The sequence below is a fragment of the Oncorhynchus keta genome, chromosome 23 (genome assembly GCF_023373465.1).
Source record: "Oncorhynchus keta strain PuntledgeMale-10-30-2019 chromosome 23, Oket_V2, whole genome shotgun sequence".
Lineage (NCBI taxonomy): Eukaryota > Metazoa > Chordata > Actinopteri > Salmoniformes > Salmonidae > Oncorhynchus > Oncorhynchus keta.
This window is the reverse complement of record NC_068443.1, coordinates 23,301,651-23,373,739: the sequence shown is the minus strand read 5'-3', so window position 1 is coordinate 23,373,739 and position 72,089 is coordinate 23,301,651. Positions and strand designations below refer to the sequence as shown.

General features: G+C 41.8%; 2 protein-coding genes across 7 annotated transcripts; both read right to left on the bottom strand.

The window, feature by feature from the left end:
• Window positions 1–2,491: 2,491 nt before the first annotated feature.
• LOC118402017 (BTB/POZ domain-containing protein KCTD1) lies at window positions 2,492–15,495 on the bottom strand. 5 transcript variants are annotated; one of them, XM_035799811.2, is made up of 7 exons: window positions 15,100–15,493; window positions 14,844–14,919; window positions 14,053–14,202; window positions 9,120–9,298; window positions 7,835–7,979; window positions 6,951–7,256; window positions 2,492–3,944 (listed from the first exon to the last, which is right to left on the bottom strand). In XM_035799811.2, the coding sequence occupies exons 3-7, from the start codon at window positions 14,080–14,082 to the stop codon at window positions 3,780–3,782; spliced, it is 825 nt and encodes a 274-aa protein (XP_035655704.1). In that variant the 5' UTR covers window positions 14,083–14,202; window positions 14,844–14,919; window positions 15,100–15,493; the 3' UTR covers window positions 2,492–3,779. The 5 variants fall into 5 exon arrangements, with proteins under 5 accessions (XP_035655704.1, XP_035655707.1, XP_035655705.1 ...); XM_035799814.2 differs by lacking the exon at window positions 14,053–14,202 and having other exon boundaries at window positions 15,100–15,495; XM_035799812.2 differs by lacking the exons at window positions 14,844–14,919; window positions 15,100–15,493 and adding an exon at window positions 14,352–14,789.
• Window positions 15,496–27,462: 11,967 nt separating this feature from the next.
• On the bottom strand, window positions 27,463–57,106 carry LOC118402016 (aquaporin-4-like). 2 transcript variants are annotated; one of them, XM_035799806.2, is made up of 6 exons: window positions 56,654–57,106; window positions 55,296–55,713; window positions 54,750–54,911; window positions 54,048–54,128; window positions 50,820–51,077; window positions 27,463–28,268 (listed from the first exon to the last, which is right to left on the bottom strand). In XM_035799806.2, exons 1-6 carry the CDS (start codon window positions 56,740–56,742, stop codon window positions 28,149–28,151), a joined length of 1,128 nt encoding a protein of 375 aa, XP_035655699.1. In that variant the 5' UTR covers window positions 56,743–57,106; the 3' UTR covers window positions 27,463–28,148. The 2 variants fall into 2 exon arrangements, with proteins under 2 accessions (XP_035655699.1, XP_035655700.1); XM_035799807.1 differs by lacking the exon at window positions 56,654–57,106 and adding an exon at window positions 56,506–56,631.
• Between the last annotated feature and the right edge of the window lie 14,983 nt (window positions 57,107–72,089).

Here is a 72,089-nt window from a genome sequence, read left to right as displayed (position 1 = left end):
AAAATAACCTCTCGCTCCATGTCAACAAAATGAAGGAGCTGATCATGGACAACAGGAGACAGCAGAGAGAGTGTGCCCCCATCCACATCGACGTGGTCGCAGTAGAGAGGGTCAAAAGCTTCAAGTTCCTCGGCATGCACATCACTGAGGACCGAAAATGGTCCCTCCACACAGACACCGTGGTGAAGAAGGCACAACAGTGGAGGTTAAAGACATTCAGCTTGGCCCATAAGACCCTCACAAACTTCTACAGATGCACCATTGAGAGCATTCTGTCTGTCTGTATCGTCGCCTGGTATGGCAACTGTACCACCCGCAACAGCAGGGCTCTCCAGAGGGTGGTGCGGTCAGCCGAATGCATCACCCGGGGCACACTGCCTGCCCTACATGAAATCTACAGCACCGGGTATCACAGGAAGGCCAAGAAGATCATCAAGTACCTCAGCCACCTGAGTCAGGCCAGTTCAACCCGCTACCATCTAGCAGGTGGAGACTGTACAGGTGGGATAGAGCGTCTGAAAAACAGCTTCTATTTAAATTTTTCAAAATATTCTACATGTAAAATTGGTGCGCACACAGTGTGCAAATTACATTCAGAGGTGGCAAATGTTATTGGTGTCTGAGTCCTTAGAGACTGCTGCCTTATGTTTCGTACATAGTCATTGAACACTGGTCACTTTAATAATGGTTCCATAATGAATTATTTATGTTGTTAGAAACAGATAAGATTAGCACTCCTGCAACATTATTTTGTTGAAATTTTTTTTGATCTGAGAAATTAATCTGATTACTCACTTTATATGTCTATGCTGTATTCTTAACATATCTCATCCTATATAACTACTGCTGTACATACATTTTCCTGCTTAAATATTGTCCATACTGTCTATACACACCACGTATTTATATTCCGGACTCTGACATTTCTTCATTTCTTGGGGGTGGGGAATTATTAATGTTAGTACTGTACTGTTAGATGCTTACTGCTCTGCTGGAGCTAGACACGAACATTTTGTGGCACCTGCTTTAACATCTGCTAATCTGTGTATGCAACGAATAAACTTTCAATTGATTTGAAAGCATTGGAGAATGGAGGTGAAATTTACCCGATACCTACTAACATTCTCATAACCACTCACTTAAATGAAAGGTTCACTCATTTTGAATGTTATATTGTTTTTGTGCATCTGCGTGATGTTCTATCGATTCCCCGGATCATTTCATGTTTCACTTGTATCTGAGTTATTGGCGTTCAAGCAGGCAGCGATCCGTCCGGAATGACGTGGCAGCGTGATAAAGTCGCCTTCACTACACTGGAAGTTAATAGGAATACGACTTTTAGATCGCGAAAACGTCTAACATACATGTCAGATTTAAATACTGGCCGATGTCATAACTCGGCAGGATGTTCTCTCAAATGAGCCATTGATTATATTTTTGCAATGTTCCTTCCTCGAGAAATGTATAATTTAACGGAGGGTCTTGCACATTTTCCACCTCTTTAGTCCAGGGTGCATTGCATGGCGTCGTTGCCAGAGATATTATAGAAAGGATATAGGAATCCAATGAATGAAGGGACTTAAAAACGCACCACCCAGCAGACTGTCAACCAATCGTGTTCACGTGGTCATGCCGCGTCACGCGGTTGCTAAACTTATCGTCACGCAATCCCTTCTCTAAATAGGTGTATGTCGAGAAAAGTGCCTATTTTAATCGAAAGTATACAACGTCACGATTTTAAACCTATACAATATTACGATTCTAATGCTATACAATATTACAGATAGCAAGTTAATCTCACATGTCGGAAAATATTTGTGATGTTGAACTTCTTATTGACGAAATGTGTGCTCATTTTGGGTATTTTAGCTGGCGCCAATAGACTCCCGTTAACTCCTGGAAGGAGAGCCCTCCTTGTCCTAGAATCGTCCAGAATGCACCATTGACGTAGCATGGGCAGCGTTTCCCCATCTCCTCAAAAGTATATCTGCCATTGCAAATGTCAGACTCCAGTCTGTTAATCACGTCGATCTGCAGGTTGAACATGGTGAGATTGTAGACACATAAATTGATAGTTTGTTTAAGCAATTTTACAGTTAACTAGCTACTTTACATGCTGATATGGTCTTTGGTATTGTGTTAAGCTACCTCGCTTGCCAGCCTTTAGAGCCCATTGACAGAGCATTGCATTGTGGGTTATTTAGTTGACTTGAGCTGCAACAGAATTCTAAAATTATTTTCCATGTAGCTACCAACCTTAAAACACAAATTAAACACGTTAAGAAAAAAAATGTTCTCAGTGTTATTAAACACTATAAAGGGATATCCTTTAAGGTTGTGTGAAATTGATGAAATGCAAAGGAACAATCGATTTTTGTGGGCCTGCTTGTGTTGAACATACAAGAACCAACACCTGTTCCATGATATCATATACAATGATAAACACTCTACTCTCTGTTAGCACCATAACACACAATGGATCAGCCACCAGTACAACTTCAGTTGAAGATTTATTTCACATTTTAGTACTACATTCCTCTTTACTCAAATCTAGGGAGCGTAGGTAGATCACGTTAGAAATAGTTAATGATAATCAAACTTCACATCATCAATGTCCTAAGAATAAATCTTAGATTTGGGTCTTCTACTATTAGCCTGATCTGTTCAGTCATTTATGAGGCAACATTATGCCGGTTAAAAAGGTGTCCATTTCAATGTATAAAAACAAAACATACAATGGCAAATATCATTTACAGTAGGTCACTCAATAGGAACTTGAGGCTCCTCTGAATTAGTCACCTCTGTTCTCTAGGTTTTAGTACCCAAAATAGAGGCAATGCAGGGACATTTATAATAATTTACTTAATTTTCATTTAGTGAGTATAGAATGGTCTATGACATAAAATATTGATAATACTAATGTGAACTATATTTCATATTATAAAATCCAGTAAGGTAACTTTGATTAAAGTAAAAACACTTCATTTGTATTATTACGATACTTAACATCCTGTGTGAATAAGAGTGTGGATAATGTTTCATTCAGTTCTGTTAAAAATAATGGTGTTTATGCTAACCAAGATCTTCTCACAACACCATGATGTATAGCACTGTTTGTCTGCCGCTAGCAACACAGTGAACGTTCTTATAGTATGGGAGAACAATTCGACTTGGTAAATATGCCAATGGGTAAATAAAAACTGCAAATCACTAGTGAATGGCCGTGCACTACATGTGCAATCAAACCATTTACACGTATGGTCTTAATCATGGAAATCATATCTAACCTAATGTAGGTTCAAAGTTTTAAAACAAACTTTATTTGGGGACCCTGGGAAAGTGTTAATCCTTTTTTATATATTTTGATGGGGGCGGGGCATGAACAATCACAAATATCCTTGAGATATCAACTTATCAAAATGTTCTGTATCTTCTTATGGCAAAAAAAAAAAAAAAAAAAATCCTGTCACACCTTGGTCACTCTTTCGCTGTGGTTCTTCTCAAGTAAAAAAAAAAGTTTAATGACAAACAAAACAATAAAGCGGCATTCACGTGCTAGTCGGAGCTAGGAAACTCATGCATTTCCGACATGCAAAGTGGTTGTAATTATACACGTGCCACGTTAAACCAGTTAGCAAGTAGTACATTTCAGAGTTTCCTAGTACAAATTAGCACATGAGCGCAGCATTATACCCAGAATCCACAGAGCTCTGCTGCGTCCCGTCTAGTGCTTGGCTGCCACCGGAAAAAAAGTCTAGCGCCCCAGGTGTCTGGGAGGTCTAGTCCAGCTGCTCCTGTTTTATACGGTTTGAGTTAGGCCCTCCTCGCTGGCCTGCCCTCCTCAGTTCCCTCCTCAGGACGTACTCGCTGAACTGGGATGAGTCCACGCCTCCACCGCAGGATCCGGCGATCTCAAAGCCACGCTGCTGCAGACGCTCCAAGACCTGGTGGACACAAGGAGAGAAGGGGTGTTGAGGTAACATGATAGCTAACATGGTTTAGACACAGAGAAACATTTAGCTGTCCTGAAGATAAATGAGAAACAAGTGTTTTCCCGTCACACAGAGAACCAATGCTCTGAATATCATGTTAGAGCAGGTAGTATTAAGTAGTTATAAAACAACCTCATTGACAACATGTGCCCAAGTCACAAGAGAAAGGGAGTGGCATTAGAGATGGTAGAACCGAGAGGAACAGATAATATAGAAATATAAATGACAAGATAAATTATGGGATATACATTACCATTCAAAAGTTTGGGGTCACTTAGAAATGTCCTTGTTTTTGAAAGGAAAGCACGTTTTGGGGGTCCATTAAAATAACATCAAATTGATAGAAATACAGTGGAGACATTTAATGTTGTAAATGACTATTGTAGCTGGACACAGCAGATTTTAATGGAATATCTAAACTCAGCAAAAAAAATAAAACGCCCCTTTTTCAGAACCCTGTCTGTCTTTAAAAGATAATTTGTAAAAATCCAAATACCTTCACAGATCTTCATTGTAAAGTGTTAAAACACTATTTCCCATGCGTGTTCAATAAAGCATAAACAATTAATGAACATGCATCTGTGGAACAGTCGTTAAGACACTTAGACGGTAGGCAATTTAGGTCACAGTTATGAAAACTTAGAACACTGAAGAGGCCTTTCAACTGACTCTGAAAAACACCAAAATAAAGATGCCCAGGGTCCCTGCCCATCTGTGTGAACGTGCCTGAGGCATGCTGCAAGGAGGCATGAGGACTGCAGATGTGGCCAGGGCAATAAATTGTAATGTCCGTACTGTGAGACGCCTAAGACAGCGCTACAGGGAGACAGGACGGACAGCTGATCGTCCTTGCAGTGGCAGACCATGTGTAACACCTCCACAGGATCGTTACATCCGAACATCACACTTGCGGGACAGGTACAGAATGGCAACAACAACTGCCCAACTTACACCAGGAATGCACAATCCTGCCATCAGTGCTCAGACTGTCCGCAATAGGCTGAGAGAGGCTGGACTGAGGGCTTGTAGGCCTGTTGTCAGGCAGGTCCTCACCAGTCAGACATCACCGGCAATGTTGTCACCTATGGCACAAAACTACCATCAGCTGGACCAGACAGGACTGGCAAAAAGTGCCCTTTACTGAAGAGTCATGAGAGGTGAGAGGTGATGGTCGGATTCGCGTTCATCATTGAAGGAATGAGCGTTACACCGAGGCCTGTACTCTGGAGAAGGATCGGTTTGGAGGTGGAGGGTCCATCATGTTCTGGGGTGGTGTGTCACAGCATCAGACTGCCTGCAATGACGACAAGCTCAATCTCAACGCTATGTGTTACAGGGAAGACATCCTCCTCCCTCATGTGGCACCCTTCCTGCAGGCTCATCCTGACATGACCCTCCAGCATGACAATGCCACCAGCCATACTGCTCGTTCTGTGCGCAATTTCCTGCAAGACAGGAATGTCAGTGTTCTGCCATGGCCAGCGAAGAGCCCGGATCTCAATCCCATTGAGCACGTCTGGGACCTGTTGAATCAGAGGGTGAGGGCTAGGCCATTCCCACAGAAATGTCCAGGAACTTGCAGGTGCCTTGGTGGAAGAGTGGGGTAACATCTCACAGCAAGAACTGGCAAATCTGGTGCAATCCATGAGGAGGAGATGCACTGCAGTACTTAATGCAGCTGGTGGCCACACCATACTGAATGTTACTTTTGATTTTGACTCCCCCTTTGTTCTGGGACACATTATTAAATTTCTGTTTGTCACATGTGGAACTTGTTCAGTTTATGTCTCAGATTTGGAATATTATGGACATACAAATATTTACATATGTTAAGTTTGCTGAAAATAAAACGCAGTTGCCAGTGAGAGGATGCTTTTTTGTTGTTGCTGAGTTTACATAGGCGTACAGAGGCTCATTATCAGCAACCATCACTCTTGTGTTCCAATGGCACGTTTTGTTAGCTTATCCAAGTTTATAATTTTAAAAAGGCTAAATGATCATTAGAAAAGCCATCTGCAATTATGTTAGCACAGCTGAAAACTGTTGTTCTGATTAAAGTAGCAGTAAAACCTGCCTTCTTTAGACTACTTGAGTATCTGGAGCATCAGCATTTGTGGGTTCGATTACAGGCTCAAAACAGCCAGAAACAAAGACCTTTCTTCTGAAACTCAGTATATTCTTCTTCTGAGAAAGGAAGGCTATTCCATGCGAGAAAGTACCAAGAAACTGAAGATCTGTGCGTCTCTGTGCATCTGCTCGTGCGCGCATGCGTAGATTTGTCCCTGATCCTGCAGGCTTGCAGACATCTACAGACGTGTCCGGAGGGCAGCAGGATCACATTCCATCAAAGAGGCCCCAGGGAGCAGTAGGGCTTTTCTTTCTCTCGGTGCCACTTGGTTCAGTGTGGGCTACTCAGCACGCCCTTCTCTCCCTCTGCCCCAGGCCAGAGCCCCGCCAGAACTACAAAGGTCCCCCCACTGCTGGCAGCCCCCCCCCACACACACACCCTGCCTCCATTAGGCCCAGATACAGCACCCACCGCCAGCGTGCTTTAATAACCAAACAGAATTATGGGCCCTGCCTCAGGACAACCTGCCAGGGAGCTGAATGGAGCTCTCTCTCCCCTCTCTCTGTCTATCCCTCTCTGTCTTGGTCCCCCTCTCCACGGCATCCACTTGAGTGGTTTGTGTATGAGAGAGAGAAAAGCTTCCTGCAATATACAGTAAGGATGAGGAAACGTTATCCTACATATTTAATGTCTCTGTGCTTTCATTTATTGATGCATCTCTGACTGAGACAATGGTTTCATCATAACTGATGAACATTTGTATCTAGCCTACTATACAACATCCATATTGGGTGAACATGGAGTCTCCTTATCAAATCAAAAGTTTATTTGTGCGCCGAATACAACAGGTAGTGGCCATGCCACGCGTGTCTGGTGTCTTCGGCCCTCACCTGGACGGAGTTGAGGTGGCAGTATCCATTGAGCGGGAAGCGGATTACATGTGTGGAGTCGTGGTTCCAGCCTGCGTTGACAGAGTTGCACATGACGTCGCCAATCTCTGGGAATACGTCCTCGATGAGGGCTTTGTCTCCGCTCAGCGTGATCCTCTCTCCCAGGTCGGGTGCCACGCGTACCACCAGGCACTCGCAAGGGCGTGACACCCGGGCCAGGTCGCGGTCCTGGCGCCATCGCTCCAGCTCGGCCAGCATGGGCTGCAGCTGGAAGTACCGGGCCTCCTCGTACAACAGGCTGTAGTCCTGCAGGGGGCAGGCAGCACAGAGGAGATGGGTCAGTGAGGATAGGACAATTCAAGCTGAGGCAAAGGATGCCATAATACAATATTGAGACTTTCAATTTGGCCTTGGTCTGAACTTGGGATAGTCTTTAGTCTTTGCTTATTTTAGCTGTCATCCTTTCCCCCTGATTGAGTCACTGTGTGGACAGTCCATCAGATAATGTGATTTGTTTTCTCTGGGGGCAAGTTTGTAATTAAGGGCTAAATGACGCAAAAAGCTAGCAAACAGAATACAAATGAGTCACAGTGAGGATGAGCGATTCTTCTGGACGCTCAGTACAGAACATTCTACTGCAAAACTAAGGTCTCTAACACCTGATGTTTTAAGATGACTTTATCTAGAAACACAGGTATGCATTTATTTGTATTTTTAAATACCTTCAGAACTTTTAACTCCACACAGTATGTAAACCGTCAGCACCAATCCTAGGGAAAACAAGTACTGAGGGTTGCCCATGACTAAGGTGTTCACTTTGTTCCCCTGAACGTTTGGGGACTAGTGATGGCTTGCTGATTGATTGCAGTGGAAGGGACACTCACTTTGAAGTCATCTGGGATGAGGAGCTTCGAGATCCTGAGGAAGTTGAGGATGTAGCGGAACATGTGTCCATCCCTGTCTATGAAGTAGTGCTGCTTCAGACTGTCCAACACTATGGGCTCTGTGCCATCGAAGAGACGTCCGATTCTAGAGGGAGAGAAAGAAAAGCCAGAGACAGTTATTTGTTTTCTGTCAATATAGCATTTGATATAGGGCCAAACAAACTATGGCTACTGTTGAGGTGAGCTATACATTTTGAATTGACAGTACACCAGGTGTGGTTTTGAGCACAGAGAAATATCACCTAATATGGCTACAGGACAGTGACTCATGTTCAGATTCTATGACTCACTGGATGTGGGTGAGCTCAGGAGTGTTTGATTTCTTTCACACCTTTGTTGAGTGATGCACACATTACTCTGCTCCATACAGAGAAAGAGAGTGGGAGAGATATAGGGAGGAGAGGGAGAAAAACAGTGAGAGTGCACACGGAAGAAACAGACAGAAAGAGAGGAAGAGGGACAGACAGAATGAGGGAAATAGAATGGGAAAAATAAATAAATATAGAAATGAAGCGGCATGGATGAGATGAGAGCTATGCTGTGGTCTGATGGAGGGGTCAGGGCCAGCTGGTAGAGAGGTGCCCGAGGCAGAATGGCGCCCTGGGGGCCTGGCCTGAGGCTGCAGTGGCCCTCCTGCCTCCAGATGGCCCCGTGCCCTTTGGCCCTTTACTGCTGCTGGGACATCTGTCAGAATAACTGAGATGCTTTTGTCTGCAGTTTGGACTTTTGAGCCCTGCAAATGTTTACTGCTCAAAATAACTCTGGGGCGGTCTTGAAAAAAAGTGGCCATTTTGTATTTGGTATTGCGTGGAAATATTATGATGATGCATAATTATCAGGGTATTGTAGAACAGCCGTAATAATCATATGAGTTTGAATGTGAAAAAGTGTAATATCAAGCGCTGTGTTCAAATCCAATCTTTCCCACCTCATTCATCCATTTGAGTGCTGAATCATTGTGATTGGGTAAACTGACTTCTGAGCTGTCAAATGATGACATTATGCAGTCAGAGAGCTAATCCAGATAAACACGGCTGACATAATGGGCTAGGCTCATCATCTCACTTTCAACCTCTGAATTATCCCAAACCCCCTCTAGAGCCACATACAAAGGTCATATATGATAACACTTGCGTTTTGTACCTATAGGTACCAAAACAAAGACATGCATTTAGTAATTTGCAATTGAGAAACTGCATTAATAGGAGTGGTCACATGTGCTTACCTGGACTCTGGGTACTTGGTTAACGTGGCCAGACTGCTGGTGTACATGTGTCCACCCACGTCAATGTGCACAGGGGCATTGGACTTGGTGAGCTGGGCAGCCGTCGGGATGCCCTGGTTACTCAAGGGGGATGCTGGTGATCTGGTGATCATGGGCCTGGACATGCTGGAACGGTTATCCTAGCACAAATGAATGATTATCAACAAATGACTATCAATATGGTGGACAGCACAGACTGAGAGGTCAAGCCATGAAAATTCTGTTTATTACATGGATGTAAATATGTATGTTCTATTGGTAAATGTGCACCAGTTAACAACATTGCAGGACTCTGGCCAGACAATACTCTCATCTTTCTGGAAAAAAAAATGTTAAATAGTTGGCTGAGGTCCAACTTTTCAGTTCTGTCAGGACTAAGAGAATAGAGGTATGAGTTACACTAGCATAGTATTTCCTGACCTTGACTTGATTGTCCCCCCCCCATATCTGTTGGGCATAATCATCTCCCCAAAGCCAAATTCATTTGGAACAGCAATTTCACACACACACTAAAAGAGCAATAGTCGGTCTAGATTTGAATAATGTAATAAGATTTAGAAGAAATGTTCCCTGCTAACCTAAAAACACAATTAGCTGGCAATATCTCTAATGGCACATAACAAATTGAGTTTCTCAACCACAAGTTCAAGACCCTCCTCTGAGCCAATAAGAAAAGAAAACAAGTCCCTCTACACAATACAAAAAACTATGTCATTGGATGGAGAAATGTAATGTTATATTTTTTTTTATTAAGTAGTAATTACACATTTTTTTTTAAATAGAAAAAAATCTGGTTTAAATGTACAATTATATTTGCTCTACTGAATCGATTTGAATCAATGTGGGAAATATATACACAAGACAATTTGGCATTGATGATATTCACATCAAATAAATATCCAACAACTTCCACTATTGGTGGGTAGGCACTAGGAAGTAGACATCAAATAAAGCACCTACAATGAAGTGCAACCATGCCACGTCGCAGGTAACTTGACCATGGTTTGCTGAAACGAATTGGACTAAATCTCCGTTAGCCTACCTGCGCTGACAAAACTGTGGCTGGTGAGGAAGACACAGAATGATCATTCTGCTTCAGTGATGCTGCAGGTAAGGGGTCGCCTCTTGAGTACATGAACGGAGCGTCCCCGCATTCCGCCGTTCGCATTGAGATTCGTTTCAGGGACGCGTGTACTACGGACTCATCCAAAGAACTGATTGGACGCGGGCGCTTTCTCGTTTTCTGATGCGTTAAATCCATGATATCCGTTGCGTCCATTATCAAACCTAGCCCACGAAAAACAGTCTTCAAGTTGGAAATGCTGTCTGTTTCCACCTACAGACTCCGGAGATGCGTTAATGGGTGTCAGCAGTACACACAAGAGCGATGCTGTGGCAGTCACTACCGCCTTTGCAATGGTGTATGGATAAGTCAAAGCCCCGGACAACATTAGCATTCTAGTGCCTCGGGGTTTCTTAAGGTTGTCGCTGTTTTAAAAGCAGGTATTGTCGCATTTACTGCATGTCTGCTAAAAGGTGTAGCATATCCTCATATATATATATATATATATATATATGACTCCAGATTCAACATTGGACCTCCCCAAAACCACGACGCATACCTGGATTTGCGCTGTCGCCTTTGCCCTTTCTATTCCTCACCCTCCATTTCCTCCAGTCATCATTTGTTCCAGCTGCCTCTCAAGCACTAACAAAGGCTGAACATTACTTTTCCATCTAACCTGAAATCAGAAACTAAACCTTCTCCAGAAGTCTGGCAACAAGTCCTTGGTGAAAATACAAAGCTCACAGTAACACTAACAGTGCAGAATATTCAGTGACTAACCAAATGTCATCAAAACACAGCAGATACCAGTTTGTTTTTGTTCAAGACAGATATATATATTTATAAATAGGCACATACACTAGCCCCCAGGGTGTTTTGGCGACCCTGGATGAACGCTTGACCTTTCCACAGACCCTTTTAGTCTGTAGCACACCATCTAAAGACCTGTTTACTCACATAGTATTCTCCTAGAACAATGGGTCATATTCAGGAGGGCTGTTAAGATTGTGGTGGAGATTAAGAGCAAATTAAAACAGTGACCCTCCCACCCATTTTACATAAACTAGCAGGATCCCAGTGTGTCACTGTTGTGGATACATTTATACTTTGTTTCACAATGGCGTGTCTGTGATGGGCTTTTCTTTAGTTTCATCTCATTAATACTTATGTGCAGGTGCCCTTCTTGCAAGTAGTCAGGTACCTACCATTCTCACACAGCCCAGAAAACAGCTACCCGTATAAAGCATTATGGTTTTGGTATATACCAGAAAAATACAGACTTCAAAGTCACTTCTAGACCTAATCCAAATGGCCAATCAGAGAGACACAGGCAATGACAATTTCACTTTCAAAAAGGAGGTATGAAACATGCCCAAAGATTAACAGATCACATGATACCTTTGAATTCACAACATCAGACCTCTTATTGTAGTGTACATAAAACAGAATCTCAAAAACCAACATCGCATGTTAGATTCATGTTGGAAGTATTGGTGTTTACTACTACACTCTCCTGGATTAGTTTCCCCAAAACATTCAGGAAATCCAATCACCTCATTTTAAATAAGTTAAAATGGAATAAATTAATTAAAAACAACCGCAACTGGCATTAAAACATCCATGTTTTTACTTCTCAGTTTTGGCAGTGTGGGTGTCACACCTAGATACCCAATTAGCAATTAAGCCTGCCTTTGAGTGCAGGCCTCCACTGTGGTGTGTGATCCTGCCCTGATTTGCATGCAGTTCATTTGTGCACGAGCTGATAAGCGCAGGCAGCCAGCCGCCATGCATAGTTTTAAAATTCAACTCCAGAATCCCTCTCGCAGAAGGCAGAGGGGCCCGCAGGGTGAACAAAGAGGAAGAAATCACACGGCCGCTCTTCAAAAGGGGGACCTGTGTAAGGCAGCCAGCAAAGTGCGTGGGATCACACTCAGAATGCAGGTAATTTGTTCCCCGACTAATTTGTGGGAGATGGTGTGTGTGGAGAAAGTAAGTCCTGTAAACCAGCTCACTGGAATTGGCTTTCCTCAAAGCCTTCTCATCATGAAAGTGGATGGAGTGGAGAATCTGCTAAGAATCATGAAAGTGTGTGTGTGTGTGTGTGTGTGTGTGTGTGTGTGTGTGTGTGTGTGTGTGTGTGTGTGTGTGAACGCGCCATGGAGCGAGGGCGATAGAAAGGGAGCATAGAACGGTGTACTTGTAGCACAACCACTTCATCCCAACTCAAATTAAAACCATGTCCTGTGGATTATTTTTCAGGTTGACTACTCCTACCTTCAAACAGTCAGAGCACCCTTCAACCCATACAGTACAAATCTAAAACTCATGTCTACCGTGGCATGGACCACCAGTAGGATTATGCATAGCTATAACCCAGAATACTGAGGTGGTAAGATCACCAGTAGAACCTGACAAGCAACACAATGCAAAGCACCACAATAACACGGATCCCATGATGGCACAATGCTATGTGTGGCCTGACACACTACACTCATTCCCTTCATCCCTTTCAGAACTGCTGCATTCAGTCTTCCCACCTGTTGCCATTTTGAATAATCTAGGCCGACCACATAGCTATGTGTATACAAAACACATGCTCTACCCTTTGTCAGTGATTCAATGTTCCCTTGCTACACAAGTTCCTACATTTATACTGCAAGAACACGCTAAACAAATTTAGAATTGCTGTCGCAAGTGACTTCCTTGTTTATCCTAGACTGGTGTTATTGTGCTGACCGCATCCACACCCCATGTTCAAACACATCTGTAGTTGGCACAATGGAGCAATGCTTTTGTTGTCGGACTGCACTCCGTTTTGGTGTTCAGATTTCAGCAAATACTTTACATGGTGTGTGTGTGGAAGAAACATTGTTAATGATGTAATAAGGCTAAATGCACAAGAAGGAATACTGTAGGATCATTCACCTCTCATCAAGTCCTAAAAATGTTAAACATGTAATAATCCAATAAGGGGTTTAGCATCAGCCCTTTAAGAAGCCCTTCATTTCCCATAGTGCAACTGTACCTTGTAATTTGGAACACTTTATGCACTTGGTGTAAATGGCGTGATTGGAAATGCCAAGTCACAGGTAGTCACTAGTCAAGTGTTTACAGGATGGCAGTTGTGTCCACTTTTTTGCCTATGGCCATTTTTTTTAATTTTTTTTTTTTAAAGATTCCATTGTACATTTGGAGCTTCTCTCCGGTGTGACAAGAAGTGGAGCACATTACTCAAGTAGTAACTGAATGGAAATGTATTTAATTTACTATAAGAGGAAAAATGCTGCTAACATGACTTATTGATATAGTTCTAATTGGGGATCCAAATCATAACCATATCTGTTTACTTCTAAATTCTGTAAATAAGTGGACACTATAAAATGCAATGTGAGACATGGTGCCCTTTTAAGCACAGATGCCAATGTTGCTCGTCATAACAGCGCCCTCCAGTGAACGCTCCTACAGCCACGCATTTTACACAAAAGTAAGGAATATGAACTGTTTCAACATCTGCGCGAGTTTTACTTTATGGCATTAAAAGGTTGAATATTATTTAGTTACGTAATCGCATGCATTGCACCAGTGTGTCTTGGTTAGAATTAGATAATTACATAGCGGGTGCCATAAAGGAGCACAAACATCGCTGTAAACTTGTAGGATAGCCGTACAAATCTGTTACCAGCAGCCTGTATAGTTGGATTTAGATTGGCAAATGGCAAGTAGAGGTTCAAAGTTGCATTAGTGTATTCATTGTGTCCATATCGTACTAGCAGGCTAATTTATTACAAAACCATGTAAAATATGAATTTGTACACTGATAATACTAACCATATATATCATGTTTTGTCTCCATAACATCACAGCTACAAAGATGCAAACATAGATCCAGACTTCCGCCCGGGAGTTTAATTATTTGCAGTGGCGCGTCTGTACCGTGGAATTCCCTGCGCACGGGTATAGGTCAGCCCCGCAAGAGATCTATATGGGAAGCAAAAGGAAAATACTGTAGCCTACATTTTGTCTTGGCTTACATAGATAGGGTTCTCGTTACAAAATGATGGTGAATACAATGAGATTATTCACAGAATCTGCATTGACGTGTGTTGAATAGGTACGTCCTGTCTTACAAAATAAGAAATCCCCTCCGGCAAAATTACTCCACAATGGCGTCTTTCATTAGCCAGATCTGGGACACTCAGGAAATGAAACTGGTTTAGGACAAACGAATATAGGAAAAGCCTGTATCGAAATGCTGAACTCGGTTCGTAATAAGAGTGTGACAAGTAGTCCGACGGGGAAAACGGAGACGATAATGTGTTTGGGGCTGAAGTAGGCGAATGCGCCAGGAGCGAATTCACACGGGCGGATAGCTACGGTGTTTGCTCAACGAAGGTCGTACAATTCGGTGAAAATACAAATAAGCATTTGAAGCCAGTCGTCGGCACTTTAACAAACATACAGTTGTTAAACACCGAACAATATCCAGGAAGTGGTTAAATATTTTTTTGTTAGAACTATGGTGCTCATCGCCTGGCACATGCGTAAAAGCGACTGCGCCTTGAATGTCCCAGTCAAACCAGCCTCGGATATATTAGCAAACCAAATAATTCTCTGCTTACCTGAAACATGGATGGGCATAAAGTATCTTTTTGAGAACCCTTTCCCTCCGATTTGGCCTGCGAGCTGCTTCCCTTCCTACACCGGTGAGAAATGCAATAGCTTGGCTAAGGTAGACAGAACAAAATACAGAGAGTACTTGCTCCAGGGCTCCGAAACCCCTCAAGGCAAAGATCAGGATACAATTAGCTCATGTCTCTACCCCAGTCTAAACCAATCTCCACAATAAAACTCCGAGCTAAAGAGCAGATCACTTACAGCACTGCGTCGGCCTTTCTGGAAATTGCATTTTATATTTCTTCATAAAATCGTATAAAGATATCTTGCTATTTTTTCGGCATACAACATCCTCGCCCATTGCCTTCCTCTCGCACAGAAAAGCAGATTTTAATCGTTATGATTAGTTTTGATGTAACATTCCCGCGGGCGATTTCTGCAAATGGATGAAGTGTTTCTTTGCCAGGGAGGAAAAGCAGCAGCAGATGATAATTATATAGATTGTTGGTTGAGTCTTTTTTTTTCTTTCTTTTTTCTTCCAAACGTGTCGTCTAAGATATGGAGCTCAAACATAAATGGACACAGCATGTGCATCACACTACTAGTTGATTACAATCAACTTTTTTAAATCGATGGATTCTAATGGAAAATCGACACTTCCTTTTATTATTATTTATTTGGCCAACCTCCCAAATGACGTAGTTATATAAATAAGCACTTGCAGCCTGCTTTGCCCCAATCAAGTATGAATCAACGCCTGGGGCTGATGCACGAGCTCATTTCAAACGTTCAACCATGCATAATTTCAGGACGATTGAGGCTCTTAAGCTTTTAGTATCAAACTGCGGGATATTGACAGCAAAGGGCATTGTAACATCTAAGGGAAGTTATTGCTTTCATTGATTTATATATATAATGCAGAACATGACATTTTACATTACCTGGATGCACAATAATTTTAATTATATCCTTTTACATGGCTTTTCCCTATAACAGAGGCACATGCCAGATATAACTTATTCATCCTACATTTTAGTATGAGAGAACTATGTTCAACAGTGAACCCCATCTACTGCATAGACATTAACACCAGTATTGACCCCCCCCCTTTACAAATAAGCACAATAATAAAATAAAAATGATTCCATCTTCTCTCTCTCGCCCCCTGCTGTTAAAAGCACTAGTTGCTCTGAATGGGGAATACAAGGATCTCACGCTTATGCAAATATATTTACCATCGTAGGTTTCAGAATAATATGCGGTTCATTTCTCCAGCAGACATTTCTAATGATGTTGATGTTCATCTGCTGTGTCTGTCCTTCTTGGACTAAGCTATTCAAAACTCTAATGAGAAGAAAGGATGAATACAGTTGTGTAGCTAGTGCTTGACACATCATGGCTGAAAGTCATAAGAATAGTATTGCTTGAAGATAGATATATTTCTGTTAAAGCAGGTGCCTTTTACGTAAACGTTTTCCATGTACTCAAACATGCTAGATGTGAGCATCATACCATTGGGTTGTTCCACCTCAAAAGCACAAAAAATAGGATTTGACACCCACCATCTCAGATTGTTCTGAAATCGTTTCTGTAGTTATTAACATATACGACTAGCACTCCTGAAACATTGTTTTAAAAAAAATATAATTTGATCTCTGAGAATTAAACGAATTTATTGCACCCAAATTGGCCATTTTAATTTATAGGATTCAGATAATATTCAATAAATATAGTACCCAGCATCCGAAATTCATTACCATAATGTAGTGTGAAATTACCAGGTTTTGACCAGTAGATGCCGCTGTTCCTGCTATTCTACTTATTAATCAAAAGTCTATTAATCCAATTCTACACTGCTGCTACTCGCTGTTTATTATCTATGCATAGTCACTTTACCGCTATCGACATGTATAAATTACCTCGACTAACCTGTACCCCCTGTATATAGCCTCTGTATTGTTATGTATTTTATTGTGTTACTTTTTAAATGTATTTTTACTTGAGTTTATTTAGTAAATCTTTTCTTAACTCTATTTCTTGGAATTCATTGTTGGTTAAGGGCTTGTAAGTAAGCATTTCACACTAAGGTCTACCTGTTGTATTCAGCGCATGCGACAAATAAACTTTGATTTGATTTATACAGCCACTCTTTTTTTAAATCAATTTTGCTGGTCTATTGTGTTTATTAAATATATCACAACATTTATTTTGCAACTTTGGGTAGAAAACCAATAGATTTGGCTCATTATGAAAATAAATTGTGGTGGTATCGCAGGAACAGCTGCATCTAGTGGTCAAAACCTGGTACTTTCACAGCACTTTATGGTAAATAAAGCGACTTCAATGAATCATTTCTCTGAACAGGGAATACATTAATATAGTATGGAGAAGCAATTCTCCAAGCCGCAGTTTCCTACTTGTCAAATTTAGAGAACTGATACTGTATACTGGTTGTTGGGGTTGGATTGGCGTGGGGTGTCTGTGAGTGGCTTTTGACAATTTTGGGGGGATTCCTCAGTTCTGACTCATTGGTAGGAAGAAGGTTGGTCCAAATCAGATGTTGGGTACTATTAAGTTAATATTATCTGAATCATATAAATTAAAATAGCCAATTTGGGTGCAATCAATTAACTTAATTTCTTAAAGATCTAATTATATTTCAACAAAATGTTTCTGTAATGCCAATCTTACCTCTTTCTAACTACTGAAACGATTTCAGAACAATATGAGGTGGTGTGTGTCATGGCTTTCTGAAATGACATGGAAAACAAAGAATTTAGGAAAGAAGAGAACCACATTATCCAGGACCGCTCATAATAGGACCACTCATAGCCATTCCCCCAGGCTGTACCAAGGGTAAATTACCGACTGTAGCAAGTTGGCCACTGACCAACTCTGAGGGTCGGATTCTCAGACAACGACCCCACACCCCATAACTGCAAAAAAAAATCAAATGTAGATCAAACAAGTCACTTCTTCCCATTGCATTCTACAGAGATCATCACCAAAGATTGCTTTTGAGGAAGGGCCAGGGCCTGCTATCCTTAGACCATCCAGAGCACAGTGGCCTTTTTAACTTTCCACTGTTTGACCAATGCATCCCACGGGAAAAAATAAACACAGGATTAAAGTGTTACGATGGAGTTATTTGCCCTGGAGGTTGCCGGCTGGCACACAAACACCAAGCCTTGCATTTGCTATTTTCCCCGTCCTCCTGCATTTAAAAAAAATCTTTGCCATCAGGCTGACAAACTGTAGCAAACTGAGAGCACCCCAGGCCTCAAAATCGTACATGTTCCCCATTTTCCACACAAATGGAGCCAAGTCATAATGGCGCCCTCACGATTCAGTATTCAAGATATGCATTAGATGTTGTAGAAATGAAAACCAGCTCGCCAGTGGGGATTTTTGAATATGCTTGCTTGGTGTTCGGGGGCCAAAGACAAGTCCATTGTTCTAATACTGTGGTTGTGGGGTGTGTTTAACTTGGAAAGGAACCTAGCTGCTGCAGCAGCAACAGCAGGAGAGCTCTGTCAGAGCTATATTTTGGTGGGCAAATTAGTGAAATGGCTTGCAGATGTGATTCGCCCCAAACAGACCCAGCCAGGCGACAGTGCCTGATGACATCATGCCTGTGGTTATTAGACATGCATACACTGTATGGAGGCTTGAGTTACTTTCTAACTCTCTGGAAAACAGGATTAAACTGAGCCACAGTTATACAAAGCCATGGTTTCGTTATGTCTGTATATTAATTGTATCTCACAATTAATATATATTTATCAGTTGTTCCCTGTTTGAGACAGATGGCTCCCTTTTTATTATTCTGGTTCTTCGCAAGATTTATTTATCCTTTGTTTACTATAAGTGAATTACTCGTAGCTTCTGGATGTGTCATCAGTGAGAAGTTAATTTGTGCTTCTTCTTGCATCTTCAGTTCAGACTAGTGTGGACTGAGTAGTGATGGCTTGATATCCATTTCCCTCAGTCAATATGTCCATGGCTCTATCATTCTATGACTTATGATTAGGGCCAGTCTCTCTGTTAGATGCCAGCTCTCCCCATAGTTCTAATGAACTCAATCACACAGTGGCTATAGTTATCCTCATTCAGAACATACTGAGAGATCTTGCTGTTATGTTGCCTCGGACCACGTTAATGACTCTTGCTGTGCACACCACACCCCTGTAATGGCCCGTGGTTATGTAAGGGAGTGGGCTGGAAAGGGAGAGGGTTGAGATTGTTCCAGAATCTGACTCAATCTGTCCTACGGCCATGTATAGTTTAGGGCTGCCTGCAGTTTATCATCACGTAGTATTTTTGGCACTGGCATATATAACCTTTGAAGGAAGGCTCTGTAGCAGTTGCTTGTTTTGGTAAAGTGAACAGTGCAGTTGGCTAATGTTGGGATTGGTACCATCGATAGTGATACCTATAATGAAGAACAAATGAAACATCTTTATGACTTGCATCTGTATGAAAATGTTCTCTTTTGTTTAGCCCTCATTATGGTTTCGATTAGAGGTTAACCGATTATGATTTTTCAAAGCCGATACCGATACAGATTATTGGAGGACCAAAAAAAGCCGATACCGATTAATCGGACGATTAGTTTTATTTATTTGTAATAATGATAATTACAACAATACTGAATGAACAATTATTTTAACTTAATATAATATATCAATAAAATCAATTTAGCCTGAAATAAATAATGAAACATGTTGAATTTGGTTGAAATAATGCAAAAACAAAGTGTTGGGAGAAGAAAGTAAAAGTGCAATATGTGCCATGTAAGAAAGCTAATGTTTAAGTTCCTTAATCAGAACATGAAAACATATGAAAGCTGGTGGTTCCTTTTAACATGTCTTCAATATTCCCTGGTAAGAAGTTTTAGATTATAGGAATTATATGACTATTTCTCTCTATACCATTTGTATTTCATTAACCTTTGACTACAGGATGTTCTTATAGGCACTTTAGTATTGCCAATCTAACAATATAGCTTCCGTCCCTCTCCTCGCCCCTACCTGGGCTCGAACCAGGAACAGCCACAACAGCCACCCTCGAAGCAGCGTTACCCATGCAGAGCAAGGGGAATAACTACTCCAAGTCTCAGAGCGAGTGACATTTGAAACGCTATTAGCGCATGCACCCCGCTAACTAGCTAGCCATTTCACATCGGTTACACCAGCCTAATCTCAGGAGTTGATGGGCTTGAAGTCATAAACAGCGCAATGCTTGAAGCACAGCAAAGAGCTGCTGGCAAAACACACAAAAGTGCTGTTTGAATGAATGCTTACGAGCCTGCTGATGCCTACCATCGCTCAGTCAGACTGCTCTATCAAATCATAGACTTAATTATAACATAATAACACACAGAAATACGAGCCTAAGGTCATTAATATGGTCGAATCCGGAAACTATCATCTCGAAAATAAGACGTTTATTCTTTCAGTGAAATACGGAACCGTTCCGTATTTTAACTAACGGGTGGCATCCATAAGTCTAAATATTCCTGTTACACTGCACAACCTTCAATGTTATTTCATAATTACATAAAATTTTGACAAATTAGGGAGCCCAAACTGTTGTATACACCCTGACTCTGCGTGCAATGAACACAATTTCACCTGGTTAATATTGCCTGCTAACCTGGATTTCTTTTAGCTAAATATGCAGGTTTAAAAGTATATACTTCTGTGTATTGATTTTAAGAAAGGCATTGATGTTTATGGTTAGGTACACATTGGAGCAAGGACAGTCCCTTTTTGTGAATACGCACCACATCTATTATATGCAACGCAGGACACGCTAGATAAACTAGTAATATCATCAACCATGTGTAGTTAACTAGTGATTATGATTGATTGATTGTTTTTTATCAGATAAGTTTACTGCTAGCTAGCAACTTACCATGGCTTACTGCATTCGCGTAACAGGCAGGCTCCTCGTGGAGTGCAATGAGAGGCAGGTGTTTAGAGCATTGGACTCATTAACTGTAAGGTTGCAAGATTGAATCCCTGAGGAGCTGACAAGGTAAAAATCTGTCGTTCTGCCCCTGAACAAGACAGTTAACCCACCGTTCCTAGGCCGTCATTGAAAATAAGAATGTGTTCTTAACTGACTTGCCTAGTTAAATAAAGATTAAATAAAGGTGTAAAAAAAATAATAATAATAATCGGCCAAGTCGGTGTCCAAAAATACAGATTTCCGATTGTTATGAAAACTTGAAATCGGCTCTAATTAATCGGCCACACCTCTAGTTTCGATAGTGGAATATACAAGATATATCACAGTAAAAGAATACACATAGCAGCATACCACCATTCAATGAGGTAGCCCTCAGATAGATGCTAGGCAGGTGCTCACTGCTCAGACAGACTGAACAACTTCGTGAAGATAGAACCCCTCCTATCTTCACGAATAATCTTATCTTTATCACAACTACATCCATACACCCGTTCCTTCCCATCCCAAAACCAACCATACACCCACCCCACCCACAGTGGACAGAAGACGTAATGACACTGCAATAAGAGGAAGAGAGGAGAGACGAGGAGAAGGGAGGCTGGTTGGGTAATGCTGGGAGGCTTCAATAAAATGTAATCCTATTATGTTTCCCACTAGAGGGCAACAATAATAAAGGTTTCCCTAATAACACGGCAGTGCAAGCCAGACCCAAATAGAAAGCTCCTCCGGTGAAGTCCCATAGTCCTACATATATCGTCTCATTAGCTAAATTGCTGATGGGCCACGTTTCACCTCTGAGGCCTCCGAGATTTGGCCGTAGTAATGGCAATGGAAGAGTTAAGCCAAACAAATGTGTTTCATCAAACTAGAGTTTGGGCTGTTCTGCATAGAGGGAATGGGGGATGAAGGAGGAAGGGCTGAGGGAGAGAAGGAGTGAGGGAATGTGGGGGTGGGAACTGAGAGAAACCAAGCCCTGAGGAAACCAATCAGAGCTTCTCCACCCTCTTCCTGTCGCTAAGCCACCGGGGTCTCAGGTGTGCACTACACAGGCTAATAGTGCTTAAACTTGATTGTTTGTGTGTTAGTGTAGTCTGGGTTTTGTAAATTACCATTTTGGAAAATGAAAGTCCAATCACTGACAAATCAACAAAATTGCAATGCAAGAGAGGTATAACAACACAACAACAAGGATAACTGTAGCAAAACTGTAAGGATCACAAATCTCGTTATGATCATTCTGTAAGTTGCTGTATGAGCTACAAAATAAACATGAGATGTACTCTCTGTACTAAACATGTGAGGTGTACTCTGTATCCTAGACATGTGAGGTGTACTTTCTATGCTAGACCATGTGAAGAGTACTCTCCATGGGCAGATTGGCCATCTGGCAATTCTGGCAAATGCCAGATGGGTAGGTCCATGTTTTTGTTCAGGGAGTATGTGTATTTTAATTGTTTTATCAACATTTATTTGATTCTGATTCCCAGTCTCTTCAGCCTGCTAGTGGGTCTTAGTTTATGAGCTGTAGTAACGAATGACTCTGGTGTCGGATTACATTACATAGCCACTGCCACTGGAGGCGGGAAAGTCCCACCAATTTCCCACTTATTTCATTTGCTGAAAGGCCTGTCACTTCTCTGCAGCAAGATATGCATACTGTCAAACGTAGCACAGCGCTGGAAATCTATCCACATCAACTAGTGCCAGCATCGTACTATGACAAACACAGAAGGTTTTATATTGAATTCAATAGAACAGAGAAAGAGAGGGAGAGAGAGAGACGGCCAGTTCGTTAATGTAGCCATTGGCTGTATTAAACAACCAAAACATTAAGGAACTGGACGGCTCTCTCTTCTCTCTCTGTTTTTATTATATTTTCATTATATGTAGCCTAATATTTAAACACTTAGCTAAGTGGGCAGGGGGGAACACATAACATGCACTAATTTGAAATACACTCACTGGCCAGTCTAGTACCGGGTCGGATCCCCCTTTGTCTCCAGAACAACCTGAATTCTTCAGGGTATTCTACAAGGTGTCGGAAAAGTTCCACAGGGATGTTGGTCCATGCTGACGTGATGGCATCACACAGTTGCTGCAGATTGGATGGTGGTACTGTCTGGTAAGCCATTAAACCTTAGGATATGAAATCCAGGCACTTATATTTGCAATATAAGTAGTTAGGCTTTTGTAAGGTATTATGAGCTAATGATAATCAATTAGGCATTTATTTAGTATTTTTCCCCTGTTCGTCTGGTATCAGTGCTGTGGGAAAGGATTAGCAGAGACAGTTCAGAGGTCAGTGCAGTGGAGGTAGGAAGAAAACAGAGACACAGATGTACTGCCAGTTCCTTAATTTGTTGGCTCTATATGTAATAGCAATTAACACTTTGGAGTGACAGACAGACAGACAGACAGACAGACAGACAGACAGACAGACAGACAGACAGACAGACAGACAGACAACAGAGGAGAATCAAGGAAAAGCACAGACAGAGTGACACCAGAGAAGATGCAGAGACAGGCTGCACAACAGGGAGGCAACAGTGGCACGGTTACAGTGGTGTGTTGTATCTCCAGTGGTGTTTTTACATGTTGTATTTGTCTTAAACAGGAACTGGTTAAAATGTGATGTGGGCTGGGGTGGCTAAAATGCCAAGGCTGAATTTTTGTCCTATCCTGTGAGGTGTACTCTGTATCCTAGGCATGTGAGGTGTACTCTGTATCCTAGGCATGTGAGGTGTACTCTTTATCCTAGACTTGTGAGGTGAACTCTGTATCCTAGACATGCGAGGTGTACTCTGTATCCTAGACACGTGAGGTGTACTCTGTATCCTAGGCATGCGAGGTGTACTCTGTATCCTAGACATGTGAGGTGTACTCTGTATCCTAGACATGTGAGGTGTACTCTGTATCCTAGACATGTGAGGTGTACTGTATATCCTAGGCATGTGAGGTGTACTCTGTATCCGAGACATGTGAGGTGTACTCTGTATCCTAGGCATGTGAGGTGTACTGTGTATCCTAGGCATGTGAGGTGTACTGTATATCCTAGGAATGTGAGGTGTACTCTGTATCCGAGACATGTGAGGTGTACTCTGTATCCTAGGCATGTGAGGTGTACTATGTATCCTAGGCATGTGAGGTGTACTCTGTATCCGAGACATGTGAGGTGTACTCTGTATCCTAGGCATGTGAGGTGTACTATGTATCCTAGGCATGTGAGGTGTACTCTCTAACCTAGGAATGTATTCTAGAAACCTGTATCCTAGAATGACTGACAATGGTTGAACTTGATCAATTCTGGGGCCAATGTTAACTGAAAATGGCAAAGTATGTGTTCAAATAGTGCACCAACACAAAACCTAATTTTGGCGTTATTTGATAAATCTGATAAATGCGAATTGTACTCAGTCTCCCATTTCTCTCATGCAAATATAGCACAATATTTATCATAAGTGACAAGGTGAGTGAGGATATCAATCATATTCTCCAGACAGATGTAGTTATTAAGTGAGCCAGTGTAACAGTATTATGAAGCCCCGAATAACAAAGGGTTATTTATGTGTGTGTGTGTGTGTCAGACCGAGAATCAGACAGAGGGAGGTAGAGAAACAGAGATGGAGAGAGAGAGAGTGTGTCACATTCCTTCCTGTTCCTGTACCACCCTCCAACCCCAGAGCTGCAGACTCAAGGCGGTTTCCAGAATCAAACAATTTCACGCAGCTACTGGAGGAGGAAATGAACTGAGCCCAGAGCAATAATAAAATTATACAAATGTTATTACAGACTCGCCTGCTACTGTCCTACTTTAATTCAAATTTGGGCACTCCAGGCAGTGCTGGTGGCAGAGACCTTCCTGAATAAATCAACATTAGCTTACGTCTAAATTATTAAGGAAGTGAGAGACTTTCTTGTTTATAGTATGAATTATTAAACAAGTGTTTAACGCTGTTTTTCTTCATGAATCCCCAAATATTAATTGCTAATGATCTTTAAGGTGTGTGTTTTATCTCTGTGCCCCCCGAAGCTGTATCGGCTGCTGAGAGGCATTTTGCATCAGAAGCTTTAAGTTTAGAAAATTTTACATACAGTAAATGTGTTGAATGTTAGATGAGGGAATTAGATAATGTGTTTCCTTCTGTATAATATGCATGATGTGGTAATTGGTTCGGTATAGCACAAATAAACTTCTCTTTCAGTCGGGTCTACTATAGGACAGCCATTTTTGTGAATTTTCACAAATGTTACACTATTTTTTACTTTGTTGTTTATTACATTTGATCAATGCCTATAGCCTCATTGTCACGTAGAGTTAATAAAAGCCGTGTTCAGGCCATCCTTGCCTCACTAAATAGGCATCAATGTAAAAAATAAATACAGTTATTTTGCCAAACCTAACACTGCATTTTATTGTGTAAGAACCGTCATCTTAAAGAGAACCGTCATCGCTCATTAGGCATTTCATCACCTGAGCAGCTGAACAGAAGAAGCATGAACCCATTATTCAATGTCATTTTGTATTTGCACCAAATACTGTTGGTGTCTGGCGCAAGCTTGGTGTCAATCTGGAACATCAAACAGTGTATGTAATACAGCAGCAGAGGCAGGAGGAATACAGGGAGATGTTTCTATCTATCTATGTGTGTGGAAAGGTGATTGGATACAAAACCCTGCAGTGGGATCTAATTATTCAGGGGTTGAACAGAACATAGGTCATCATGCATTACACTCACAAACATGGACAATGTAATACTGTTCCTTAGTGCGATAAAGTGTGATACATAATCTATTTCTTTCTTATCTATATTAAACCTGTAGTTACTAATTATATTAGGGACTGATCTGAGCTCTCTTCCTGTCCACTCCCTTCCCTTCGGCCTGGTCCTATGATGAGCTAGATCTGTAAATCAGTACTTGTGGCAGACAGTACCCTATTACATGAGGAAATAGTTGATGGTCGCCCTCAGATGCTAATTTATTTGGGCCATAAAGAGGATATAGGGCGAACTGAGAGTGTTGGACTGTGGCCTTAAGGCCCTGAAGGGAAGCCCGTAGGCTGGGGAGAGAGGAGTGGAGGGGGAAGGGGGGTTGTAGTACTATGACCTGTCCAGCCTACTTGGGGACTCAGGCCAATATCTATTTGAGCAGAGCTTTAAGATCCTTTTCAAATCAGCTACAGAGTAAATTAAATTCTGTAGTGCCATGAAGTCACTTATGGTAGTTGTACAAGTGTTAGATGGGATTTAATGTTATTTTCAGATTTATTTTGCGAGAACATTACAATTTACAACAATAATCAATTCATGACCAGGCATTGGAATCAAGTTGCCTTTGGAGATTCTCAATTAGCTTTGCTAACTCCTACGTCCTCTGTACTCCCCTTGCCTCTTTTTGATAAAATGTTAAAGGTAATCGAGGAGAGGAGGCGAGGAAATGTGGAAACAAATGCGCTTGTATGTAATGAGCCTCTCCTCCACTCATGCGTCATCAGGAAAATGAAGTTTACAGGGTTGGATCCCAAAATAAATGAAGCTATCAAAACAAATGTAACTACTGTGCAAGACATTTAATAGATAAAAGGATAACAGCTGATTCAAAGGGGAGTGTAGCGGATCTCAAAACTCTTCCGTGATGGTAGGATACACATGACATATCCTTGATGAAAGGTGGCTATATCAAGGAGGGGAGGACACTCTTCCGTTTTCCTACTAACGAATTGACACTCTCCTTGACCCCTCGACCACTTATCAGTTTTCGGGTCATGGAAGAGAGAGGACGGTCCTTTGCTCAAATGATAATCTCCCTTTGAGTCCCCCTCACCTCCTTAGCCCTGACAGTCTATTGTGAGGCTTGTGACTGCCCTCCTCTGGTTAACAGTCTAATAGCAGATGCATTTACATTTTAGTCATTTAGCACAGGGGTTCTCAAACCTTTTCACTCAGGTTCCACTTCCATCACTAGGGAACATCCCGCGTCTAATGTGTATTCATGTGATATTTGAGTGACTCAAATATTACAACAAAATCTATGGGCTAACAAATGTTAGCTGACATAGGGTAGTTGATCTGGACATTTATGACAAGTTGGAAATATTTCTCTATGGTATGCAATGACTTACATGACAAGAGGAAAACTGATGAACTACCACTACCCAATTTCAAAATTGCACCTTGTGCATTCTACTATTCCAACTTTAAAGAATAAGTTGACAAAATGTGGGGTGTGACTTACAGGAGCAATTAGAATTTAGTACCTTGCTCCTTGCTCAAGGGCTCAACATATTTTTCACCTTATCGGCTCAGGGATTCAAACCAGCAACCTTTCGGTTACTGGCCCAACATTCTTAACCAGTAGGCTGTCTGCTGCCCCATGAAACCAACCATAGTATACCTTACTTTCCTCAAAAATCAATGGTGTCCAGGGGGTGGCGCTGTTGGCATGTGTAAATGTCTTAAACTAAGTTGGGGAGGGAGGTAGGGGAATTAAAACAAAATGGTATACGATTGTCCTTATTGTAATATTGTTAGAGTTTAGCTTTCTATCGTTACCTTTTGAATTTTTTTTTTTTAAATCGCTTTTGTACTGTGTTCCCAATTGTGTGGTAGAATTTCACAACTCTTAGTACGAAACTCAACAGATCAAGAAGGCTGTTTTTTCTTAACTTTAAGCACATTTTCAATTGACCAAGTACAACACACAAAATCACAGAGCAAATGTTTCACCAAACCTACTCAGTGTTTCATCTAGAAATACCTTTTCATATAAAGGCATTTCCTTTCACAATGAAATGCTCACAATACTTTTCATTTGTTTAAATACATTAACTGTTTGGTAAACCTATAGATTTTAAACTGGTTTATATGGATTTGGAGAACTACAGAAATAAGAGGTGTGTTTGTAAAGTATAAACATCTAAATAACATGTATGATAACCATACATAATGATAACTCGTTATTGCTATTTGATTTCCAATAGTAGTAACCACAATTGGTCACCATATCATTTAACATTACATTTAAGTCATCCAGAGCGACTTACAAAAAGGGTGTATGAAAACTTGCATTTTCTTTCAACATGGAGCAGGATAGACAGCAAGGGAGAGGAAGAAATCAAAGAGTTTGTGGACAACGGGCCCATCAAAGAGGTGGGCATGGGGACCCCGTCAAGGAGGTGGGCATGGGGACCCCGTCAAGGAGGTGGGCATGGGGACCCCGTCAAGGAGGTGGACATGGGGACCCCGTCAAGGAGGTGGGCATGGGGACCCCGTCAAGGAGGTGGGCATGGGGACCCCGTCAAGGAGGTGGGCATGGGGACCCCGTCAAGGAGGTGGACATCAGCGAAGGAGGCAGATGGCAGCGAACTGTTGTCTAATGAAGTCCGTGCCGTCGTCATTGACCATGTGGTAAACAGAGGCCTTACTGCGGCAGAGGCTGGCAGAGTAGTTCACCCCAATCTGAAAAGATCAACTGTCAATTCAATCATGAGGACAAGTCTGCAGGATATGCACAATGCTTTACCCTTATATTTAGTGTCAAGTTCACAAAACATGTTAGTATCCTTAAGGTATGATCTTTTGACAGTATACTCTGTTCTACCCTCAGAATTGACAGAAGACGGTGGTGGTGGCCGTGGTAGTGTGCTGACCGACCAGAAGGAGTGGACAGTGGTGGAAATGGTGTGTGCCAGGAATGACTTATGGCTGTCTGAAATAAAGCAGAACATTGAGGAGAATGATGACACCTTTGCCAATGTGGCATCCATCAGCCTACCAACATTCGCTACTTTTTGAAGAGGCACCAGCTATCTATGAAACACTTTTACTTGGTGCCCTTTGAAAGAAACAATGACCGGGTGAAGCAACTGCTGGCCGAGTAATTTCAGGTACAGCACTATATACTGTATTACTGTTACTATTTGACAATACCATATTGGAACTATACTGTAAAAATAACTCACCAAAATATATTTTTAGAGGGTGATGGTGTTTGATGCTGCTGTGACCCATCATAAGCATATATTTGTTGATGAAGCGGTCGTCATATGGAGGACACCAAGGCGCAGTGTGGTAAGCGTACATACTTATTTTAATGAAGAAAGAACAGTGAACAAACTATACAAAACAACAATATGGCTAGTGCAGACAGGCAACTAAATATAGAATAACAACCCACAAAATACCCAATAAATATTGCAACCTAAATATGGTCCCCAATCAGAGACAACGATTAACAGCTGCCTCTGATTGAGAACCAATCTAGGCAACCATAGACATAAACCCCTAGACATACAAAAACCCCTAGACATACAAAACCCCCTAGACAATACAAAAACTAAACAAATTACCCTCATCACACCCTGACCTAACCAAAATAATAAAGAAAACAAAGATAACTAAGGTCAGGGCGTGACAGTAGCCTAGCCAATGCAAGGAGCTGGAATAGAGCTCATTGGGCTAGAATAGCGTACTGGAGACACTGTGTGTTCCAACTTGACTCATGCAATCTCCTCTTGTGCCACCCCCCCCCCGAAAAAATTATTGGGGCTGCCTCTCAGGCTTCCGTGCTAGCCGTGTACCCTCATATCGTCACCATTTCTCCCGTGCTATTTCCAACTGCCTCCATGGTAGGCGATCCTCTCCTGCCAGTATTTCCTCCCACGTCCAGGATCCTATACCGTCCAGTATTTCGTCCCATATCCATGCTGTCTGCTCCGTCATACGCTGCTCCTCCTTTTCACGCTGCTCTGTCCTTTAATGGAGGGTTGTTCTGTCACAGTCGTCATATGGAGGAGACCAAGGTGTAGCGTGGTAAGCGTACATGCTTCTTTTAATGGTGAAAGAACACTGAACAAACTATACAAAATGAACCATGACACTAGTGCAGACAGGCAACTAAACATAGAATAACAACCCACAAAATACCCAAGGAATATGGCTACCTAAATATGGTCCCCAATCAGAGACAGCGATAAACGGCTGCCTCTGATTGAGAACCAATATAGGCAACCATAGAAATAAACCCAGAGACATACAAAAACCCCTAGACAATTCAAAAACTAAACATACCACCCTCGTCACACCCTGACCTAACCAAAATAATAAAGAAAACACAGATAACCAAGGTCAGGGCGTGACATCTCCATGTGCGCAGCTACTGTGGCTTGCGAAAGTATTCACACCCTTGGCATTTTTTCCATTTTGTTGCCTTACAACCTGTAATTAAAATAGATTTATGGTGGGGTTGTATCATTTGATTTACACAACATGCCTACCACTTTGGAGATACAAAATATTTTTTATTGTGAAACAAACTAGAAATAAGTCAATAAAACTGAAAACTTGAGCATGCATAACTATTTACCCACCAAAGTCAATACTTTGTAGAGCCACCTATTGCAGAAATTACAGCTGCAAGTCTCTTGGGGTATGTCTCTATAAGCTTGGTACATCTAGCCATTGGGATTTTTGCCCATTATTCAAGGCAAAACTGCTCCAACTCCTTCAAGTTGGATGGGTTCCGCTGGTGTACAGCAATCTTGAGGTAATAACACAGATTCTCAATTGGATTGAGGTCTCTGCTTTGACTAGGACATTCCAAGACATTTAAATGTTTCCCCTTAAACCACTCGAGTGTTGCTTTAGCAGTATGCTTAGGGTCATTGTCCTGCTGGAAGGTGAACCTCCGTCCCAGTCTCAAATCTCTGGAAGACTGAAACAAGTTTCTGATAAAGGAATGCTCTGGGAACCTGGGATAAAACATGTAGGAAATGTTTGACTATTTTTCTTTAATTTGTAAGAAACACTTCTTTGAAGGGTGTGTATGACTTATGACCTCTATCATGACTTTTCATTGTGGTTTGATCACCCTCATTGGAAAGCTATTTGGATGGAGAATTTAACGACGAGTTGAGTTTTTACCAAAAAGTTATATTTTGGTTTCATCTGACCATATGGCATTCTCCCAATCTTCTGGATCATCCAAATGCTCTCTAGCAAACTTCAGACGGGCCTGGAAATGTACTGGCTTAAGCAGGGGGACACGTATGGCACTGCAGGATTTGAGTCCCTGGCGGCGTAGTGTGTTACTAATGGTAGGCTTTGTTACTTTGGTCCCAGCTCTCTGCAGGTCATTCACTAGGTCCCCCCGTGTGGTTCTGGGATTTTTGCTCACCGTTCTTGTGATCATTTTGACCCCACGGGGTGAGATCTTGCATGGAGCCCCAGATCGAGGGAGATTATCAGTGGTCTTGTTTGTCTTCCATTTCCTAATAATTGCTCCCACAGTTGATTTCTTCAAACCAAGTTGCTTACCTATTTCAGATTCAGTCTTCCCAGCCTGGTGCAGGTCTACAATTTTGTTTCTGGTGTCCTTTGACAGCTCTTTGGTCTTGGCCATAGTGGAGTTTGGAGTGTGACTGTTTGAGGTTGTGGACAGGTGTATTTTATACTGATAACAAGTTCAAACAGGTGCCATTAATACAGGTAACGAGTGGAGAACAGAGGAGCCTCTTAAAGAAGAAGTTACAGATCAGAGCCGGAAATCTTGCTTGTTTGTAGGTAACCAAATACTTATTTTCCACCATAATTTGCAAATAAATTCATTAAAAATCCTACAATGTGATTTTCTGGATTTTTTTCTAATTTTGTCTGCCATAGTTGAAGTGTACCTATGATGAAAATTACAGACCTCATCTTTTTAAGTGGGAGAACTTACACAATTGGTGGCTGACTAAATACTTTTTTGCCCCAATGTATATACTGTACTCGATACCATCTACTGCATCTTGCCAATGCCGTTCTGTACCATCACTCATTCATATATCTTTATGTACATATTCTTCATCCCTTTAGACTTGTGTGTATAAGGTAGTTGTTGTGAAATTGTTAGGTTAGATTACTCGTTGGTTATTACTAGAAGCACAAGCATTTCGCTACACTCGCATTAACATCTGCTAACCATGTGTATGTGACAAATAAAATTTGATTTGATGTGTTAAAAATGGGGGAGGATACGGTCCTTTGAGGTTTGGATTTTATTTTTGGGGCAAAGGTGGGTTTATAAAAGATTGTTATAAGGTTGTTTTGAAACTCCCACTATTTTTGCTTAAGTAATGTTTTGTAACCTAGCAAAGTTTTATTCTCCCTTAGCTATTGTTGTATGTAGATTATATTTTTGTGTGAAATTTAACACAACAAGGCTGTAAAATTGATATTATAGTATTATATTTTTTTGTTTAATAAGGTTATAAAGTTAGCTAGAATAAGTTTTAATTATGGTAGACTCATGTTAAGTATTTAGGACATATTTTAAGCCAACAGGGCAGAAAAATAGATGAAGATAGAAAAACAGGGATTTTATAAGCGTTAAAATTAATTATGAAAATAAATATGTTACAGTTCTTAGGGATGGAAAATTACTGTAGATAATGGATCCCAACCTATGCAACATATATTAAATGATTGATGAGACTGATTTATTTAAGATTAACCCATGTTATGGTAGAAAGTTGACAGGGATATATGGCATTTGTGGTGATCTAGGATCATTAAGAGTATCGAGATAAACTTCATTAACTATGTAATAATCTTAGAGATTACTACCTACATTACATGTTGATTTTTCTAAAAATCCATGAGTGCAAACAGGGAGACAGTGAGACAGGTAGTCAATATTTGGAAACAGAAACCATACTTGACACTGACTGTTATGGGAAAGAAAAGACACGTAAGAAAGAGCGTAAGACAGATAGTAGGAAAGGCAGACGGAGAAGGGCTCCCCCGCACTATGCTGAGCCCGAAGTGACCTTGATGGTTTGGGAGTAGTAGGAAGAGGAGGTGGGGCCAGGAGGAGAGCAAGATAGAGAGAGAGCAAGGATTTATTGGAACTAGACTGTGAAGTTGTCACGCCCTGACCTTAGAAATCCTTTTTATGTCTCTAATTTGGTTTGGTCAGGGTGTGATTTGGGTGGGCATTCTATGTCCTGTTCTATGTTTTTTTTGTATGTCTATGTTTTGGCCGGGTATGGTTCTCAATCAGGGACAGCTGTCTATCATTGTCTCTGATTGGGAATCATACTTAGGCAGCCTTTTCCCCTTCTGTTATTGTGGGAAGTTGTCTTTGTTAGGGGCACTATAGCCCTTGTAAGCTTCATGGTCGTTTTAGTTGGCGACATTTTACTAAATAAAAGAAAATGTATGCTCACCATGCTGCACCTTGAACGAAGGTTGTGACATAAGTGTTTGAAATGGGAACTGTAGATTTAGCACTGCAGCAGGAGCAGACATTATATCTGACGTTAATAGTGTTAGGGAAGAAAATATATTTTTGGTGTGATATTGGGACTTGTCGACTGCCATTTGCGCGACCGATAAGCCTGAAGGAATAAGAATAAATGAATCCTACAGACGAAGAACCATGTCTGTGACAATTTTTCCATTTTAAGATAATCAGTTATTTTTATATTATTAATTGTGTGTACCACATTAGGTGTTTTATGGTTGACAAATAATTCACCATACCCATATCTTCCAAAAAAAAATGATATTTTTTTGTTATTTAAAAAAAAAAAAAAATTGTTGCCGTTTTTAATTTTTAGAATGTGGAAGAATAGTTTATCTCCAGTGATGATTTCAGTTTGTGGAAGAACAGTTTATCTCCAGTGATGATTTCAGTTTGTGGAAGAACAGTTTATCTCCAGTGATGATTTCAGTTTGTGGAAGAATAGTTTATCTCCAGTGATGATTTCAGTTCGTGGAAGAACAGTATATCTCCAGTGATGATTTCAGTTTGTGGAAGAATAGTTTATCTCCAGTGATGATTTCAGTTTGTGGAAGAACAGTTTATCTCCAGTGATGATTTCAGTTTGTGGAAGAACAGTTTATCTCCAGTGATGATTTCAGTTTGTGGAAGAACAGTTTATCTCCAGTGATGATTTCAGTTTGTGGAAGAACAGTTTATCTCCAGTGATGATTTCAGTTTGTGGAAGAACAGTTTATCTCCAGTGATGATTTCAGTTTGTGGAAGAACAGTTTATCTCCAGTGATGATTTCAGTTTGTGGAAGAACAGTTTATCTCCAGTGATGATTTCAGTTTGTGGAAGAACAGTTTATCTCCAGTGATGATTTCAGTTTGTGGAAGAATAGTTTATCTCCAGTGATGATTTCAGTTTGTGGAAGAATAGTTTATCTCCAGTGATGATTTCAGTTTGTGGAAGAACAGTTTATCTCCAGTGATGATTTCAGTTTGTGGAAGAATAGTTTATCTCCAGTGATGATCTCAGTTTGTGGAAGAACAGTATATCTCCAGTGATGATTTCAGTTTGTGGAAGAATAGTTTATCTCCAGTGATGATTTCAGTTTGTGGAAGAACAGTTTATCTCCAGTGATGATTTCAGTTCGTGGAAGAACAGTATATCTCCAGTGATGATTTCAGTTTGTGGAAGAATAGTTTATCTCCAGTGATGATTTCAGTTTGTGGAAGAACAGTTTATCTCCAGTGATGATTTCAGTTTGTGGAAGAATAGTTTATCTCCAGTGATGATTTCAGTTCGTGGAAGAACAGTATATCTCCAGTGATGATTTCAGTTTGTGGAAGAATAGTTTATCTCCAGTGATGATTTCAGTTTGTGGAAGAACAGTTTATCTCCAGTGATGATTTCAGTTTGTGGAAGAACAGTTTATCTCCAGTGATGATTTCAGTTCGTGGAAGAACAGTTTATCTCCAGTGATGATTTCAGTTTGTGGAAGAACAGTTTATCTCCAGTGATGATTTCAGTTTGTGGAAGAACAGTTTATCTCCAGTGATGATTTCAGTTTGTGGAAGAACAGTTTATCTCCAGTGATGATTTCAGTTTGTGGAAGAATAGTTTATCTCCAGTGATGATCTCAGTTTGTGGAAGAACAGTTTATCTCCAGTGATGATTTCAGTTTGTGGAAGAACAGTTTATCTCCAGTGATGATTTCAGTTTGTGGAAGAACAGTTTATCTCCAGTGATGATTTCAGTTTGTGGAAGAACAGTTTATCTCCAGTGATGATTTCAGTTTGTGGAAGAATAGTTTATCTCCAGTGATGATCTCAGTTTGTGGAAGAACAGTTTATCTCCAGTGATGATTTCAGTTTGTGGAAGAACAGTTTATCTCCAGTGATGATTTCAGTTCGTGGAAGAACAGTTTATCTCCAGTGATGATTTCAGTTTGTGGAAGAATAGTTTATCTCCAGTGATGATTTCAGTTTGTGGAAGAATAGTTTATCTCCAGTGATGATTTCAGTTTGTGGAAGAACAGTTTATCTCCAGTGATGATTTCAGTTTGTGGAAGAATAGTTTATCTCCAGTGATGATTTCAGTTCGTGGAAGAACAGTTTATCTCCAGTGATGATTTCAGTTTGTGGAAGAACAGTTTATCTCCAGTGATGATTTCAGTTCGTGGAAGAACAGTTTATCTCCAGTGATGATTTCAGTTTGTGGAAGAATAGTTTATCTCCAGTGATGATTTCAGTTCGTGGAAGAACAGTTTATCTCCAGTGATGATTTCAGTTTGTGGAAGAACAGTTTATCTCCAGTGACGATTTCAGTTTGTGGAAGAACAGTTTATCTCCAGTGATGATTTCAGTTTGTGGAAGAACAGTATATCTCCAGTGATGATTTCAGTTTGTGGAAGAACAGTATATCTCCAGTGATGATTTCAGTTTGTGGAAGAATAGTTTATCTCCAGTGATGATTTCAGTTTGTGGAAGAATAGTTTATCTCCAGTGATGATTTCAGTTTGTGGAAGAACAGTTTATCTCCAGTGATGATTTCAGTTTGTGGAAGAATAGTTTATCTCCAGTGATGATCTCAGTTTGTGGAAGAACAGTATATCTCCAGTGATGATTTCAGTTTGTGGAAGAATAGTTTATCTCCAGTGATGATTTCAGTTTGTGGAAGAACAGTATATGTGACATTTTGCATGACTCTTGTAAGATGTTCTTTTTTTAACACCTGATATGAGGTTTTAAGTACTTTCAAGTACAGATGCCCTTCATGTAAATAACTTAAATGCAATATGTAGTTAATTCATTTGTATGGAGGTTCATTTAAAAGTGGTCTATCAACTTTAGCACTGATTTTTCTTAAAAGTTGAGTCATGAAATCTTAGTCTCATTTAAAATGAAGCCCTCAATGTGAACATACCATAGAATAACTGCAAAAATAGAATACAATTAAATTAATTCAATCAAAACAAGCACAACTTCTACATAGCAAATATGGATCAATGTGATGTGCCAATATGCATGTCCATTATGCAGGTCACTAAGGTCAATATTACAAAACGTTCAGAAAACCATTATCTTTGCGTTTAACACTATGATCAGCAATTAAGTTTTGTCTTATTTCTAACCTGTTCTAAGCCAGAGAGAATCAACGCTTGTTGTTTCTCGTATGGGACAGTGTAGAATCTGTTGAACAGATGCAGCTTGCGCTCATCAGTGAACTTTCCACAATCCTTTCTGCACGTCGTGGAACACGCTCTTCCCTGCAGGATACAGTGTAACGTTACATATAACTAGCTAGCTACTGTAGCCATGTTGAACCATCCGGTGGATGGAGAAAAAGTAGCTAGCTATGTTTCTTCTATAATCTAGCAATAACATTTGTAACGATAATGTATAAGTTAGTAGCCAACAAACTTTAGCTAATATGTTTTCTCTATAGTTACAAATGAGACAACCCAGAACATACATGTTAGTTACTGTACTCTATAGCTAGCTTGATTGTTTGATATACGGTTCTTCCACATACCTCTTTTGGACAGCTTTACCCAGTTTTGTCTTGACTCTTACGATTTGTATAGGGTTTTCCCACATCCCGTAACATCTTCCTTTGCCTTTGTCTTTCTATTCTTTTAGTTTTGTTTTACATTTCTTTCCCACATTTCGGCTATTTTCATCAGCAACAGAAAGGTTGTGCGCTTGTCCGTCCATTCTGAGTGGTGCACAAAAACGGTCATTCCACAAGAGTCTATCTTTAAATTTAAAATGATTGTTCATTAGCGCGTGGAAAGCTTGTGAAACCGGTTCACTATAGAAAAAGGGTTGGACCAATAATGATTGTTCATGTATATCTCTCTTCTTTTTTCAAATGTCACATATATGGTTCCTCGTCTGCAGGAATCAAATGAGGAAGAGATTTTGGTTTGCTTAATTTTAGGATATTAATTTGTGGAAAGACTGTTTGCTCCATTAGTTTTAAAACAATATGAACATTTAAGAGGACATGCAGGTATTTTATTTTTGATTTTAAGTTCTTGTTTAGTAAATTTGCTAGGAAGAGATGTGATGATTTTGTTGAACGCAGTTATTACCCCAACTGAAAGGGGAATGAAAGCTTATGTGGTTCGGGATAAGATGGTTGTGTGTGGCAAAGGGGAACCAGGTCATTAGTATTGTCAGGATTTATTTTAAGGGGGCCACACAGATGTTTTTAAAATATTGGTGGAATTGGTAGACGAAGTAGTGCCTGGATAGACTAGGATGACGGTGGACATTGTAGACGAAGTACTGCATGGATAGACTAGGATGACGGTGGACATTGTACCTTGTGGTACAACTAAACTTTTGGCCCAGATCCTGGCTGTGAGGAGGCCTTATTTAAAATAACATCAATAATTGGACATGTGGAAAAAGAAAGGAGCAATCCTATAAAATAATGTCTGGCATAAGGATAATTTATCAGTCTTACCAAGGTCACTGTTTTGATATGTGGCAATATTGACACATGGGCAAAGCCATGTGTCAAAAGGGGGGATGGTAAAGTAGGTTAGTAAATTAGGATGGGAATGGTATAGTACTGAGTAGGTTAGGTTAGGAAACACTGTGGCTATGGTATAAGACTTTAAAAAAAATGGTTCACGTTGGTTTAATTGAATGCATGAACAGAACGATTAAAAGTAGGTTAAGGAAGATATACATGAGTAATGGAAGAAACTGGGGACAGTGCTTACCAATAGTATTAATGACAATCAGGATAACCCCAGATACAGATGGGTTGTCCCCGTTTGAGAAAGTCTTTGGTAGACCCTATAGAATGCCAGAGTTAGGGAGACCAGAACAGGCAGACATAGAAGTAGAACACACCTTAGCAGAACACATGAGAAGGTTGTTTGTTAACCACACCCGTATGTCAAAGCTTTTGTGTCCTAAAGGCGAGTTACAGAAGAAGGTGATTCCCTCGATCCAACCGGGAGACTGGGTGTGGATTCAACCCTTGAGGAGAAAAGACTGGAAGCAGCCCCATTGGGAAGGCCCATATCAGGTTCTGTTAACCATCACCTTTGCCATTAGAATAGCTGAGAGAGCTACTTGGGTCTACGTTACCCACTGCAAAAAGGTAGGAACACATACAAGCACTGCTGTTCACACACAGAGTTAGTTACCTCCTTCACCTCTCTGGGATATGTGGAACGCTAGCGTCCCACCTGGCCAAAAGCCAGTGAAAATGCAGAGAGCAAAATTCAAATAAATTACTATAAAAATCTAAAGAAACATGAAATCACACATGGCAGATACCAAATTTAAGCTACACGTGTTGTGAATCCAACCAACATGTCAGATTTCAAAAAGGCTTTTCGGCGAAAGCAAACGATGCTATTATCTGAGAGTAGCACCTCCGTAAACAAAAGAGAGAAAACATATATCAACCCTGCAGGCGCGACACAAAATGCAGAAATAAAAATATAAATCATGCCTTTGAAAAGCTTCTTTTGTTGGCACTCCAATATGTCCCATAAATATCACAAATTGTCCTTTTGTTCGATTAATTCTGTCGATATATATCCAAAATGTCCATTTATTTGGCGCATTTGATCCAGAAAAACACTGGTGCAACGTGACTACAAAATATCTCAAAAGTTACCTGTAAACATTTCAAACTACTTTTGTAATACAACTTTAGGTATTTTTTAAAGTAAATAATCGATAAAATTGAAGACGGGATGATCTGTGTTCAATACAGGAAGAAAACAAACTGTAGCTAGCTTCCTGGTCACGCGCCTCTATCTAACAGTACACTTGAAGTGACCCTCGTTTTGAACAGGGCTCCTTCTTCATTATACAAAGGAAAAACCTCAACCAATTTCTAAAAACTGGTGACATCCAGTGGAAGCGGTAGGAACTGCAGGAAGGTCCCTTAGAAATCTGAATTCCCAATGAGAAACCATTGAAAACAGAGTGACCTCTGGGTTTCGCCTGCTACATAAGTTCTGTTCTACTCACAGACATGATTCAAACAGTTTTCGAAACTTCAGAGTGTTTTCTATCCAAATCTCCTAATAATATGCATATCTTATCTTCTGGGGATAAGTAGCAGGCAGTTGAATTTGGGCATGCATTTCATCCGGACGTGAAAATACTGCCCCCTGTCACCAAGAAGTTAACGACGATTCCCTATCCCGACCTTTCATCACTGTGTGTGCTCCTAGAGGTGTGAGTATGGGGTGGTACCTAGCAGACCGACTAAGGGCAGGAGAGGGTTGGCGGTTTTGGGGAATATTAGGGACTCTGAGCTGCATCATAGTCTTGGTAATCTTTCTGATACATTCAGATCCACCACCTTCTGGTACTAATTATACGATGCCGTTGTCATTGATAAGAAGTAAAAGATAAACTGTATAACACACTGACCATCAAGGATGAGTGACTTACAGAATAGGAGTCAAAGAAGGTCAAGATGTAGGATTTAAGGTAAACATGAAACAATTCCCTAGGAAAGCAGACAACTGTACAGGGATTGGGTTGGCCAGATTGAAGTACTCGGCCAACCCACCTCGGTTCACTGTAACTCCTGGTGAGTACCAGTGTTAAAGACACAAGAATGGCACCAGGAATTTAGGATATTTTCTGATAGTTAATGCGACTGACTTAGGTTTGGAAGCACAGGAGAACATTCTTAAACTCACAGCACCTATAACTAATGTATGGTGGGCTTGTACCAGTAAAGGAAGCATACGACAGACACTACCAAAAGGGTGGTTAGGTACTTGCGCCCCAGTATTATTGGTGCAAAGAGTTAGAATTAGTCATCAGAGGCCAGTTATAGGAGGCCAAAGAAGGCACAGGAGGAGTTTTGACCAGGATGGGAGTAGCCCTGTCTAGGTGGATGCTATTGGCATCCCCAGGGGAGTTCCAGATGAATACAAAGCTATGAATCAAATACGTGAAGGCTTTACCTCTACGTTCTTCTGTTGGGTAACGATAAATAAAAATGTGGACTGGATCAATTATATATATTATAATCAACAATGTTTTGTGAAGCAGACTAGAGATGCGGTGAAGGGGATCTCTGACCAATTATCCGCCACCTCCCTCATGACCTGGCAAAATAGACTGGCTCTCGAAATGATATTGGCAGAAAAGGGCTGGGTATGTAGAATGATAGGGGTTCATTGCTGCACGTTTATTCCTAATAACACATCACCAGATGGGATCAGTGAACAAGGCCCTAGCTGGTTTAACCACATTGGCTAACGAGTTAGCAAAGAACTCTGGGGTGGATACCTCACTGACTGGGTGGTTCGATAGTATGTTTTGAAAATGGAAAAATGTTATAATCACCGTGCTGTGGGCTGCATTCACCTGTATGATTTGGTGTTGTGTGGTTACCGTTTGATTCCGTGTGTGAGACGTCTAATCACCAGGACTCTGGAGAGGTCAATGTCACAATAAATGGTGAGGTACGGACTGATTCCGAGCTCCGACCAGTGGGATGACAAATACATTCCTCCAAACCTAGTAGATGGCTCTGATTCCTTCAATCACGAGAAGACCATGCTGGATGAGACTATCTTCAAGGTTTAGACAGACTGTTTATTTAATTAATGAAGATTATAATGAAAATCCTAAAAAGAAGAGTTATAAGAAGAGTCAACCCTATTGAGGATTTTTTTCAGCATGGAGGTAGGTGTACAATCGCCATCCCCATGAGTGTGCCACACTCCTTCTGGCCATAGATGAGACTTGCGACGACATCAATGCAGACCAATGTCAAGCTTCGATTCGCCATGCCAAAATGTTTTTCCCACGATGCGTGAACAATGAGGACATTCACTGACGTGGATGAGAATTTATGGCCAAATGCTCAAGACCGGCAAATTAATGTGTGCTAAATGTTGTTTTATTTTCATTCATTAAATTTCTTATATTTTATTCAATTTAGTTGGGTAATGTAAGTGTATTGCCTAATGTAAAAACTGTCATTTACAGTACTGTAGCATATTACTTTCAGCTGTTTTAAGATTCTGAAAATGACTCAGCTATCCAGCTGGGATCAGTGACCGTAGTGGCAGACCCCCACAAGTCTAAACATGGGGCCCGGGCCTATCCTCAAAAGTCAAATATTAACCGTCCAAGTCAAAGAAAGGCCTCTGCAAACACATACTCTGCTATGGAGGCTTCCTTTAAAACTGGAGTCAAATAAAATGTTATTATTTCACTGCCATACTGTGTTCGATCTTGTCTAGCCATCTTGTCTCAAGAGGACCACAATGGAAATAAGTCCCAGACTTTGTTGTGTGTTATCCTCAATGATTTTATTCATGTGCATGTATGGTTTTTTCAAGATTTATGTGTGCTTGTTTTTTTTAAATGGTTGAATTAATTAACTAAACCTAAGCTGTGCTAACATAATTGAAAAATGGTTTTCTAATGATCAATTAGCCTTTTAAAATTATAAACTTGGATTAGCTAACACAACGTACCATTGGAACATAGGAGCAATGGTTGCTGATAATGGGCCTCTGTACGCCTATGTACAGTTGAAGTCGGAAGCTTACATACGCTTAGGTTGGAGTCATTAAAACTCATTTTTCAACCACTCCACACATTTTGTGTTAAGAAATTATAGTTCTGGAAAGTCGGTGAGGACATCTACTTTTTGCATGACACAAGTAATTTTTCCAGCAATTGTTTACAGACAGATTATTTCACTTATAATTCACTGTATCACAATTCTAGCAGGTCAGAAGTTTACATACACTAAGTTGACTGTGCCTTTAAACAGCTTGGAAAATTCCAGAAAATGATGTCCTGGCTTTAGAAGCTTCTGATAGGCTAATTTACATTATTTGAGTCAATTGGAGGTGTACCTGTGGATGTATTTCAAGGCCTACCTTCAAACTCAGTGCCTCTTTGCTTGACATCATGGGGAAATCAAAATAAATCCTCAGAAGACCTCCACAAGTAGACCTCCACAAGTCTGGTTCATTCTTGGGAGCAATTTCCAAATGCCTAAAGATACCACGGTCATCTGAACAGACAATAGTACGCAAGTATAAACACCATAGTACAACGTCGCCATCATACCGCTCAGGAATGAGACACATTCTGTCTCCTAGAGATGAACGTACTTTGATGCGAAAAGTGCAAATCAATCCCAGAACAGCAGCAAAGGACCTTGTGAAGATGCTGGAGGAAACAGGTATAAAAGTATCTATATCCACAGTAAAACGAGTCCTATATCGACAAAACCTGAAAGGCCGCTCAGCAAGGAAGAAGCCACTGCTACAAAAATCGCCATTAAAAAGCTAGACTACGGTTTGCAACTGCATATGGGGACAAAGATTGTACTTTTTGGAGAAATGTCCTCTGGTCTGATGAAATAAAAATATAACTATTTGGCCATAATGACCATCGTTATGTTTGGAGTAAAAAGAGGGAGGCTTGCAAGCCAAAGAACACCATCCCAACCGTGAAGCATGGGGGTGGTAGCATCTTGTTGTGGGGGTGCTTTGCTGCAGGAGGGACTGGTGCACTTCACAAAATCTATGGCATCATGAGGATGGAAAATTATGTGGATATACTGAAGCAACATCTCAAAACATCAGTCAGGAAGTTAAAACTTGGTCGCAAATGGGTCTTTCAAATGGATAAGGACCCCAAGCATACTTCCAAAGTTGTGGCAAAATGTCTTAAGGACAACATAGTCAAGGTATTGGAGTGGCCATCACAAAGCCCTGACCTCAACCCTATAGAAAATGTTTGGGCAGAATTGAAAAAGCGTGTGCGAGCAAGGAGGCCTACAAATCTGACTCAGTTACACCAGCTCTTTCAGGAGGAATGGGCCAAAATTCACCCAACTTATTATGGGAAGCTTGTGGAAGGCTACCCAAAACGTTTGCCCCAAGTTAAACAATTTAAAGGCAATGCTACCAAATACTAATTGAGTGTATGCAAACTTCTGACCCAGAAATAAAATAAATAAAAGCTGAAATAAATCATTCTCTCTTCTATTATTCTGACATTTCACATTCTTAAAATAAAGTGGTGATCCCAACTGGCCTAAGAAAGGGATTTTTTACTCTGATTAAATGTCAGGAATTGTGAAAAACTGAGATCAAATGTATTTGGCTAAGGTGTATGTAAATGTATAACTTCAACTGTACGTGCTTTCAGTTTGTCCCATTTATTTTCTATCGATTGATCGTTAGCTAGCAGGACGGAAGGCAAAGGCAGATTAGCCACTCATCACCTGATCCTCAGAAAGCACCCCCATCTTTTTCTGCAAAATCTCTGTTTCCTTCTGCAGCGAATGTCTGGGATCTGGGCCTGGTCGGGTGTCTGTAGTATCTCCCTCCTATCCGACTCTGTCTAATCTGAGGTGATTAATCGCAGTTCTGATGTCCAGAAGCTCTTTTCAGTCATAAGAGGTGGTAGCAGCAAAATTATGTACAAAACATGTTACAAACAATGCGAAAAACAAACAAAGTAGCATAGTTGGTTAAGAGACGATAAGACGGCAGCCATCCCCTCCGGCGCCATCTTCATGCACTTCGGGAGGGAGAGTGGAGAAGTCTTGGTCTTCAATGGTTGCAGGAGGACAAGACTCTTGGTGGGGTTATTAGACATTTAGTCTGGCAGTCCTTACCCCAGTCTAGTAGGTGCCCTGTGGACCATGAGAATAGTGGGTTATGTAGCTCTAGCCAGAGGTACCCTAGAATAAAGCGGTTCTTGGGAGCAGTGATCAAATATAACTAAGAGTCTGAGTGGTTCACCCCAACCTTCAGTAGAATGGGCTTGGTCTGATATTCCACCAATCGAGGGCTTGAATCTGCAGAGGGATGGGTCACTTCACGCAGGGGATTTGTAATTCTCTGGTTGAAGTCCTGATCAATTAAATTATCTTCGGCCCCCGGAGTCCACGAAGGCTTGAATCTGGTGCTGACGGTTGTCCCAGTAGAGGGTTGCGGTGACTGGGTAGCCAGGGGGTAACTGCACAGCTCGTCAAGGTCTCTCCTTGTCCTGCTGAGCCCTGGCATTTCCCGTCAGCTCTGGGAATGTAGCACAGAGATGGTCAAGACTTCTGCAGTAGAGGCAGCAGCCTTTGCAATACGCCTGTCACGCACCTGTGGGCTCAGACGCGTGCGTCTCAGCTGAATGGGCTCCTCAATGCTGGGTTCGGGTGGCTTGGGGTGCTCAGGAAACCAGAATGGTGTCAAAAAGGCACTGTCTCACGCATTCTCTGAGGCGGTTGTCGATCCTGATTGCCAGCTTTATCAGGGACTCAAGGTTTCCGAGAGTGCAGTTCATCCTTGATAGAGTTAGACAAACCCTGGTGGAAAGCAGTGACCAGGGCCTCTGTATTCCACCCATTCTCGGCAGCGAGTGTGCTGAACTCAATGGCGAGGTCAGCCATTGGTCTGGCCCCTTGGAGGTTGTTGAATACTTGGCTGGCCGCTTCTCGTCCTCCGACTGGGTGGACGAGTACTCATCGCAGCTCAGCAATGAAGGCTAATATGCTGCAGGATGGTGGCTGCTGTTCCCACATCGCCGTTGCCCACACCAGGGCCTTGCCCGAAAGTAGAGAGATGATGTAGGCGATCATGGCCCGATTGGTGTGGAACGAGGAGGACTGTAGCTCGAACACCAGAGAACACTGAATGAGGCACACCTTGCATCCTCCTGGGTGGCCGTCATACCGCTCGGGGGCTGGGATCTTGGGTTCCCGGTGCAGGTTACCTGGAGGAACTACGACGATGTCTGTAGCACTGGGCGATGAGACCTGGACGTTGGCTCCTCCTGGGTTAGGGTTGAACTGTGGTTGGATGGAGCCGGTAAGTTGTAATATTTGGGAGAGTTGTTCTTGCTGCCGCCCCTGCAGTGCTCCTTGGTGGGTTCCAACATTCTTGATCTGGGTGATCTCTGCTGGGTCCATGTTTTGGCAGAAGCTTGCTGGAACGTGGTACGGTTGGACCCAGGTGCAGAGAAGAGACCAGACGAGGAATCAGTGGTTAAGGATGAGCATAATATTTTACTGAGAAACAGTAGCTGCAGGATCACAGCAAAAAAAAAAGAGCTAACACTAAATCTCAAAAACTTACTCAAGAAACGACCGCACACAGTAAACAATTCAATATTCTACAAAGGACAACAGAAAACCCAACTCTTTTAACAGGGAAATCATAATGTGTAAATTGGACAAACCTGAGTATCGTTAATGTCTCTAGGACTGTCACGCCCTGACCTTAGTTATCTATGTTTTATGTGTTATTTTGGTCAGGTCAGGGTGTGACAAGGGTGGGTATGTGTGTTTTTGGCCTATCTAGCGTTTTTGTGTATCTATTTTTTTCTGTATATCTAGGTAATGTAGATCTATGGTGGCCTGAATTGGTTCCCAATCAGAGGCAGCTGTTTATCGTTGTCTCTGATTGGGGATCCTATTTAGGTTGCCATTTTCCATTTAGGTTTTGTGGGTTATTGTCTATGTGTAGTTGCATGTCAGCACTCGTTATATATAGCTTCACGTTCATTTTGTTATTTTGTTAGTGTTCTTTCTTTATTAAAGAGGAATGTATTCATATAACGCTGCGCCTTGGTCTCATCGTTACGACGAACGTGACAGATTAACCCACCAAACCAGGACCAAGCAGCGTGAAAAGGACGAACAGCGCTTAATGGGGAAATGCACCTGGGAGGAGATATTAGATGAAGCAGGACCCTGGACACAGTCGGGGGTGTTTCACTGTCCTAATGAGGAGATAGAGGCAGCGAAAGCGGAACGGCGATACTACTAGGAGAAATACCTGAGAACAGAGGAACGGCGACGATATGAAGGTACACGGCTAGCACGGAAGCCCGAGAGGCAGCCCCAATATTTATTGGGGTGGCACACGAGGAGATTGCATGAGTCAGGTTGGAGACCTGAGCCAACTCCTCATGCTTACTGTGGGGAGCGTGTTACTGGTCAGGCACCTCGTTATGCGGTAGAGCGCACGGTGTCTCCAGTGCGCTATTCTAGCCCGGTGCGCTCTATTCCAGCTCCTCGCATTGGCTGGAATAGAATGGGCATCCAGCCAGGAAAGGAGGGTGCCGGCTCAGCGCTCCTGGTCTCCAGTGTACCTCCTTGGACCAGGATATTCTGCGCCGGCTCTGCGTACTGTGTCTCCGTTGAGTCTGCACAACCCAGTGCGTCCTGTGCCAGCCAGGACGGGTTGTGTCAGCTCTACACTCCAGACCTCCAGTGCGCCTCCACAGTCCAGTACATCCTGTTCCTCCTCCCCGCACTCGCCCTGAGGTGCGTGTCACCAGCCCGATACCCCTAGTACCGGCACCACGCATCAGGCCTCCAGTGAGCCTCCAGGGTCCAGTACGCCCTGTTCCTCCTCCCCACACTCGCCCTGAGGTGCGTGTCACCAGCACAGTAGCACCAGTGTCAGCTCTACACTCCAGACATCCAGTGCGCCTCCACAGTCCAGTACGTCCTGTTCCTCCTCCCCGCACTCGCCCTGAGGTGCGTGTCACCAACCCGGTATCCCTAATACCGGCACCACGCATCAGGCCTCCAGTGAGCCTCCAGGGTCCAGTACGCCCTGTTCCTCCTCCCCACACTCTCCCTGAGGTGCGTGTCACCAGCACAGTTCCACCAGTGCCTGCACCACGCAACAGGCCTACAGTGCGTCTCGGCAGTCCAGAGCGTCCGGCGACAGTACCTAGTCCAGAGCGTCCGGCGACAGTACCCAGTCCACAGCGTCCGGGGACAGTACCCAGTCCAGAGCTTCCGGCAACAGTTCACAGACCGGAACCTCCAACGACGGGCCACAGTCCAGAACCTCCAACGACAGGCCACAGTCCGGAATCTCCAACGACGGGCCACAGTCCGGAACCTCCAGCGACGGTCCCCAGCCCGGAGCCTCCAGCGACGGTCCCCAGCCCGGAGCCTCCAGCGACGGTCCCCAGCCCGGAGCCTCCAGCGACGGTCCCCAGCCCGGAGCCTCCAGCGACGGTCCCCAGCCCAGAGCCTCCAGCGACGGTCCCCAGCCCGGAGCCTCCAGCGACGGTCCCCAGCCCGGAGCCTCCAGCGACGGTTCCCAGCCCGGAGCCTCCAGCGACGGTCCCCAGCCCGGAGCCTCCAGCGACGGTCCCAAGTCCGAGGTCTCCAGCGACGGTCCCCAGTCCAGAACATCCGGCAATGGTCCACGCAGTGAGGGTCCCCAGCCCGGGGCCTACGGCGAGGATCTGCAGTCCAGAGCCTCCAGCAATGATCCACTGGTCAATGCCACAAGAGCGGACTCAGTGTAAAGAAGGGGGGCGGCGTCCAGAACCAGAGCCGTCACCGAGGGTAGATGCCCACCAGGACCCTCCCCTATAAATTCAGGTTTGCGGTCGGGAGTCCGCACCTAGATAATACATAAAACACAGATAACTATGTTATGTTGGTCAGGTCAGGGTTTGACGAGGGTGGGTATGTGTGTTTTTTGCTGTCTAGGGTTTTTCTATATCTATGTTTTTTTGTATGTCTAGGTAATGTAGGTCTATGGTGGCCTGAATTGATTCCCAATCAGAGGCAGCTGTTTATCGTTGTCTCTGATTGGGGATCCTATTTTGGTTGCCATTTTCCATTGGTTTTGTGGGTTATTGTCTGTGTAGTTGCATGTCAGCACTCGTTATATATAGCTTCACGTTCATTTGGTTGTTGTTAGTTTGTGTTCTTTCTTTATGAAAGAGGAATGTATTCATATCACACTGCGCCTTGGTCTCATCGTTACGACGAACATGACAAGGACAGTCTCTGGTGACAGGTGGAACCATGACAGAACCAAAGTGAAAAAAAAGAAACAGTATTAAAACAATCAGTCAACCTAAGTCAACCGTTTTTCATCACCTAGGTAGCATTATATGCAGTTCGCTTGACTTCTCTCCACATTCAATTGTCTGTACTTTTCCAAAGGAAATAAAGCGAGACTGTGACAGATCACCTCTACTCTATATGGCAAAGTGGCCCAGCTTTTCCTGTGGTGTTCCACTGATGGAATGAGATTATGAGCTATAGTCTCAGACTTTACTCAAAGAGAATACACATCATCCCCATCTGTCTGGCTATGAGGAGACACTATCTAGAGGGGAGGAGGCTATCCATCATGGCTGAGATGGGCTTCTGTCGTACTGCTACTGTAAACTGCTACTGCCTTCTACTGTGAGCTGATATAACTCTTCAGGAGCAATTCTCCACCCAGCCTCTGGCTTTAAACTGTAACATTTGTTAAAAGCTGTTATGAGAAGAGCTATATATCAGAGACAGAAATACATTTTTATATCTATTTGGTATATCGTACAGTATTATGGTATTGTGTTTTGAGAGGTACTAACAGATGCCAAACCAAGGCTTGCATGTACTTACAGTATAATAGCAAAATTGTTCACACTAATGAAATTCAAAATCAACACAGAAACGGCAGCAAGGTGTAGTTTTCAAGTATTCAATTCTAACATTCAAATCTATGCAATACTCAAATCCAGAGTGGTTGGTATGGAGGAAAGCATTTCCCTCATGGGTCCTTGGTTTTCAAGACCAAGCAATGTAAAGCAGGCACACCACTTCATAAGTAAGTACAAGAATAATTTCAGTATGAAACTACTGTCAATAATAATAATGCAATCATTCCAAATGTATCAAAAGAGCTGATTCTATTTTGTGCTTATGGTTATGAAAATCTATATAACTGATATCTGATGGCTTGTCTATTATATGTTGCTTGGCAATTAAAATCTGTTTTAAGACATATGTTTCTACAAAGAAATAAAATTGTAAAGTTTAATAGTTTTTTCCCTGACCAATGTGCACTGAAAATGGAAATAAATACTAACAATATAGGAGTGGGCTGAAGATTGTAAATGTTGGGTAGAACTTTTCCTTCACAACACGAGTTCTATAATGTGCTTAACGACCATATGTAGTTAAGATCTCTTATGCCATCGTGTTCATATTCAATATGTGACACTAATCCAAAAATAATAAGCTTGATGTTTCCTCTCTGGTTTACCAATTCAGTGTCATGACCCCATGTAATTGGTTGACCTGGACATTTTTCCCTGACAAAAATGTAGTCTTTTGTTATCACTCTGCAGTGCAGCAGAGTGCCACAAGCAAACAGAGCTGGGACAGATAACGATGGGACAAGATTGTGGAGATCAATAGATTTCACATGATGGGTAATTGGTTAGGGTGAGCAGCATGCAAAGTTTCACTACCTTTCAAAAGTCTGGGGTCACTTAGAAATGGTTTTGACAGAAAAGGCCATTTTGTCCATTAAAATAACATCAAATTGAATAGAAATACAGTGTAGACATGGTTAATGTTGTAAATGACTATTGTAGCTGGAAACAGCAGATTTTCTATGGAATATCAACATAGACGTACAGAGGCCCATTATCAGCAACCATCACTTCTGTGTTCCAAGTGTATCATTTTAAAAGGCTAATTGATCATTCGAAAACTCTTTTGCAAATATTTTAGCACAGCTGAAAACGGTTGATAAAAGAAGCAATAAAACTGGCCTTTAGACTAGTTGAGTATCTGGAGCATCAACATTTGTGGGCAACAGTGAAGAGGTGACTCCGGGATGCTGGCCTTCTAGATAGAGTTGCAAATAAAAAGCCATATCTCAGACTGGCCAATATAAAGAAAAGATTAAGGTGGCCAAAAGAACACAGACACTGGACAGAGGAACTCTGCCTAGAAAGCCAGCATCCCGGAGTTGCCTCTTCACTGTTGACGTTGAGACTGGTGTTTTGCGGGTAATGTTTAATGAAGCTGCCAGTTGAAAACTTGTGAGGCGTCTGTTTCTCAAACTAGACACTCTAATGTACTTGTCCTCTTGCTCAGTTGTGCACCGGGGCCTCCCACTCCTCTTTCTATTCTGGTTAGAGACAGTTTGCGCTTTTCTGTGAAGGGAGTAGTACACAGCGCTTTACCAGATCTTCAGTTTCTTGTCAATTTCTCACATGGAATAGCCTTCATTTCTCAGAACATGAATAGACGGACGAGTTTCAGAAAAAATATATTTGTTTCCGGCCATTTTGAGCCTGTAATCGAACCAACAAATACTGATGCTCCAGAAACTGAACTATTCTAAAGAAGGCCAGTTTTTTTGCTTCTTTAATCAGAACAACAGTTTTCAGCTTTGCTAACATAATTGCAAAAGGGTTTTCTAATGATCAATTAGTCTTTAAAAATGATAAACTTGGATTGGCTAACACCACGTGCCATTGGAGGGATGGTTGCTGATAATTGGCCTCTGTACGGCTATGTATATATTCTGTAAAAAATCAGCCGTTTCCAGCTACAATAGTCATTTACAACATTAACAATGTCTACAGTGTATTTCTGATCAATTTGATGTTATTTTAATGGACAAAAAAAAATGTTTTTCTTTAATTAAAAAACAAGGACATTTCTAAGTGACCCCAAACTTTTGAACGGTTGTGTATATTATCCAGTTACTTCAAAAATGTTGAGGAAGGCTCACCACCATGTGCAGGAATACACATGCATTGAGAGGAAATGCACCAATCCTATTCTGCCTGAGAAGTGAGTCTGTGTGGGTTTAGTTATGGGGATATGGGGTTTGGGGGTACGGGGCTTATGGTATGGGTACAGGGGTGGAGGACCCAGAATCAAAGTGTCTCTCTCTGGATCTCCCCCTGCTCTATAAGTTGGTCTCCCTCTCCAGTGCCCGTGGTAGTCATACAGAGGACAGCACCTCGGTCGTCGAGTCCAGGAAAGGGTCCTTCTTCTCCCCCTTCTCCAGGTCGATGTGGTGGATGGAGCCTGGCTTGATGATCAGGTCGTCTGGTTCCGTCTGGTACATACTGCTCTCCACCTCCCTGTACTTCCCCGAAGCTGGATCCTTCTGGAAGACTTCGCGGAACATCTTCTTCAGCTCAGGGTCAGGGCAGAACAGGTATTCATAGAGGGCAGCCGCCATGATGCCACCCAGGATTGGACCAACCCAGTACACCTGCAAGACAGGTAAGGTAAAACTCTGTTCAGACAAATAGGAACCTATAACCACAGACAGAGCTAGGGGATACCGCGTTATGACAAAGCTGTCATACATTATTAGACCAGATGTCATGTCTTGTCATGTCTGTAAAGAGGCAGCAATCATTGTTTATGGGCATTCTCATTGGAACCAGGTACCTTTTAGGTTCTGCCAAGTCAAACATTTATCATGGAGACAGAGAGAACACCTGTCAGATATGACACCACTCTCAGTTCTGAGGAGCTTTTTCCTAATTATACCCAAGACCCAGATAAACACACACACACACACCATGCTGTGCCACGCTACTATGAACACCTCTGTGACAATAATTGACCTGGATAACTAATTAAAGAAACATATGCTGTGGGTAATGTCCAGAACATCTGTCTTTAGTTGTCTATACCACGGATGTGCTTTTCATTTTATTCTGAAATAGGAAGCTGAAATGAATGAATCTATACCTAGTAGCAAGGGTCAAGTGAACTATTGATGACGCATGTTTTTTAAGAGCATTTCCTGACCATTTCAATGTTTCTCTCCCTATGAAGCACTCTGTGTTTCTATGGATTGCTGATGTCAGTCTGTAGCGCTCATGCCCTCTATGGGGGGTTAAGATGTCCTTGATCGACACTAGGTGGGATCCTTCGTAGCTGCTATGGCATGGTGATATGCACTGTGACCTTATTAAGTTTCAGTATGCCCCCCTACCCCAACCGTTGCCCCCCACTTATACTGATATTTACAACATTAGCTACTGGAGGACAGAGATGGCCTGAACACTTATCACACAATGATGCACTAACCTAAACTATATAAACAAAGAGCACACATGAAAGTATACTACAAGCTCTTTATTAATACACTGCTGTAATAACTGTTTACCCCATGTCTTCACAACCAAATAGCTTGTGATTTCTGTGTAATGCTCAGATTATGACATTTCAGTGGAGGGACTTTTTATATTCAAACATGAAAAGTCACTCCACTTTAGGCTTGAAGCTCTCTCTTCATTTGAAGTGTCTAGGCTTTAACAACTAAAACATCAATGGATGGTCAGTGTTTCCAGATCATTTTTTAGCAGTGGTGGCATATTTTCTTTCTTTGTAGAACGACTGTGAGAAAGTCAGTTCTGGTGTCTTTTTAAAAGGACATTCTACTCCAATTCAATGAAATAAAATGATGCTGGCACGATCTAAAATAGGATTTGCCCATCCATAAAAGTGTTCAATAACACATTGGTCCATGCCTGGCAGGTGTGCTATTTAGCAAAAAGCATTAGGTTATCACCTGTCTGGCACAGTGGCTAATTAAATAGAATGGGAATGCCCATCTTCTTTTACCCCATTGGGCTAATCATTAGCTAGCTCACAAACTCTAAACATTATCTTGTTGCTAGATAGCATCATATTGATGACTTGAATGTCCCAAAAATATAATGCAGGCCTATCTGTTACACTTTACCCATGTAACATTGGGCCCCGGTCAATGTGAAAAGCAAGAGCTAAACTCAACGTGAAAGGCAAGAGCTAAACGCACCTAAACCATTCTGTTTATTCTCCTGTTTGAAAATGATGCAGTTCACTCATTATTAGGAGTTGAGAAATAAAAAAATGTAGTAATAATGGAAAGCTGGGATCCTCCTCTTTTAACCCCCTTCAAATATGTGTATTTCCCGTGACAGTGCAGTGGCTGGGTATATGCATATCAATGCATGTTTTTCTCCCTGTGGCACACACAATTTAAAAGCACCACTTCTTACATAGAATGCAACAAGCTAATTGAAAATGTAAACTACTACTATGGGGTTGTTTGATTGTTGGCTGAGGATAAGTAAATGTGGACAATAGCATCTTCAAAGTGCATCTTGGACCAAAAAAAAAATGTAATGTTCCTTTTTCTTGGTGTGTCTGCAGCAATTGTATAGTAGTGGCAAAGCCTGTGTGAGCAGTCAGAGAAGTAGGTGCACAAGAGTCTCTTATGCCTTGACGATACGGGGCGGGCGACACAGGGTACAATACCAGTATTCTGATTAAATTTTCATTAGATATTGTTGTAGACAAAATTCACACAACCTAATCTAATCCTGGCTCTCATTTGGCTCATACAGTAGGTTCCTGCAGGCCCCAGCCCAATGTTATCCCTGCCCTTCACCCACAACTGTGTATGAGTATGCCAGCTAGCACATAATGTTCTGAGAACCATATGTTTCTTGGAGCTTGGTGAGAGCATGGTTGTCTTATATTTATTTTGCATACAACCTTCCCACAACCTTCTGTTCCCGGAATGGAACATTCTCGGCACATTTAAGCAACATTTAAAAAACACAAGAACTTTAGTAACGTTCAAAGAACATTATAAGAATGTTATTTATAACCATATAGTTTATCCTTCAAATACCATCTCCCAATGCGCCCTGTGTGTCTGTGGGAAAGGGCGATTTTACAGCTAACTAGCCACTTCACATGATGATATTATCTTTGGTATTATTGTATGTAGCTACGCTTGCGAGCTCAAAGAGAGCATTTCCATGTGTCCTATCTGTACTTGGAGTTCAAAATAGTTCATTCAAACAAATCTAGAAGTGGAATTGAAACATTCAATTAAAGTTAAGGAAGTTATTCAAAAACCTCCATATAACCTAGAATGTCCGTTCTCAGTTAATAAAACCTTCAAAGAAAACTTTCAGCGAACCGTAGAAAAACATTCTCAGATCCTCCTTGCAATATAAAAATGTACGTTCCCAGAACAGGCAACATTTTTACTTCTGTTCTCAGAACGTTTAAAAAATGTCCAGTTTTGCCATTTGGGAAACTTATGGCTTCATTCCCAGAACCAATGGGAAACCAAAAATGTACTGTATGTTTCCACAACTTCCAAGGATACAAATATGCTATCTTGGATGGGCCTTTGAGGGTGAGAAGGCTGCAGCAGTTTCTTTCTTACCCAGTGGTTCTCAAAGTTCATGGTGACAACTGCAGGTCCAAAGGAGCGAGCGGGGTTCATACTGGCTCCTGTGTATGGAATCTAGAACAAAGCAGGGCATAGAGATGAGGGGACTGTAGAGAGAGAGACATGGAGCAAGACCTAGCCAGAGCTGCCACAACATCTACAGTAGTGTATTGTTCCACATGAATTCATAAAGTAGATCATAATAAAATGAAAACTATATAATTGTGGGAATGGTTGTTTAAATGCAGGTATTCCATAGGTATACAAGGTACTAGTTTAGCAGGGATAATCTAGTGGCATGTAAGCAGCACATTGAAATCAAGCTTTGCTGTGAAGAGAGGTAGGTAGCATGTCGCTTTCAGGAGCATTAATTTGCTCAGTGTGGTTTAGGTAGTTCCCTAGTGATTGGTTGCCATGGATTTGCAACAGCGGTACCCATTGAGGATGTGTATGTGAGAGCAGGTCTGAGAGACATTTGTATACTCTACTGTACGGTGAACTAATGTTCTATGGTATACCTGTTGTACTATTTCACCATTATGATGATTAAAGTACAAACTACATCATCAATCTACATCAACACACTACACATTTTATTCCATAGATGCATTGATTTAAATGTAATGTCTGACTCTTGAGGCCTTCAGGTCTGCTGTAATTCTAGCACTAATAAGTGAGAGATGGAATCACACTCACTGCGAACAGATGACCGATGGCTACAGCGAATCCGATGGCGAGGCCAGCCGAGCCGTTAACAGAGCGTTTGGGGTCACAGGTGGCGAACACCGTGAAGACCAGCTCGAAGGTGATCAGGAGCTCCACCAACAGGCCGCAGCCCACGTTGAGCTTGGGGTTCACCTGGGAAACAAGAGTAAGAGTGACTGAACAATACTTTTCATGACAAACTATCCCAGACCTGTGTTCAAATAGTAGATTTTCAAATACTTTAGCTGTGCTTGATTGAGCTTGCCTGGTGGAATAATATATGCCATTTAGCAGACGCTTTTATCCAAAGCGACTTACAGTCATGTGTGCATACATTCTACGTATGGGTGGTCCCGGGAATCGAACCCACTACTCTGGCGTTACAAGCGCCATGCTCTACCAACTGAGCTACAGAAGGACCACAAGAGCTAAATAGATTCAAATACTATCTTATGCATAGTGTCAATCCTGACTGTTGCTATACTTGTTTGGCTATAATACAGATTCTGTGATTACAGGCCGATCTATATGTTTTACCATAGTCACTCCCAGGCCCCCTCTGACAGACACTGGTGTCACCAGGTAGAGGAGCCCTGCCCCAGTGATCGCTCCCAGGCACTGGGCAGCTAGGTAGAACACACCCTTGGCCAGGCTCAACTTCCGGGTCACCACCATGGCTGCAGTGACTGCCGGGTTGATGTGGCCACCGCTGATGTGACCAAAGCACTGCACCATTGTGGCAATGGCCAGCCCGAAGCAAAATGAGATGAGGACCAAGTCTGCAGGGGGAGGGTTGTCTGACTCGGCCGCCCAATTGATGGTGGAGCCCAGGCTGAGGAGGACGAAGATCATGGTTGCTAGGTACTCAGCTGAGACAGCCCTCCAGAAGTTCTTGGTCCAGATTCCTTTGAATGCCACCATCATGGGATGCTGGTTACACGCCGACAGGCAGCTCCTGGCAAAGTAATAATACATATATTAATGAAATGATTATCCTCAGTTGGAAGATATCTATCTGTCTGCATGTCTTGAAATTCACTTAGCCCTTCCAGAGAAGGGAACTTGCTCCTGGACTCAACATGTATTACTCCACTAGGGAATTGAACCAGTGACACTATGCCAGACAGCACAGAGGGATGCAATATGTAATTTTGCAATCAATGAGTTTAAAGTAGACTACTTTCAAATTGTGGGTACACTTGGACTCTAACGATGGACTAGGTTCAATGAGGATAGAGAAATGGAGAGAGTGAAAGAGAAGAGGGGGGGGACATGAAGATACTTGATAGAAAGAAAGAGAGTGAGACAGAGAGTGGAGGGGGTTGTCAAATAAAACAGGTGACTCTCTTGGAAGCTGCAATATGTCACATCCTTGACCCATAGACAACCTAAACCCAGTGACCTAATGATTGACCAGAACTCATATTTGACTTTTATGACTTTAGTTAATAATATATATCAGAAGATAAAATGTTTGACAGCTATATCATATTTAAGTCTAACAAGTTAAATATGTTATCAATAACATACATTTATTTACATGGATAAGTGTGGCAAATGCTTCCATGTTTTATAAATAGGTTATGCATTAACTGAGGATATCAACTCACTCACACCTCACATCTTTTCTTGTATTTATGAGGGTAAAAACAATATGCATTAACATGGCAAATAACTGGTTTGCATTGTGTTCTACCCCGTTATTATTTCTCGAATAACAATTTTCCTAACTCCATTTAGAACTTACCATAAATAAATACAAGATCTCCCACTCTCCTCTATTGCTTTCTCTTCACTCATTCTGCAACAATCCGATTGAATGAGAGAAATGTCTCCCTGTTCTTTGTACTGCACAATAAATAAATCCAACAAATAGTCCCAAAATGTCTACTTACAGACAGGCAGCAGTTGGCTGGTAATGACACAGTGCGAGATGGGAGGAGAAAGTAGTAGTGGGTCTGTCCGATGAAAATGATCCATGCATTGTGCCGTGGATTGCATCCAGGAGCTTTATTGCGTTAGTAACGGGGCATCACCCCCATGAGAATTAAGCAAACAGCTTGCAGAGGAGGAGGAGACTTCAGTATCAAGGGCAGAGCAGTTCCCGCCCATGAGATAACTCTTGCAGAAATCTTACATAGAGTGATGGAGTCACCCGACCAACCGCAATATTGTTTTGTCCTCCTAGCCTACTCAGAACTGTTGTTCTTATCAGAATTATAAACATGCTGAAACAAACTAAATGTTTTCCCAATTGTAAGAGAAGGGTGCAATTGCTGCATGCAATTCGGTGCGTTCCTGCATGTGGGCATTCCTGCATCTGTTTTTGACCATTCTGCCTGCCCTGACTTTCGTTCTGTACCTTGTCACACCACCCTGGATTACTGTCCCCTGCCTGCCCTGACCCTGAGCCTGCCTGCCGTTCTGTACTTTTCAGACTCTGCTCTGAACTACTGACCTTTGCCTGCCCTTGACCTGTCGTTTGCCTGCCCCCCTGTTTTTGTAATAAACTTTTGTTACTTCGAAACTGTCTGCATCTGGGTCTTTTCCTGAGCCTTGACAGTTGGTTTGGAAAACAGTATCGCTAGCGAGGATTAATAATGTATCTAAACATTAAAACAGAGCTTGGAGATTGTAGCCAACTGTCCTCCTAGGAGGCCCCCTTGTGCTCTCAATATAGCTATATTGTCTCAAGACACAAAATGATTGCAAGGATTACTCCATCAAAGTGAAGAGGTGATGGTTACCTAACTCTATTGTGCTATTGGTGACATCAACCCAAATGAGTTTTGATTGAAGTGATGGCTGCCCACTAAGCATTTACCGACGATGTCTTTTGGACGTCTTTTTTTGCTCATGTCTGGAACGGGCGTCTTTATTTTTTATTTTTTTGTGCAGTCCGGACTTGATTTCAACGTCCAAGGACATTTATTTTTGGTCTGGTTTTTATTTGGTCCAAACATAGATGTCTATCATTGGTTCAGATTTGGTCCGGTCCAGACCAAATCTGAACCAATCATAGACATCTATTGTTCATATGTTTGGACAGCACAGTACAGCGGAATACAGTACAGCACAGTAGAGTACAGTAAAGTATAGTGTACTGTATTGTACCCTACTTTACTCTAATGTACTCTACAGAATTAAACTGTACTATACTGTACTCTACTGAATAAAACTTGACTGTCCTGTACTTAACAGTGCACTACTGTACTAAACTGTGCCGTACTATAATGTGAAAACAATCTTGACATCCATGATTCATTCAGGTTTGGATCTAGTCTGCAGTGATTTGGTTGGGGGCGGAGCTCATTTGAATAATACCCAGCATGCGTTGCACGTATTTTTACATTTATTTTTGTAATTCAGAAGACACAATTACCCAGAGTGATTTACCGTCAGTGCATTCGACTGAGGTAGATAAACAACATATCACAGTCCTAGCAGAAAAATATCTATAACTGTTACTGAGAAAAAATATCTATAACTGTTACTGAGAACAGCGCAGACATGAAACAGAAACAATGACACCTGGGGAAGGACCCAAAAGGAGTGACATATATAGGGAAGGTAATCAGGGAAGTGGTGGAGTCCAGGTGAGTCTAATGATGCACAGGTGCATATAATGATGGTGACAGGTGTGTGCCATAACAAGCAGCTTAGTGACCTAGAGGCGGGAGAGGGAGCACACGTGACAATGTTATTGTAGTTGAGCTGGTCTATTGGTTTCTTCTCTAGGTTGGATCACTTTGAACATTATTGCTGTCAGTTTTAAAGCTTTTGAAAAAGATAGAAGCAATAATAAATATTCTTCAGTTGCCTCCTCTTTCCTATATTAAGAGGTTTGGAAAATTGTGATAGAGTGCTTACTTCCTTGGATCTATTAACAAAAAAAATATGCATTTTCGAAGTCAGTAAATTACATATTTTCAATGCCTGAAAAATGTGTTTTTGATGTGTGCGTACATTTTATGTTCGGTTGGTTCAGGGAATCAAAGCACTATCCTGGCATTGCGAACACTATGCTCACTAATTCTGTACGTTTTTTATTTAGCTGAATTTGTCCTAATATTCATCCAGAATGTCCAAAATTCCAAATATCTTTCTAATCACAGTGTGAATGTGGACCTACCTCAACGTTTCTTTTAACCCTTCATAATGGAGTTAGTATGCACAACTCACAGCTTGTGTTACAACACTAGTGATATCTGATGAAAATCACAAGTATGAGTAATATCATTAAATGATCAGAGATTAGGTGAGGCCAATGGCCTTCCATCCACACCTCTGACTTTTACTCTTTGTTGTCTGCCGGCTGCTATCTTTGATTAAGTCATAGAAGGGATTTCAATGAATGCCCCGGACCTGCCCCAGGTGAACCAGGTGCCCTGTTTTAGTCAACAGCAAAGTCATCTCAAAACAAACGTGAAGTGGGTTAAACCTGAATGAACTCCCCCACTGATTAATGTTCATGTCTGATGGACATTTCCATTGTCCCTGCATTGAATATATATGCAGAGACACCGTAAGGTCTGACTGACTAGCTCCTTAGCTAGATGATTGGTGAGAATAGGTTGATTGGATAAACTAAAGATGTTTTAAAAATACCACTTACAAAATTGCCTTTATTTATTTGAAAATGTTGTCAATATTTTATATTTTGATTATGCTTCATGGTGCAGTAACAGCATACAATTTTCTGTTCATTGTTACATTGTGTGAGATAATCTTTCGCTAGATTAGAAAAGAGAAAGCCAGCAGCATGTTCAGATGTCTCAGACTGTCTTGCACATTGTTAAACCTCTTATGCTGCAGGGGCAGTATTGAGTAGCTTGGATGAAAGATGCCCAGAGGTGCCCAGAGTAAACGGCCTGCTCCTCAGTCACAGTTGCTAATATATGCATATTATTATTAGTATTGGATAGACATTCTGACATAAACACTCTGACATTTCTAAAACTGTTTGAATGATGTCTGTGAGTATAACAGAACTCATATGGCAGGAAAAAACCTGAGAAGAAATCCAAACAGGAAGTGGGAAATCTGAGGTTGGTCGATTTTCAACCCAGCTCCTATTGAATACACAGTGGGATATGGATCAAGTTGCACTTCCTAGGGCTTCCACTAGATGTCAACCATCCTTAGAAACTTGAACGAGGCTTTTACTGTAATGTGGAGCCGGATGGGAGCTGTTTGAGTCAGTGGTATAGCAGAGAGCCAGGTCCTGGTCATGCGCATTTCACATGATAGCGACCTGCGTTCCAATGCTTCTCTACAGACATAGGAATTCTCCGGTTGGAACGTTATTGAAGATTTATGATAACAACATCCTAAAGATTGATTCAATACTTAGTTTGACAAGTTTCTTCGACCTGTAATATAGCGTTTTGAAGTTTTCGTCCAACGTTCTGCTGGACCTGCACGAGCGTTTGGATTTGTGTACTAAACGTGCTAACAAATGTAGCTACTTGGACATAAATAATGGACATTATCGAACAAATCAAGCATTTATTGTGGAACTAGGATTCATGGGAGTGCATTGAAGATCATCAAAGGTAAGGGACTATTTATAATGTGATTTCTGATTTCTGTTGACTCCAACATGGCAGATAATTGTATTTTATTTCTGAGCGCCATTTCAGATTATTGCATGGTTTGCTTTTTCCGTAAAGTTAAAAAAAAATCTGACACAGCGGTTGCATTAAGGAGAGGTATATCTATATTTCCATGTCTAAGAATTGTATTTTCATCGACATTCATAATGAGTATTTCTGTAAAATGAAGTGGCTCTCTGCAATATCACCGGATGTTTTTGGAACTAGTGAATGTAACGCGCCAATGTATACTGAGATTTTTTATATAAATATGCACTTTATCGAACATAACATACATGTATTGTGTAACATGAAGTCCTATGAGTGTCATCTGATCATCAAAGGTTAGTGATTCATTTGATCTCTATTTGTGCTTTTTGTGACTCCTCTCTTTGGCTGGAAAAATTGCAGTTTTTTTCTGAGTTGGTGGTGACCTAACATAATCATTTGTGGTGCTTTCGCTGTAAAGCCTATTTGAAACCGGACACTGTGGTGGGATTAACAACAAGATTACCTTTAAAACGGTATGTTTGATGAATTTTAATTATGAGATTTCTGTTGTTTTGAATTTGACGCCCTGCACTTTCACTGGCTGTTGTCATATCGATCCCTTTAACGGGATTGCAGCCCTAGGTTAAGTTGTAGCTACGAAGGGCCTCCCGGGTGGCACAGTGGTTAAGGGCGCTGTACTGCAGCGCCAGCTGTGCCATCAGAGTCCCTTGGTTCGCGCCCAGGCTCTATCATAACCGGCTGCGACCGGGAGGTCCGTGGGGCGACGCACAATTGGCCTAGCGTCGTCCGGGTTAGGGAGGGCTTGGTCGGGAAGTCCTTGTCTCATCACGCACCAGCGACTCCTGTGGCGGGCCGGGCACAGTGCGTGCTAACCAAGGTTGCCAGGTGCACGGTTTACCCTCCGACACATTGGTGCGGCTGGCTTCCGGGTTGGATGCGTGCTGTGTTAAGAAGCAGTACGGCTGGTTGGGTTGTGTATGACTTTCAACCTTCGTCTCTCCCGAGCACGTACGGGAGTTGTAGCGATGAGACAAGATAGTAGCTACTACAACAATTGGATACCACGAAATTGGGGAGAATAAAAAAAAAAAAAGAATAAATAAATAAATAAATAAGTTGTAGCTACGAGGGAATTACAGAATCTCTTCAAGGTTGTACTGGTCTCACAAGCTGGTGGTGTGGGTAAAATATTGAAAGGAATTTGAGTCTAATTCAGTACATTGGGTTATTGCGTGCTTATCTAAAGTCTATCAACCTTGCCAGCTAACATACAGGTAATAGCCAAAATAATGGAAACAGTTGAGTAAATGAGGATATTAAGTGCTTAATTAACTCAGGAACCATGTGTGGAAACACCTGCTTTCAATATACTTTGAATCCCCATCATGCTTAGGGCCATGTACAAAAATGCTGGGCAGGGCCTTATTTTGGTTACTATGACTACACCACCATATGACAATGCCCCCATCCACAGGGCATGAGTGGTCACTGAATGGTTTGATGAATATGACATCAATGTAAGCCACACCAGATCTCAACCCAACTGAACACTTATGGGAGATTCTGGAGCGGCGCCTGTGGCAGCGTTTTCCACTACCACCATCAACAAAACACCAAATTATGGAATTTCTCATGGAAGAATGGTGTCACATCTCTCCAATAGTGTTCCAGACACTTGTAGATTCTATGCCAAGGTGCATTGAAGCTGTTTTGGCTTGTAGTGGCCCAACGCCCTATTAAACACACTTTATGTTACTGTTTATTTTATTTTGGCAGTTACCTGTAGTTAGACTGGTTAGCCTGACATGGCTTCTTGGTAGTTAGTTATGAGGTTGGGAGATTGAGAACCTATCTGGGCTAGCTAAAGCTAGCTTCATACTAGCATTACAGAGAAACAACAACAAAAAAGTTTTTCAACAGGACAAATCTGAGGGGGGCACGTACCCCCTATTGTCATGAAGCCTCTGTCAGTGTATGTGGTCCAGCAGAAACACATATGCAGCCCAATTCTGATTGGTCAAAAGAACAAATGAATGGAAAAAATATCAGAATTGGGCTGCCTGTGTAAACACAACCATAGTGTGTCCTGCAGTGAAAGTGTGAGTCTTCATTTTTTTATAGCTTGTAGGTGACCCTGTCCCCAAGGACAGCAGATTGGAACAGTTAAATGTGAGGTAGAATCATTTAGGGTGAGTGCTCTGATTTAATAATGATTGTCACACAACATCCTTATTGCTTAGTTCATCTTCCATTACATCACAATAATAATATTCTAAAACAAGTCATACTCTCTTAGGGTCACAGAAAATGTTGTCAAGGGGAAAGTGTGTTTGCAAGACTACAGATATTCAGATATTCTTAAAGACATTGAAACATATTTGAGTTTGGAAGCATATGACTACTACTAGTGTTGTTTCATCAAATATGAACTGGTGGTTGAGTTGTCGTATCACTTGTATATTTCCAGTGACGTGTGTGAGTGCATGTCTTGCCAGGTAACATGACCACTTACTTCAGCCTTCCCTGTAGGCATACAACCCAAAACAGAATTGGACATTGGCCAGTTAGGTATAACCTTCAATGAGAGGAAAAGCCTGGAATTCAGTTGGTGCAGATAGTGGATTTTCCTCACTGCACTTTCACATGTGTGTTTCATTAGCCTAGAGGGATTTGGTACCATTGTGTGTACTGGATTACTTTTTAGACAGGTTACCCATCAGTACAATTATTACTGTCAGTACATTTGAATGTATTACGCTAAGGGACTGCTGACTACCTAACATACATTTGCTTGCTTTTCGGCCTTAAGCAGTTCAAACACATATTCAACCACAAAGACCAGGGAGGTTTTCCAAAGCCTCGCAAAGAATGGCACCTATTGGTAGATGGGTAAAAAAAAACAGACATTGAAAATCCCTTTGAGTATGGTGAAGTTATTAATTATTCTTGCCGGAGAGGAAGGCAACTGCTCAGGAATTTCACCTTGAGGCCAATGGTGACTTTAAAACAGTTACAGAGTTCAATGGCTGTGATAGGAGAAAACTGAGGATGGATCAACAGCATTGTAGTCATTCCACAATACTAACCTAAATGACAGAGTGGAAGGGAAGCCTGTACACAATAAAAATATTCCAAAACATGCATCCTGTTTGCCATAAGACACTTAAAACTGCAAAACATGTGGCAAAGAAATGAACTTTGTCCTGAATACAAATCGTTATGTTTGCGGCAAATCCAACACATCACTGAGTACCACTCTTTATATTTTCAAGCATGGGGTTGGCTGCATCATGTTAGGGGTATGCTTGTCCTCGGGAAGGACTAGGGAGTATTTTAGGACAAAAAGAAAGAGAACAGAGCTAAGTACAGACAAAATCACAGAGTAAAACCTGGTTCGGTCTTCTTTACCACAGACACTGGGAGGCAAATTCCCCTTTCAGCAGGACAATAGCCTAAAACACAAGGCCAATAGACAACATTGAATGTCCCCGAGTGGCCTAGTTACAGTTTTGTAACTACAGTCCCCAAGTGGCCTAGTTACAGTTTTTCAGCTTGAAAATCTGTGGCAAGATTTGAAAATGGCTGTCTAGCAATGATCAACAACCAAGTTGACAGAGCTTGAAGAATAAAAAAAATGATAATGTGCAAATATTGTACAATCCAGGTGTGCAAAGCATTTAGAGACTTACCCAGAAAGACTCACAGCTGTAATCAGTGATTCTAACATGTATTGACTCAGGGATGTGAATACTTATGTAAATGAGATATTGCTGTATTTCATTTTCAATAAATTGAATAGAAACCGTTTGTCATTTTCTCATTATTGAGTGGCATTATGCCTGATATTGGATCAATATTTACTGATCTAAAACCAAATCTAAGGAAGCAGTTTGAGAAATAGCAACTCAGTTGAGCGTTTAAAGAGCATTAAAAGCTAAGCAGGCTGCCACCCAGACTTCAGTTTTACAGTCTTTGATATCTATTGGGGTCGAGTCGTGTTTGATTTCTATAAAACACCTAGAATTAATTACCTAGAATTAATTACAAAATGAGTGAAATAGTTTTCCTTACAAAAATGGGTATGTATGTTAAAACTCAGCTTTTCTGAGTTGGAATGGTGTGTTCATACCCCAACAACAGAATGTAGCGGGCATGTACCAGTCAGTAAAAATATTCACACGAGTAAACCACTGATGACTTCATCCTCGATGAGGAAATAGCAAACGGCCTGTTTGAGATACAAGTTTGAGCTTTGGTTTTTAAAGTGTTTTTTCTTCTTCTCTTATTTATCCGAGGATGAGTCAAGAACATTATGCAGGTTAACATTTTTTTGTCATGAATCTTGATCTGGAGGCAGCTCTAGAGAGTGGCCACTAGCTGGCACAGCCACAAAGTCATCAAATCTGACATTAAACCTTTCCTAACCTTAACCACACTTCTAACCCTAATACCTAACCTTATTAAATGAAAACCAAAAAGCTGTATTGGTTTTCAGGTATATTTACAATATAGCCAATTTTGATTTTGAAATTGCTCAGTTCTGTCTCCAGGAAAAGACTCATGACAATAAACGTCAACCTGCGAACATTATTCGGGTACGAGGATAACAAACTGTTTTATTATAGTAAATGTGACTTCAAGGAAAACTCATAGTATGTATTAAGATTAAACCCATGGTATATTTAATCTTGAATATGTATGAGTTTTACTAATAGTGATAATAGAGTAACTCATTAGTATTATCGTTAAGTCTCTTCCTGGCTGCTCCAAATTTAATTTGTTCCTCCAGGCTCAACACACATCAGAGGCATCTCTCATTAACTAATTAAAAGCTTTCAGTGTTCATATTTAACATTTGCATTTGTGTACTTTATAGTGGAGTCAACTCATCTCAGTTGATAATTAAACTAGGACTCTGTTTGATTTCAGAAGCACCCTCCAGAGGTGTTAGTTTAGTTTAAACTTCAGTTATTTTTGCCCTAGAAATCTTAATTTGTATGGTCATTTTTACATGTTTACATTTTTCTGCGTGCAAAATCTTTACTTCTATACTGCTCATTTTTCTGGATCACTTAAGGGAAAATTCCTAAATTGGTATGTCCTCAAGTGTGTATTATGGCTATTAGTCCTTTGAATCATATGAATTAATTAATGTTGAAAGCTGAGCTGTTTTGATCAGGACCATGTTGTCCTGCAGAGTAATATCACCACTCTTCGCTGGGCAGCATCTATCCCCTTTGTTCAACTCCACGCGGCCAGGTTTCTCACATGGCAAACAGTCTCTTCACCCCAACATAACCTATAGGTCTAACATGGGGCCAAATCATTGCCCTCCTCTCGAAATTCAGGACTTGAAAGAGAGTCCCGAGGTTGATTCTTATTGAAGAAAATGAAGGAAATGTGACTGTCTGCTTTCACGAGCCCCACATTCATTAATTGGACAAGGGATCGAAACAGACCATTAATTGTCAGATCTGGTCATCATGCAGCTAACATATCACACACTTACACACGCATGCAGGCACGCATGAAGCCAGCTAACACACATGCGCCTGCATGTACGTATGCACGCCAGTGGAGGCTGCTGAGGGAGGATGGCTCATAATAATTACTGGAATGGAGTAAATGGAATGGAATCAAACACATCAAAGACATGGTTTCCATGTGGTTGATACCACTCAATTTACTCCATTCCAGCCATCCTCCACTCAGCAGCCTCCGCTGATGCACGCACATACACACTTGTGCAAACATGTGTGATGCATGCTGAACGTGGAACAAGAGAGAGCTCGGTTTGTCTTGAATGTTTTCCTGGAAAAGGTTTGTTTACTAGCCTACCTGTTTAATGTTGATCCCACAATGCTGTTAGCCTCAGTTGCTGGGACCGCTACTGTCTGTCCCGGGTACACTGACAAACCCTAAAGTCTGAAGAGCTGCTGCTTGGCTAAGATCCAAGATGGCGTAGCAGTCAGACGTCTGTCTTTGTGTTGTCCCATGTACATATATTTTTATATCTTTTTCTCCGCATTCTATTGAATATTTTTCCTAAACCTAATCTTCAAAATACTCTCCTACAACCCGCCTCACCCAAATTGGTGTGGATCTGTTTTTTTTTCCTAAACTATTTCTACTTACATCGGAACTGGAATCAGCTACCAGCTAGCTGATAGCTAACCACTGCTAGCGGTCATAAGCTAACCTTTAGCTCATAAAGCTCTCGCCAGTTCATACAACTCTTTTCAAATCAGAGCATTACATACCTGAATCAATTTGGGGAGAAGGGAAAGATATGTACTTTTTTTAACCTATTTTTCTCTCAATATCCCCGGATTCCTACCGCAAACTCTGAACCTTTTTATCTGGACCATCGCAGCTAGCTAACCGCAATCTGGGTTGACTACTCCTGGCCAACGTTTCCGTCCCGGAGCAAGCACCAATTAGCTTGCAGCTAGCCCATGCTATGCCCATCTCCCAGCGAGGGCTCCTGGGCTACTCCTGAAGCCCACTCCTCGGCTACAATATCCGAACCAACCCCCTTCTACTGCCGGTACGGGGCACGGAACCCCGCCGATCCTTCATGACTGGAATACCGTCATAATCTGCTCGAGGATTCCAACAGGCCCCTCAGGCGCGACGTCCCCTGAAGGCCCATTCTGGTAACTGCGGCCTGCTAGCTATCTAGAGCACATTGGACTGTTAGCTGATCCATCAGCCAGTTTCTTGGACCACTAAACCCATTTTACCAATTGGACTTGGACCCGTCTGCTACTTGGAACCCAACCAATTCCACGACTGGTCTATCGACGTCACCACATGAGGAGGCAAAAACAGACTTTCCCCCATCGCGACGTCCCTCTAAGGCCCTTCTGCTAACTTGCTAGCCAGCCCAACCACTCACTGGACCCACACGATTCACTTGGCTGCGCATGCCTCTCCCTAATATCAATATGCCTTGTCCATTAATGTCCTGGTTAGTGATAACTGTCTTATTTCATTGTAGAGCCTCTAGCCCTGCTCAATATGCCTTAACCAACCGTGTTGTTCCACCTCCCACATATGCGATGACATCACCTGGTTTAAATATCTCTAGAGACTATATCTCTCTCATCATTACTCAATGCCTAGGTTTACCTCCAATGTACTCTCTTCCTACCATACCTTTGTCTGTACATTATGCCTTGAATCTATGCTGTCGTGCCCAGAAACCTACTCCTTTTACTCCCAGTTCCGAACGTGCTAGACGGCCAGTTCTTATAGCCTTTAGCCGTACCCTTATCCTACTTCTCCTCTGTTCCTCTGGTGATGTAGAGGTTAATCCAGGACCTGCAGTGCCTAGCTCCACTCCTACTCCCCAGGCGCTCCCATTTGTTGACTTCTGTAACCGTAAAAGCCTCGGTTTCATGCATGTTAACATTAGAAGCCTACTCCCTAAGTTTGCTTAATTCATTGCTTCAGAACATTCTGCCAACCCGGACGTCTTAGCCGTGTCTGAATCCTGGCTTAGGAAAACCACCAAAACCCCTGAAATTTCCATCCCTAACTATAACATTTTCTGCCCAGATAGAACTGCCAAAGGGTGCAGTGTTGCAATCTACTGCAGAGATAGCCTGCAGAGTTCTGTCTTACTATCCACGTCTGTACCAAATAAATGGAGCTTCTACATCTAAAAATTCACCTTTCCAGAAACAAGTCTCTCACCGTTGCCGCTTGCTATAGACCACCCTCTGCCCTCAGCTGTGCCCTGGACACCATATGTGAATTGCTGCTAGGTGACCTAAACTGGGACATGCTTAACACCCCGGGCATCCTACAATCTAAGCTTGATGCCCTCAATCTCACACCAGGTACAAGACCAAATACGTAAACACGGGTACCCTCATAGATATCATTCTAACTAACTCGCCCTCCAAATACCTCTCTGCTGTTTTCAACCAAGACCTCAGCGATCACTGCCTCATTGCCTGCATCCGTAATGGGCCTGCGGTCAAACGACCACCCCTTATCACTGTCAAATGCTCCCTAAAACACTTCTGCGAACCGGCCTTTCTAATTGACCTGGCCGGAGTATCTTGGAATGACATTGACCTCATCCCATCAGTAGAGGATGCCTGGTTATTCTTTAATACAGGTAACGAGTGGAGGACAGAGGAGCCTCTTAAAGAAGAAGTTACAGGTCTGTGAGAGCCAGAAATCTTGCTTGTTTGTAGGTGACCAAATACTTATTTTCCACCATAATTTGCAAATAAATTCAGTAAAAATCCTACAATCTGATTTTTTTTCTCATTTTGTCTGTCATAGTTGAAGTGTACCTATGATGAAAATTACAGGCCTCTCATCTTTTTAAGTGGGAGAACTTGCACAATTGGTGGCTGACTAAATAACTTTTGGCCCCACTGTAAGTATTTGATCACCTACCAACCAGTAAGGACTCCGGCTCTCACAGACCTGTTAGTTTTTCTTTAAGAAGCCCTCCTGTTCTCCACTCATTACCTGTATTAACTGCATCTGTTTGAACTCGTTACCTGTATAAAAGACAGCTGTCCAAACACTCAATCAAACAGACTCCAACCTCTCCACAATGGCCAAGACTAGAGAGCTGTGTAAGGACATCAGGGATAAAATTGTAGACCTGCACAAGGCAGCCAAGTCAGTTAACAACAACTTCTTATTTTTAATGATGGCCTAAGAACAGTGGGTTAACTGCCTTGTTCAGGGGCAGAACGATAGATTTTTACAAACAAATACCAACACATAAAAATACACGCCCACACGTGCACAAACATACACACAGATATGTATACACACATGCACACACATGCACGCACATACTACGGATACACACATTTACACACTCGGGAGCTGTTGGGATTAGTGTGCTGTCAGACAAAAACAATGTGTCAAGATCCCAATGTTTTCTAGGCCAGAGAGAGAGATGAGAGGGCACATTCCAGAAAGCTTCATTAGTCCCATTCAGCCTTGTGCGTGGCCTCCTCGCATGGGGTACATGAGCATGTCCCTCTCCTTATGGGGTACATCCAGCCAATGGGTAAACACTGGAAGGAATTCCCAGTCAGAAATATGTTGATTATGATGTTTTTATGGACAGCTTTATTACACTTCACTTCCTATCAAATCTGTCATTGATGGAGACTCAATTTACAACTTTGTTTATTATCCACCTGTAAACATTTGTAGTAAGATAACCGGTCACTGAGCAATTCTTTAACCTGTAATTACATCCAGGCGATGTAATCTTGGAAATCAACCAGTGTTTGTATAGTTAAAGGGATGTTTATTCAACTGGCTGACCTTCTCCCCTGGCCACAATCACACTGGACAGCACAAGCACTCATGTGACATAGAACATCTCATCATCATCATTGTCAGCATAAGTAGTATCATCTTCTGGGGATTTAAAGCTGAGATCCACAGCGCCACTGGCCACCCTATCACTGTTGTTATTGTTTTTGTTGCTGAGCTGAGGAGCACGGTAGAAAGAAAATGCAGTACATATTGTGCTCTTCTATCATGCATACAATGACGTCAGAGGGGGAAAAAACTGTGTGTTGTGTTAACAGAAACTTCTTTGTTCTTGTAATATCGCAAACAGACATGGCAGCCTCACCATTAAGAATTGCAGCATTAAGAGTGGTCCATCTGTCCCCCACCATAACACACACACTCTCCGTACACGCTCCGTACACGCAAATGCACCCACACACGTACGCTCACTCTACACACATTCCATGAATCCCTTCTAAAGACCAGTCATAGTCTGTCTCTATTTGCACATGCATTATACTTCATCAGGTAGACACAATATTGTCAATGAGAAAGTTGTAAAGGTAATATAAATGTAGTATCCAAAATGTCCTTTTAGGCTAACCTATCCCATTCATTGGACCAGTAGCTCCCTCTCTAGCAGGTTAAAGGGCAGTCAGTAAACAGATGTCTTTAATGTCTTTACTGGGTGGTATACTTAATCTAAGAGTCAATGGTTTTATTTGCTGCCCTCTCGGTTCTGAGAAATACTAGTGTCACCATGCATGTCTTGGTTCTTCTGAGGGATTCAAGTAATTCACCAATCAGTAAGTAAAGACAATAAATATCTCTCCATTATAGTAGCTAACAGAGATACAGGGAATTTGTTTGTCTTTCCATGTCTCATTTGGGTTCTGGACAAGCACATTAGAGGTGGACAATTTGTTCATACTGACTATCATTTTGGACATATTTAGGCTTTTAAGACTATATCCCTGACTGTATCAATTGAGTTGTTCATGAACCACCATGAAGATGAAAACATTGGCTAACCATTTACTCACTTAACCATGTTCTCCCAAGAAGGCTTCACCACAGGGCCTAACCCCCAGAGGCTTTGAGCCATACCATGATTTAGGGCATGACCCCTAAAAACTTTGGTCACAATCAATCACTCCATTAACTTAGCTGTTCCTAAGCAACAGTTTACCCATGGACACACACACACACACACACACACACACACACACACACACACACACACACACACACACACACACACACACACACACACACACACACACACACACACACACACACACACACACACACACACATATATACACAGACACCCCCACACATATACACTTACATTTTAGTCATCTAGCAGATGCTCTCAACACTTTTAACCGCTACTTGCCAACCACACAAGCACGCGTGCGCACACACACACACACACACACACACACACACACACACACACACACACACACACACACACACACACACACACACACACACACACACACACACACACACACACACACACAAACAAACTGACAAAGTGCACTCTCCTCTCATCAGATCCACTCACAGAAGTTAGGGCTGTTAGTGAAGCAATTAGTCTTGTGTTCTCTGAATAACATGGTTTGATAAAAGAAAACTCAGCTTGCCTGTAGGGCTGCACTGGGACATAGAGACAAACCACTGGGAGACAGCACAAGATCCAACATGTTACACAAACGGATAATTTAGTGTCTTGTCGTTGCGCTGCATCATTATTTAGTCGATGTAGTCCTGATAGTGAGTATCAGTAGGCAGCAGGAGATCCAGAAGTTTACTTATAGACTTCCTGGGATTTGAACCTGCACTACTCGAGTCATGTGACTACCTGGTTAACCCTCTCCACACCACAGACAAAGTCTCCTAAGAAGAACTAACAGAGCAAAGTATAAATGATGGTGTGTAGAAAAAACTGGATGGCATTATTGTAAGTGAAATAAACATAACTCACAATAGATTCCCGTGTAGATATCGAAAACAGATAGTTTACAGACTGTAACCAGAAGTGAAACAGCTGGTGTAGATGTGATGTCTGGATGTTGTAACTGCTCCTCTACCTACTGTTTGCTCTTCAGACAGTGTTAAAGGAAAACTACAGTGTTCACACAGGCTCTAAAACTTAAGAGACACATGTATGCACTGAAAACACTCTCTCATTACCATTCCTTCATAGAGACATGCTGTCAGCTCTGCTCCCCCGCAGGAGTCTGGGGCAGCCGCTGCAAAACATCATCTTCATCTCCTATAGCACAGGAAATAGCAGAGGGTATAATATGAGCCAAGGGCTTAATGTAGCTGTAATGTATTTACACTCTGTGAGTTGCCTTTACAAACTCAGAGATTAATTATTGCCATATTCCCAATATGATCAATATGGGGTTTGGTATTATGACTGAGCTGC

Excerpts from the sequence above, each read along its gene's own strand:
- LOC118402017 (XM_035799808.2), bottom strand. The coding sequence starts at position 10,437 with ATGGACGCAACGGATATCATGGATTTAACGCATCAGAAAACGAGAAAG. Across the intron at positions 9,299-10,200 it reads CCACAGTTTTGTCAGCGCAG|GATAACCGTTCCAGCATGTC; the intron begins GTAGGCTAACGG and ends CATTTGTGCTAG. Across the intron at positions 3,945-6,950 it reads GCCACCTCAACTCCGTCCAG|GTCTTGGAGCGTCTGCAGCA; the intron begins GTGAGGGCCGAA and ends TGTGTCCACCAG.
- LOC118402016 (XM_035799806.2), bottom strand. The coding sequence starts at position 56,742 with ATGCATGGATCATTTTCATCGGACAGACCCACTACTACTTTCTCCTCC. Across the intron at positions 55,714-56,653 it reads CAGCCAACTGCTGCCTGTCT|GAGCTGCCTGTCGGCGTGTA; the intron begins GTAAGTAGACAT and ends TTACTTTGCCAG. Across the intron at positions 51,078-54,047 it reads TGAACTTTGAGAACCACTGG|GTGTACTGGGTTGGTCCAAT; the intron begins GTAAGAAAGAAA and ends CCTGTCTTGCAG.